Source organism: Amblyomma americanum, chromosome 3 (assembly GCF_052857255.1).
Source record: "Amblyomma americanum isolate KBUSLIRL-KWMA chromosome 3, ASM5285725v1, whole genome shotgun sequence".
NCBI classification, from domain to species: Eukaryota; Metazoa; Arthropoda; class Arachnida; order Ixodida; family Ixodidae; genus Amblyomma; species Amblyomma americanum.
In genome coordinates, this window is record NC_135499.1 from 111877484 (window position 1) to 111938431 (window position 60948).

The window sequence follows — 60948 nt, forward strand, 5'->3', positions numbered from 1 at the left end:
ATATTCATGATGCATTCCATTGTGCGTCAATCTTCTCGGAACTGCTAGGGTTTGCCATTGAGCAGAACTTCATCACACGTCGTCGTATTGATATTCATGCATTTTGTGGGTAATAAACATTTTCTAGTCAGGCAAAATGTATTACACACTTATAGAGCATTGCTTTAGATGTGTACCATGGTTAAAGATGTGTGCTGAAGTGCGCTTTCTGTTTGCATAACTCACGTAGAAGCAGTGGCAACACGTAGGCCGCTAGTCTTGTCATGTTTGTTTATAATGTTTGTATGTTGAAATTTGTGTACCACACGTGACAATGTTACTTATTCATGGTATTGCAAGCAGTGCATTTTGCACCTATCTGTTCAAATAAAAACGCTTGTGATAAATGCTGTTCAAAAAAAATAAAAGTACATGCTGAAAGGAACCCTGAAATGAGCTGTATGGGCATATTGTAGTGAAAGAAATGTGTACAGGTGCTCTTTATTGGTATTTCACTTAAATTTGAAAGGTGTGCTTGCACCGTGTAATTTAGGAATAAATAAAAAAGAAACCTCACAGTAGCACATAACCCAAGAGGACAACACACCTCACCACGCGTCCCCTAACTCGATGACACTAGTGGCCAGACTGGGCATGTTTTAAGGATGGCCCTTCTGCCCACTGATGTCATCACGGTAGGGGATGCGCTATGAGGTGTGTTGTCCTTTTTGGTTGTGTCTTTTTTATTTACTCCTAAATTACAGGGTGCAAGCACACCTTTCAAATTTAACTGGAATACCAACAAAGAGCACTTGACATCTCTTGCACTACAATATGTCCATCGAAATCATTTCAGCCCTTGAATGCATATCGAGCAAAAAAATTGCTTCAGTGGGACTTCCTCATTTCATTAAGCATCACACACATTCGGTGCTTTGTTTAAACAGTACACTTTTTATTCACCCACTTAAGCACGCGCACACACACACACGGCGTAGGAGGGTGCACGAAGACGGTTTTGACTTGCCAGACAAGCTGTTTCGATGCCAATTTCGACTCGGGAAGGAGACTGCACAGTGGCTGCACAGTGGCTGTGCGACCAACTCGCCAATGAACAGGGAGGTGCGCAGGCGAGTGCGCTGTCAGTGCAGCAACAGGTGTTGTGCACGCTGCGCTTCAGCGCCGGCAGCTTGTAGGCACACACAGGAAACAAAAAAATAAAAGTCGGCACTTTGCGGGCTGCGGCTAAGGGCACAGCCACAATGCAGAGTTGCTCACACACAAGTGTGCACTACACTGACACGAGGGGATGACGCTGCCAACAGTAACCGTGGCTGCTGTGTTGCACAAATGAACACCTTGGCCAGCTACCCTGCGAGGTGGTGTCGATGGGCTCAGTGCTGGCGACGGTGGAGTTGCCGCCGCAACTGACGACGCACCGTGCGCAGGTATGCCAGCCTCTGGAGACGGGTTCTCCGAAAGAGCTCGACAATTCCGTCGCGCACGGCTCTCCCCCACAGGTAGGTAAGGCGGCTTGCAGCGCCTTACGTGTGGACTGCAGCCGGAGGTGGCTAGTTGTTGTCCGGGTCAGTGGCATCCACGTCTCCTTCTTCTGGCAAGGGGTCATTCAAACACAGGTTGTGCAGCGCAGCACATGCTCCGATTATGAAGGCCGCTCGCTCCGGCTCATATTGGGGCGTCCGGTACCTTTGCAGGCACCGGAAGCGGTTCTTCAACACGCCGATGGCGCGCTCCACAACAGATCGCATGGAGCTATGCGCTGAGTTGAATAACCCCTCTGAAGACGCCAGACTGGGATGCCCTGGCACAGGTGTCAAAAGCCAGGGCTCCAAAGGGTAGCCACTGTCCCCTGCATAACAGAAATGATGTGCAGTTAAGCATGGCCTCTGTCATCCTCAATCTCAACACTCTTGATACAATGGCAGCAGATTCATAGCAATGTCCAAAAAAATGCGCGAAGACGACCGGTCAACAAGAGGCACAAATACGCACACACAAAACGCAGAACTTGCAACTGACTATTTTGTGGAAACAGGGACACTTATAAAGGAGGAGGAAACAAGGTACACATGTAAACACACCGTGTGCAGTGCAAATACATTATCGACAGGGCCATGTGTAATTAGTAGGAATGGAAAGCCCCAATGTACCCATGTAAGATTTCTGTTTCTTTGCTAGACATACCGTATTTACTCGCATAATGCTCGCACTCGCGTAATGCTTGCACCCCCCACATTGGCTATCAAAAATTGGAAAATTTTTTTTTCCCCGCATAATCATCGCACTTCCAAAATTACTGCCGCGAGCCGTCTGCTTGTCGTAGCGATCGCCATCTATTGACTGCAGCCACAACTAACTGCCATGGTTGGGCGCGCGTGCTACTAGGCGGCGGTACTGTGCTATCATCCGCTGCCACCGCCGCTACCGCTCATCCACTCATCACCACTACGCCATTTTGCGAAGGTGTCTCCAGCTCTCCGGTGTCTCGTAGGCGTCGTTTGCCTTGTTTGCGTGTTGCACTGTGCTCTTTGTGCCGCTTCGCCATGGGACGCTACGCAAGCTACACAGCTGCTTTTAAGCTAAAAGCTATTGAGTGTGCGTTGGAACATGGCAACCGCGCCACCAGCAGACACTTCGGCGTCAACGAGTTTTGCGTCCGGTATTGGAGATGGCAGCACAGCGAACTCAAGATGACTGGTAAGACGCGCCGGGCCTTCCGTGGACCGGAGACTGGGAAATTTCCTGCCGTCGAATCCTCTTCACTGGAATATATCAAGGCTTGACGAGCTGATGGGTGTGCTGTGTCGATTGATTTGATACGGAACCAGGCGCTCGTAATCGCAAGAAAGGAGGGCATCCCGGTGCAGGACTTCCGCACTAGTAACGGGTGGGCCACACGATTTATGCGGCGCAATGGACTCTCGCTCAGGAGGCAAACGACGCTTTGACGGATCCGGCAGGAGAAAAACTTCTTGCTCTCCCAGATAGGGAACGCAGACCAAACTCCGCTGAATTTCGATATGCCCAGCAGCAGGACAGTCGAACAGACAGGCACTCGGACTGTGCACGTCAGGACTACAGGTGCCGAAAAACAGGTGCACGGTCATGCTAGGCGTGACGGCGGAAGGGCGGAGCTCCCACTGTACGTCATTTTCAAGCGGAAGACCCTCCTGAAAGGAAAGCCTCCCCCCTGGTATACACGTGCGCGTCCAAGAAAAGGGGTGGATGACCGCGGACCTTATGGTGGACTGGGTGGACTGTGTGGGGGCGGCGACCGGGAGCGCTTCTTTTTCCGTCGTTCCTCGTGCTTGATAGCTTTCGGGGCCATCTTCAAGAGTCGGTTCGGGCGAAGTTCAAGGAACTGCGCACGGACCTGGCTGTTATACCCGGCGGCCTCACATCAATGCTACAGCCTCTTGACGTATCTTTGAACAAGCCATTTAAAGATAACGTCCGGAGGCTGTATGCAGAATGGATGGCCGAAGGTGAACATGCTCCGACGCCGGGCGGCAAGATCAAAAGACCGTCCATGGAGCTGCTGTGCAGCTGGGTATCAGAGGCATGGGCGATGATTGATGTAAACATGGTGGCCAGAAGCTTCAAGAAAACAGCAATTTCGAACGCCCTGGATGCGACTGAGGACCACCTGGTGTGGGACGACGAAGAAGCATCGGAAGATGAAGAAACCATCGATTCCAGTGTCGACACGGACTCTGATGAAGAGTAGAGTTGCCTGCAGGACGTACGCAATGCGAGTAGTGACGGGGAGGTTGCGCGCGGCAAATAAAGTGCTTTAGCAGCTTGAGCTTACGTTCACCCTGTACTTTCATAACGAAGGTAAGTTACGCTTGAAAGTAATGTTTTCGTTATATTTACAATTGCGGACCTGACAATCCTGATCTTACACCCATTCATCTTTGCATTTAACACTCCGAAACATTTGCTTGAAAATTTTCCCCGCATAATTATTGCACCCCCGAACTTCGCGTTGATTTTCAGGGAAAAAAAAGTGCGAGGATTACGCGAGTAAATACGGTAATTCAGACGAACCGACACAGTTGTCACCCCTTTTGGAGGTGAAGTAAGCCTCGATAACCTCTCTTTCGGTTTTCATTTTTGCCTCACCACGGAATTTGTAACTGAGGTGGGGGTTTCTTATTGCTTACCCAGAAGAAACTCGCCACCTTGCAGCAGTCCTTGCTCTATTTCGTGGCGCAGCCACGAATAACGCCACGAAAAGACGTCGTAGTCCGATCCCGGGCAGCGGGGGTCAACAGCTATAATTTTCATGTTGGAGTCGCACACCTGTGAGAGAAAGCACACCACAAGCTTAGTTGTGAACTTCCGCCGTCAAGGCCCGAGCTTGCATCCGAACATGCAGTCAAAAACGGAGAGCAAAGCCTACTATCATTGTGTTGAGGGCTTAGTAGCCCTTACGACTCCAAAAGGCGGCCTTGTGTACAGCATCGCCCCGTGGCACCTTGATGGCGATAAGTGTGCCATCCACACTGGGGAAGCCCTCCTTCGCCGCCGCCTTCTCTTCCGGGCTCGCCGGGAACCGCACCCAACCGTCCCCCGCAACCCCACTTTAACAATTGCTGCTGACACCCGCCGCACACACTTGCTGACAGTGGTCTGGGCTATAGCGACGTTGCCCTCATTGCCCACGGCGCCTTGAAATCCGCCGGTGCCGAAAAAGCGTGGCGCGCACACCTGTCGTTGCACTGACAGCGCACTCGCCCACGCACCTCCCAGTTAATCGGCGAGTTGGTCGCACAGCCACTGTGCAGTCTCTTTCCCGAGTCGAAATTGGCGACGAAACAGCTCGTCTGGAAAGTCAAAACCGACTTCGTGCACTCTCCTACGCCGTTGCTCGCGCGGCCAGGCGCGTATGGCCAAGTAAACTGCCGCCATTTTGCGTCTCAAATGCGTTGAGACTACATTTCCCGGTCTCAAAAAATCGTCTCAATCTGCCCGCATAATTAGGTGGCCAGCATCAACACTTCTGGGCCATCTACGACGTCAGCCAGTGACGCAAAAAAGCAAAATGGCTGCCGTCCACGGCTGACCAATAGGAGAGGGGCAAATGAGACACTTTTTGAAACAGTTTCGATTGAGAGCGATCCGTAATACCGCCCCCGGTGCGTAATCCTTATCACATGCTAGCAAGCGTTTGTTATCGTTAGCAGCTGTGTAATCGCCATTCTTTAGCAGATACAGCCCGATTAACTTTGGTTTATAAGCTCACCTTGCAGTTCGCACTTTACTTCTTGTGGCCCATGCTACAAACTTTCCTTATTTCTTCGTGCCTTGTTTCTGAGGGTGGGTCTGCTGATGTGGAACAACCCGGCCCGAGGGGTGGAGCTCCATGTTATAGATCTCTCCAATGAGGGTCCCTGAGCATAGCCGCTTATGCTGATGAGCTTTTGCGTGCACCTCTCCCTAGCACGGTGGAAGTGGCAGCGGAACCTGAAGAAACTGAATCACTATGGTTTTCGAGGGGTATTTTATAAATTATTGCAACCTTACCTTCAACACCGCAAACAGCAAGTGTGTATTGACAGTGATGTTCCACATTTCAGCAATTTAACAGCAGGCGCACCGCAGGGAAGCATACACTTCTGTCTTTATATAAACGATTTAGTTAGCATTGATAATGCCAGCAAATTCATAATGTATGCGGATGACACCGCATTGCTTTTCACAGGGCGAGATCCCGCTAACGTGATTACCGATGAAAATCGTGTGTTGTCAAGCCGTTTGTTACGGAGCACTGCTAACTCTCTTGTCATTAATGCCACGAAAACAAAAGCAGTGATGTTCCAATCGAAAAACCGCAGAATAAATATCAACTTAGAATTGAAATATAGAACATCATAGAAAAATTGTGTCCCAAATTAAATGCCTTGACGTTCTCTTTGAGCAGCATATGATTTGGAACATGCACATAGATTTAGTCGCCTACAAATGGCGGCCACGCTTGCTCAGTGCACCCCAGCTATTAACCCTACAAGCGCAGGCAAAGGTCTCTTGACTCGCAGTTGCCACGCACTGTTTTAATGCGATAGCGTTAAATGCCCCGTTCTCCAAAATATCCAGCGTCGGCCTTGTAAGCGAAAAAATTAGCTGCGGCTTAACTACCGCTGAACCTAGTTAGAGATGGAAAGCTGTGGTGTATCAGGCAAGTAGACGCCGCTTGGCATCTGCAACGTTCAGTGCGTTTCGCACACTCAATAGGCAACGCGCCTACCCTGCCACCCTGGCATCTGGCGGTTAAATTAATGGTTGATCGCGAGAGGTTGGTCACCCAATGAAAGCTGTAGCCTGTTGCTGCAGTGCCGCTTGTCTGCCACAACGTTGTCAGCGCTAATGCATGCAGCCCACATCTCTCTCTCGCTACCCGCCGCCACGTAGCTCAAAGCGCGATTGACGCGACCACTGACCCAGGGAGCCAGTTATACGCCCTTCCATTCCTCAAAATCATCGGAGTCTAGAACGCTGTCAATGCCAACGCCAATGAGCACACTGAACGCCAACGGCCTACAGAAAGACATGAGTGCTCGGTTTCGGCGGCGACGGCGGCTGGTTGACGTCATAGCTGTCACATGTTTTCTCCTCGGTTCGAGGTCAAAGAAGGTCAAATTTTCAAATTTAGCGACACGCGAAGAGCGACTTTACCTAGCGCAGTGAAGCTTTCGCTTCAAAATCACGAGCATGGCTCTGGCAGGTGGTCCCCAGAGAGCAACCTAATAAAACTGCCCACCATGGCAGGTGGCAGTTAAATTTATGAACGGTCTCTCGGAACGAGCCACCTTCGCCGCACAGTGCCCACCGCTGGAAGCAGCTGCCATCGCAGGGCAGTGGCGCATCGCTTAACCCCTGCACCACTGCGCCAGGATGGGTGTGAGGACTTCAAGGGACCTATGAATGCAGAGAATAGCTCTCGGCATATATGGGAACTAACACATTATGCTATCGACCACGGTGGGGTGCCATTGCCCGACATTTTGCTGGTTGCAGTTTAAGTTTACGAGCACTTTTAGGATTTATAAATTGTTATATGAGAATACATTTGCTAACTTCAGGATAACCGGACTTTAAATAGAATATAGCAGCCAACCTAATCACCTTTCATTGTACAGCATGTAGGAGAATTGACATCTGAGACAAATATAATAATACTGAACTGTCGCTGCGCAGCAAAGCATCATGTGAAAAATATCTAGGTGCTGCACATGCATGTGAAGTATGTAAATGCATCTTTAGCCTACGTGTGATGCATTGCATGCTTGCATGCATATAAGAATATTGCACTGAATGGTTGAATTATTGACAGTGACGATGATTTCGAGCGGCCGAAGTCCAGGGTGGAACGGCCCCCCTTCAAAATCAATCGGTGCCGAGAGTTGGCGGTCCCAGCGTTCCAAAGCGCGTCCCTGTTTCGTGCAAGTTCTGTGTGTTTCGTGCCGAGTTACAGCTTCCTCAGCGATTTTATGTATAGGAGGAAGGGCCACCGCTTCCTCTATAGCCGTGATGCGCGTATGCCGTAGTAGACCTGCTATGGTGCGTAACGTGGCCCTGTGCAGACGAGCTAGGTCTTCGTGGATTTTCGTGGTCAGTTCGTACAAGGGGGTGCCGTAAAGAATCTTGCAAACTGCTACCGCGTGAGCCAACGTCTAACAAGCCTCCTGCCTTGCACCACCCTACTTGTTTGGCATACGAGCGATGAGATGTTGGGTAAATACTCTTCTATGTGCTGTATAAAATGTGCCTTCTAGAGTGTTTGCAAGACAAAGGTTATATCACATGATATTACCCACATGACAAGAAGAGTTTCCAATTAGCAGCCGATGAACTTTCTCATTTTGCAGTTCAATAGTAAAGCTGCCTATGTGAAGAGTTAGTTCTGCTTTTGGCTGAGGTCTGTTTTCTGTTTTGTCTTTGTGCCTGACTTCGTTTATGTTGTGGTGCCTGTAGCGAAGCTGTGCAGCAGGCTTTGATGCTTTGCTTTGGCTTCAGGTTTTCATTAAGGAAAACACAAGGCAACCTAATCTTGTGCCTAGCTGCTAGTGTTATTCCTTGCCTACCTTACCTTGATCACTTTGCATACAATGCATAAGTTTTATATTTCCACTTTTCTGTACATATGCATGAACAGCTGGGGTGCGTGCCATTGATGACATCTGTCCATACACTGCTTCTTCTTCGACTACACTCCGAGCACTAAGTTCACAACAGCAAAATGGCTACAGGCTCTCCTCTGCCTTGATGGGAAGCCACATTGATTTACTTTCTGAAGCTAGTGGACATTCAAGAGATGCCATAAATCAAAGCATTCATTTTAGCACTTATTTTTCGTCTACATAATGTAGCAACTAGCAATGGGAAATCAAGCACAGGAATTTTTAACATTCAGAGCTGCAAGCTATATGTAAATGGCATGTAATGTCCCACACCACTATGCAGGCTGTGAAATGTATTGCAGTGCATAACTAGGCGTGGTTAAATTTGTGTGCGAGTGACGTTCTTGTGCACAGACCAAAGCCCCAGTAAATGGGTGCAGCTCTCTCAGTGCTGGAATAGTTGCTATATCACTTTCCTCTCCATGCCCTTGACACACATTAGTAGAGGTTCTCAGCCACACATTTGTCATGCAGTTGCATTTTTGCATTAGAGATGAACTGAAATTCAGTTTCTACAGTTCTTATGCATGCAAGCTTGTGCAGTAATTATTCTATAAGCCATAGCAAATATTCAACAAAAGCAGTTCAGCTGATGACAAGAACAGCAAAACAGATTGTGCACCTTTGCCAAGGTTGTGAAGCATTGTTAGTAGAGACTTTTGGGACAAGCTCAACGCGCCGCATGTGCAAATTTTAGCGCAACTAAAACGCAACTAAAACACAGTCTACCTTGCTTGCAGGCAGTGACAGCTCCGCTGCTACCGCGTGGCAAGAAACCCTTCCAGCTCCGATGCAGTGCACGTGAAAGCTTTGTAAAGACTAGAAAATCGCAAAATAATGTAAATTGTATGGTGTCACGTTTAGAAGCAATACATGGGCAATGAGGGACGCCGTAGTGAAAGCCTCCGGATTAGTTTACACGGATTCTATCGCACAGCACACGGGCGCCTTTCGCGCTTCGCCTCCATTGAAACGCAGCCGCAGCATCCCGGATTGAAGCCTGATCCTCCGACTCGGTAGCCAATTGCCCTAACCACTAGGCCACCACGGCTGGTGTTAAAAAAGCACCGCAAGTACTCAGGGGATTTGCATGATGCAAGCTCTTCGCCGTCGCAGCCAATCTGCTACAATTTGCGCAGCAGTGCGCTCGTATGTAATGCTAGGCTACGGTTGCTGGTAGTCCATATATTCAGTGTGTTGTAGCGTGAAACCTCTCAGAAATATGCACCCTAACATATATTAGAGATCAAAGTAGCAGCCGCATGATAATAGTAACAACAGGAATTTAGCCAGTGAATGAGGCGTCCTAAACTTCTGCGCGAACAGACCATGTACGCCGAAATGTTCGCACTTGCAACGCTTTTTCGCCATTAACTCAAATATGAAACGTCGAGCGCGGACATAATAATGCAGGTGCAGCATGCTGACCTTTTCTACGGCTTCATTCGTGCGTATTAACACATGAAGAGCCGAATGCAAGCTTGCCAATTCCGCATTTCAAGCAATGCGCTGTACACACGCATCTTGCCGCACGACCAGGAAGTTGGAGTACCCAGTACGCCTTGCGGCCCGTTCAGATTGGGCACCACCTATTAACGCAGTGGAGGCAGAGGAGTAGGGGTGCACTAACAATGTCCACATATAGTTTCAAAGGTTACCTTCACTTACCTGGCAGTGTTTTTTATTTGCAAGTATGAAAATTTCAGAAAGGGTAAGAACGAACTGTGTGAAACAGTATGCTGCAAATATATCTAGCGCCTTGGAACTTTTTTTGTTTAGTTTCGCTCAGGTGGTGTTTGCATAGGTAAACAGGCATTGCAAAAGTAAGTAGAACGGGAAGGCAGTCAAATATAAGGCCACGCAGTCAGCCTGGGGCAAGCGGGTACCGAACTAATGAAGACCAACCATTTCACATATGGGGGTGTTATCGAGTCGATTCGGGGAGAAAGTGCTCACGAGCTGAGGGAATGTCATGAAAAAGTACTGCAGATACGAAATATGCGGCTTAAAGTCCGAAGGTGACACATATGAGCTACTAGTATAGTGGCTAATCGGGACGCCGCAGTGAAGGGCTCTGGGAACAATTTAAACCAATTAATTATGGCTCTTCAACCCGCACACCGACATCGCACTGCACACAGGCGTTTCGTGCTGATCGGCCGGGCCCACAGGGCGGCCTTCGACATTGGCTTCCTGGATATATTGGAGGTCCATTCGTGTAAAGTCTCGGTTAATAGTGTTTATTCCTCCTCCACCAAAATTCGGCCACCGCGGCCGAGTCTCATCTCCCGACCTTGAGACCAGTAGGCGACTGCCAAGACCACTAGCCCCCCCCCTAGACCCCACTAGAACTTGAAGTCTGCGCAAAAGCAGGCCCGCAAAGAAGGCTGGAGCAGCCGATGCACGGTGTCATTGTTTACCCTACAGGAACGCACTTAAATGGACAAAGGTACATGGCGCGGACGACGGCACCGTTGTATACGGAGTTACGCAACAGTCATTCTAGCAAACGAGAAGGAAGTGTCTGTGCTCGAGTTACAGCACCCACAATCATACATGTGCATAAAAACGGCATTTACTCCGAATTCAGGCGCCGTTGGCAACAGTGTATATGCTTGCACTATTTATTTCCCTCGCATAAGCCAAAGACATGATTCTTTCACTTTTGCGTGTCCACACATTATTTTTTAAAGATAACACTCTCACTGTTGTACTGCTATTACGTCCACCGCATAACTGCCAATAATTCACGAAACCGTAGGCACACAACACTAAGCAAGTGGAATGTATAAACCAGAAAATGTTGCCTAACTTGTCACGCAAGCGGACAAGTCCTGTATAAAATGACCATCTGGCAGTTTCCTCGGGGACCCTTATGAATTCCCTCCGGAATATAGAAGCTTAGAAACAATTTCACTCGTGTATCCAAACACGACCGAGCGTGGCTAAGAGGATAATCTAAGTTTCCAGGCAGGCTTGGAAGACGAACGCGAAGGAGACAGCTGCGACAGAATATGGGAGCCACCGAACAAAGTAGAGCATGTATTTGAAAGGCGAGGTAGATGTCGCCCTTTCCTCGATCAGTGCCAGCTAGTATCAACAACGTGAATGATGGCAGCACAACATGGCACCAAAAACATGAAATTTTAAAGCACCATGTGCAAGCCGGCTTAAGAACAGACAAGTTTGCATAAATAAAAATCTAAATATTGCCGAAACAAAACAACCAACAGAAAATTGCAACCAAGCTAAAGTGAAGCACCTAGAGATCGAGTTCTCGCGCGAAAGAGCATCTAAGCAGCAAACTGAAAAAGCTGACAGACTTGGAAGACTTCAGCCGCCGTTCAAACCTTGGATGGTTATGGCACTGAAGAGGATATCGTAGTGAGACACAGGATGCCTTGTGTAAAAAAGTTCCTGGCAATCTGTTCTCTAGAAAACTTGTTAGCTCATGTTGTCGGTAGCAAGAATTCACCGTTTTGTACATTTCCAGGACTTTTTAAAAATAAGCCGTTCTTTGAAGTGCGAGTAAACTAAAAGGCACTAAGTCATTTGTTCAAAATGGCTACAGCAGCAACACGGAGAGGAAACTCAAACTTCTCTGGCACATAGCGAGGGCTGGCATAGGAAATGGGGAAAAAAGGGCTCCGCTCATTTATGACGAATTAAATTTCGACGCGTTGTTTATGCCTGCGATAATGCTAAGGGCAGGCGAGCTATTCTCCGAAAGCCCTAGCTAGAAACCCCTGTAAACCTTCATATATGTGACAAAAGTCCAAACGTAAAGCATGCCCCTTGTAGCCGCACCTGCATTTGTCTTTGGCACGAGATTCAAAACAGTGATATGTTGGAATCTTGCTCGCTGAGCAGTATTCACTAACAGGTAATTCGTTTGTCGCTTTCCCATATGTACCACCGAAAGAAGCGTTGGACAGCAAAAATGCAAACCGTATGCAGGTGACACTGGTACGCCGTAAAATTGAGTCTAGAATGCAAATTCTTAATGCAAAACAAAAAAAAGGAGTGCGTTGCATGTGTAGATTTTTTTTCGATTTTAATAAGGGGGGTATCGGAAACAGATTGCAATAGGTTGAACCTAGCATGTCTAGTGTTGAAAAACTTCAGTGAAAGAAAAGGCGCAAATAAAAAGAAACAATGGATTCAAGGCCTTAAAATATATACCGGCATCGCAATGTACTACTGCGTAAAGTGATGGTATTAATATACAATGCGCTTTTCCTCTCCCAGCAAGTATTGCCACTTATTATGGGGATATGACCAAAGAAAACTTTCAAAACGTGCATGTATTACAGAAAAAGTTTCTCCGAGCTGTGGAAAATGTGAATAACTGTTGAATAAGTACATTATGCCGGTGACAAGGACTTATGACTACAAGTTGTGAAGAACCTTCAAACAAAAATTAAAAATGAAAGCTGCTTTTTTTTTTTTTTTGCAACTCCTATCAAACCCGGAACAAAATGTTGAGACACATAACATGCGTCATAATGAAGACTGGAAAGTAAAGACGTATAGAACAACATATGGAATGCAGACACTACATAACCAACAGCGAGCGATCCAGGAGCGAGCGCATCGAGCAAGGCATAACTGCTTCTGCACTTCTTTGCAGCTGTTGAAACTGCACGGACGCTGCTGCACAATCACCGGAGGACTACACGTGCTGCTGAGGGGAGCTATCGCTGCTGCTTCCGGGGGAGCCTGCCTTACCTGCGACCAAATCTCCAGCGGCAGATCCTGACTAAGCGCCGACGCATTGCATCGACATCCCGGCCTTCAGCTATAAATTGGCGCACCAGCGCCAGACAACCATCATAACAGCGAGCGATCCAGGAGCGAGCGCATCGAGCAAGGCATAACTGCTTCTGCACTTCTTTGCAGCTGTTGAAACTGCACGGACGCTGCTGCACAATCACCGGAGGACTACACGTGCTGCTGAGGGGAGCTATCGCTGCTGCTTCCGGGGGAGCCTGCCTTACCTGCGACCAAATCTCCAGCGGCAGATCCTGACTAAGCGCCGACGCATTGCATCGACATCCCGGCCTTCAGCTATAAATTGGCGCACCAGCGCCAGACAACCATCATAACAGCGAGCGATCCAGGAGCGAGCGCATCGAGCAAGGCATAACTGCTTCTGCACTTCTTTGCAGGTGTGTAGCATTGAATTATTCTTATTTAGAAAATTTGCTACCCGCTCGGCGCCTTGATCGCTCGCTGTTGAAAAATGGGTGACAAACCACCTGGTACAATCAAAGATCTGCTGAAGTATGTAAATGATCAGAATGCCGTCCTTAGAAAGGAAGTAGAAGAACTGAAGCAAAGCATGACTTTCATGAACGATTCCTTCGAAGCCTTTCGCACGACAGGTGAAGAACTCGAGGCCTTGAAGAAAGAGCACGCAGCCCTAAAACTAGAGAAAGATGAACTAGCACAAACCTTAGCAAAAACGCAGAAGGAACTGATTGAACTAAAGCAATACTCCAGGCTTTCTAACGTGGAAATTAAGGGCATCCCGGAGACCGAGGACGAGTCACTGGTAGAAGTGGTCCAGAAAATAGGTGAAAAAATTGGAATGGACGTAGAAACAACCGACATAGACGTAGTACATCGTGTTCCCACAAAAGAAAAAACGAAAAAGAACGTCATTGTCAAGTTTGCTTCACGCGCAGCTCGGGACAAATTTTTGCAGTCTGCAAGGAAAAAGAGGCTATCCGCAAATGACATTGGTTTTTCCGAGACCACACCCGTGTACCTGAACGAGCACCTCTGCCCCGAATACAAAGCATTGCTTGGAATGGCAATTGCCCGAAAGAAAGCCAACAACTGGAAGTTCGTCTGGGTCTCTAACTCTAAAATACTGGCAAGGAAAGCAGAAAATTCCACTGTCATTCACATAGCCACTCGCGACGACCTGTCTAAGATAGTATAGCCGTTTCCTTTTTTCTAAAGCATTGCGCTTACATAGCGACAAGCATAAAAATGCTGAACAACACAGCCAGAATACGTGGAAAAAACATATCTTTACTACACTGCAACATTAGAAGTCTGCATAAAAACTATGACTCACTCGCTGCCTTTCTTTCTCACCAGAAAATGCGATATGCGTCATAGCAATTTCAGAAACGTGGCTTAAAGGAGACGAATCTCTGAATCTACCTGGTTATAAATTTGTGTCCTTGCCAAGAGCGGCTGGTTCTAGAGGCGGTGGTGTAGCTTTTTACCTGTCATCGGAAATCACTTACAAAAAATTACTGGACATTACAGAGACCAGTATGGGTAACTACGAAATGCTCTTTATAGAACTAGGAAACAACATGGTTATTGGTGTCATGTACCGTCCACCCATGTCTAGAACTCAGCCATTTTTGGACAAACTAGAAGAGGCACTGTACAGCCTCACAAATAAGGAAAAAAAGGCGGTTATTTGTGGCGACGTTAACATCAACACAGCTGTTTCATCTAGTAGTGAATACGTAAATCTTTTGTCATCTTACGGCTTTCAAAACCATATAGCAAGTCCAACCAGAATAACGCCAACATCATCATCTACAATAGATCACATATTATCAAATTTGGATGTCAGCCGCTTGAAATTTGGTGTGATAAAATATAACATTACAGACCATTTCCCGACCTTTCTTATCGCTCCTACAATAGCTGTACATCATTCCAAGGACAACACTCATATGTCACCAAGATGGGACTATGAGGCAACAAAAATTTCTATCCAAGAAAAAGACTTTTCAAGCATCGATTTTGATGACGCCAACAAAGCATATAATGCATTCAGCACGCTGCTTTCATCATGCTGCGTCCAAAAGCAATACAACTCTCGCAGAGCATGGCGCCTTCATTCACCTATTTGTCCTTGGATGAATGAAGAAATACTCTCCATAATCAGACTAAAAGAGCATTGGCATACTAAGTTGATGAAAAATCCAAACAACAATTATTACAAGGAAAAGTACAGAAGCATACGGAATATGTCACTTTCTATGATGCGGAGGCGAAAAAAACAGTATTATAGCAACCTGGTTAAGAAAGCCCAAGGTAACTCAAAAGAAATATGGCGGATAATCGCTTCCATTACTAGATCCCTCGAGAAATGTAGTATTTTGCCAGAGCTCAGTGCCTTCAACTCTGACCTAGCATGTCTTGCTTCAACGTTCAACCATTTTTTCCTTAACATAGGTAATAGTATAGCTGCCACCTTGCAAATCAACTCTTGTACTGTTTTGCCAACTCCGTGCTCTAATACTTTTGCTTACACAGAGATAACAGCTGCCGAAATTGTTGCTGTCGTCCGCCAGATGTCGCTTAATAAAGCTATGGGTCATGACGAAATATCAGTGAACATCATTAAGGACAACATTCATATTTTGTGCCTTCCACTGGAAAAAATATTTAATCAGGCTTTTTTATCGGGTATCTATCCTGAAACGCTCAAGATTGGGAGAGTTGTACCGATCTACAAAAACGACAATCCCAATGATGTAGAAAATTACCGCCCAATCACCATACTGAGTTGCATTAATACGCTCTTCGAAAAACTAATAGCTAAGAGAATACAGGATTTTGTTGAAAAATATGGCATCTTAGCCAGAGAACAGCATGGTTTCCGCAGAGGTCATTCTACAGGCACAGCAGTACACTCAGCAACAGAAATAATTAACCGGGCTTTAAATTCAAACAAGATTATTATAGGCATATTCCTTGACATTAGAAAAGCATTCGACACTGTTAAACATGACATTTTGTTACAGAAACTTGAAAGTTATGGATTTCGAGGACCAGCCATCAATTTTTTCCGTAGCTACCTAACTAACCGCATGCAATTCGTGCAAATCTCAGATCAAAGATCTTCAATGGGGGAAGTTAGGACAGGAGTTCCGCAAGGGTCAGTACTTGGCCCCCTGCTTTTTTCCCTCTTTATAAATGATTTTCCTCGTTTCATTGAGCATGGACAAGCAGTCATGTACGCAGATGACACAGCTCTACTAATACCTCATCAGTCGGCAGAAAAGGCTGAATCACTTGCAAATGATAGCCTCCAAAAAGCAGCAAATTGGTTTAGCACTAACAAACTAGCGCTAAATGTTAAAAAAACAAAGTTCATTGCTTTCACCTCCCGTCGTAAATCTACCCCCGTAGAATGTAGTCTGCATCTCGATGGATTACCAATTGAACGGGTTCAAAGCTACAAATATTTAGGAGTAACTCTTGATGAGAATCTACACTGGGCACCTCATATAGAAAACTTATGCAAAAAGTTAACCTCTGGGTGCTATGCACTAATTAAAGCACAAAAACATTTTGACAAGAACACACTACGAATGATATATTTCAGCGTTTTCCATAACCATTTAATATACTGCATTGAATCCTGGGGTTTCACCTTCGCATCTTACTTAGCAAAAGTTAGCACTCTCCAGAAAAGGGCTGTCAGAATAATATCATATGCACCGAGAGCAATACCATCCAAACCTCTTTTTGATGAATTAAACATAATGCCCTTCACCAATGTACGTGAGTACAAAACGGCCATTTTAGTCCGCCAGATAATTAGCACGAACTCTCCACATCCTTCTTCCATATTCATCTCTCCCAAACGTGACACTAGGCAGGCACAGCACAATAATTTTAATTTACCCATAGCTCACAACATATACGGGCGGCGCTCAATTTCTTTTATCGGGGCTAAAATATGGAATACCGTGCCGTGTTACATGAAATACACGTCCAACTTTGTTTCTAAACTAAAACGCCACTACCTTAACAAGCAATCTGATGCACCAAGCTAAACACGTGTTGTTGCTCATAGCAATGCTCCATATAGTGATTGTTTAACTCTGACAATGTTTGTAATGGATCCATCACTAGCCATAGCGGCTAAGGATCCAGATGACTACACAGCATTTTGTGTATAAATTTCTGCGTGAATAAACGTTCTGATTCTGAGTACCTAGGATACTCAGTTACAGCATGATCAAATATCCTTCCAGAATATCTGTTTCAAAGATTTGAAAGCACATTTCATGACTTGAGAATTATTTTATTAGTGTAGTCTGTTCACTTGCTTTGTGCTCAACTGACGGTATAGTGCCTTGTGTTTTCCTTTCTTTACTCGCCCATTTCATTCTTCTATCAGATGTGTGGCTTTTATCACTGCATAATGATTGCTGTTCTATGTAGTTTACTCCTTCTGTTTTTGTATGATACCACTGACAAACTGTTTATTAGTGTGGATTTACTTTTGAAAGTTTTTTTCATGACATCTCTTGTTGCGATTCTATAAAATGGCCAGTACGTGTATAGGGGGCCTGCGGCCTCGTCAAGCGGTCTTCAAGATAGCTTTTTCTGCAGGCCTCCAGCACCCTGTGCACTGTACTTGGTGCTAATAATCAATATTATTATTATTATTTACAAATGCCACGAATTTGTTCATTTGTACCCCGTTGCACATGTACGATTCTGAAGTTTTCAGCTTCCTCTTCTGGTGTTTTTGCTGCTGTTCTGCCAGTTCTCAAGCTGCCAGCTTTTATTCCATGGTAATAAGTATTTAAGAATGTATTCACAGCAATGCGCAAGATGTTGTCCAGCACAGTGTCAGGATGATGCCTGTTCCTGCAAATATTGAAAATTTCTTTACCAGAAGGCAGGTGTTTTATCAAAGCAATTCTCGTGGAATTTTTTATTTTTTGTGGTCAGCTTTTCGCGACTCTAAATGTGTACGCAAGACAGCGTTGATTACAACTGGGTGTGGGAAATTAAGAGCGCATCTAGTTACGTTTTTCATAATAGCAACATTCTATCTAGCTCCAGTTTAGCTATCAGCACCAGCTTCAAATGGTGGCTTCTTCAGGACAGCATGGGCACATAATTCTGCTATATAGTATGTTGTAGCTCACCGAGAGGGCCCCATAATTTTCATGTCATTCTTAGTTATCTTTATTCTGTACTCTTCAACAAGCCTTTCTCTATAAATAGGTATCACACATGGCTTGCAGACTTCTTCCGTCTCTGTCAGAATGAAGGAATCCTGAAGTCTACAATCTTCTTTTGTGACTAGAATATCTGCTGTTTTCAGAGATATTTTAATCCAGAGAGCAGGTGGTATCGGCCAAACCTGCCCTTTAAACATGGTCTGGAATTTTCGTACTAAAAGATAGATAGTCTAAATGGAGTTCTTCAAGGCAGTACCTGATAAGCTCTACAGAATGTGCAATAGTACGACCGGAGAAAAAAAGTCCTTCAGGAACCCAAACATTTCTCGCCTTTTTTTGTTCACTTTTTCGTCATTTCAAGTTGTAAAACTTTAGCGCTGCTATGTGCACGCTAGCACAAGCACCCATATCACTGACCTATCAATTTACTACGCAAACACAATAACTTCAATGGCCTTAATATACAAACACTTCGCTTCCTAAACTTTATCGAAAAGTTGGATCAAGATGAAACAAATATTCCGTTTAAGTATATATAGTCTCTAAAGAGGTTGATGGTATGTACAGCAATCTTGAATTACACAAGACGTGAACGCCCACACTGGATATGAAAAATTGTACACAAACAACGCCACAAAAACACTGACTGCAAGCTAGTGCAAATTTCACGGCGCCATGAATTTTGAAAACCGCACCTTGTCAGAAGATCGTCATGATGAAAAATTGACACGCTTCAACGAATGCTTCAATGCGCAGCAGCAATGTACGTGCCATAAGATATCTCAATCACTGCAATGTGTCGTCATGAACACATGAGCCAAATAATACACTTCTACAAACAGCAGGGAACCCATAATCATGTGCAAGTGTTAGCGAGCCCTTCCTAGTGACTTTTTCATACTCGCACCCTTCTCCGTCGCTCGCAACTGCGTATACAAGTTGAGAGGCGGATATTGGTTAGATTCTTTCAGACATCAGGCGACTACCATGGCCGCAACGAATAAGACGCGTAGCTCTGGGGGGTCGGGAAGCTCCGCCTTTGGAGGTGGGGCCAGTGGAGGAGCACCGACCTTCCAGCGTGAAAAAAAGTGACAAGAGAAGAGAGAAAAGCGTGAAGACGCTGAAATTGAAATTTTGACTACTGATACCTGAGCTTCTACAAAGCGCATCAAAAAAAAATTCTTGTCGGCAATATTCGTGAAGCCGGGTGGTTTAACGTCAGAAGCATACCGCAACTTTATTAGAGCCCTTTTAATCATATGAGCGTCATTAAGGAAGGAAAATGCACTTTTAGTTTGTTTTGTATAGTTGGTTTTGCTGTTCGGAACGCAACAGCGACTCATCGTTGCAACAGGAGGTGCACACCATGCAAATTAAGATTACAAGATCACAAGGCATTTCACACCCAGGAGCCATATAACGTATCGCTCTTAATTATCGCTCTCAAATTTGAGAGCGTGACGTCAAAATGAAGACACCGCAAGATGCCGACCACGGAACCAGTAGCAAGGTTGTGGTGGCTAGTAGCAGGGCTCTGCCCCGGAACCATTTATTTGCACGACAAGGGACCGTAGGCTAACGTTTTGCTGTAAAGACGCAATGAATAAAATGAGTATTGTTTTTTTTTTTTATAAGAAACTGCACTTAAACTGAACAACACACAGCAAAATAAGAAGTGTCCTCAGTTTTGCAATTAAATTTGCTTTCAGTCACACTTGTTGCCCGAAGGTGTGCTATGAGTGGTAAAGCGTGAATATGTCTGCCTAAAAAAAAAAGCAGAAACGCAATAAATAAAAAATAATGTTTCATTTTGGTAATAAACTATGTTGAAAACTCAACATGAAGGGAAATTAGAAGGGTTCTCAGTTTTACAATTAAATTTGCTGTAGGGTAACTTCTCTTGCCATGAGGGTGCGCTGGCAATGGAATAGCGTGAACATGGCGGCCTGCTAGAAAGCAGCCGATTACACGGCTAGTTCCTGTTTTTTTGCATGTTGTCTACAATCAAGGTACTTTGTAGATGTCTGAAGTGCGCAGAAAAATCTGTTTGCAGGCAGTGAATGCTGTGGGTGTGCAGAGATAAACTTGAGAGGAGATGATGGCACGAAAATCGACGAAGACAACCTGTGGAGGTAATTATGTTGTGGGTGCTCGCTTACTATCGACATAACTAAACAAAGACGGCCATAGGAATGAAAGAGGGCAAGCAAAACGGTAATAAACTATTTTGAAAACTGAACAACATGAAGGAAAATCAGAAGGGTTCTCGGAAAACAGCCGATTCCATGGCTAGTTCCTGTTTTCTTTTTTTGCATGTCGTCTAAAATCAAGGTAAAATCAAGGGTATTGTAGATTCCCCGCTAATCCTTGTCTACAGAATTAATTTCCCTGGTCGATGCACAGAAATCGCCAAGAAAATTGGGGTTAAAAATTGTTATCATTTGAAATAGCGACCCTACCAAAGAGGCCACGCATGTCCGTCGCGTAGGAGCTGATGCTCATCAAGTTGCTTGAAGAGCATCCGGCCTTGGCACGGGCTGCGTCAGAGCTCGTGCCCGGGTATCCAGCGGCTCGCAGGCGGGAGCTCTGGGAAGAGATTGAGGCCGCCTTGAATAGAAGGGGCCCGGCAGTGAAGTCAGCCGAGTACTGGCGCCACACTTGGCATCTGTTAGCTTGCCGTTGGCGCGGCTGCAAGCTGGCCAGTGGTGAGCCCGTCAACATTGGTCTGTGGAGCACGTTTGAATGTATATTTCCGCATCATATATCGCAGGGGCACCGGTCGTGGCAGGCTGCCGAGGATGGCTGGCCGCACGATACAGATGGTCGGGCCAGTGAGCGCCAGGGGGCCTTACTTCGAACAGATCAACGCCCCCCACCAGCAGCAGGTATGTATGTCCACTGTCGTTAGTCAACTGCTACAACATTACAGGCAATTGCAAAGGTTGCAGCTTGCTGGTAATAAAGGGTTCTTAACCAAACCTCAGAGTCATGTGCAGTAAGGAATGCAACCCTATGATGAACTACGAGACATTCTTGTTTGAACATGTGGCGCTGTGCCGTCTTGCAGGAACACACCAGCCCCAGCCTACCTCGCCCCCACAGAGTTTCAGTGGACGGCGAACTGGAGACAAGCGGCCTGCTGAGGGAGGCCCACTCTGGAGCTGGTAGGTGAACCATTTTATGTGTATGCCTTTTAGCTTGTGTACACTGCTGATGACCTCATATGTTTATGCTAGTGTTTAGTGTAATGATTTCATGTAAATGATACGTCCTGGGCAGGGGCAAGCAACGAGACATCCCCTGAAATGCTGGAGGAGGAGCAGCAGCAGCGTGCTGAGAACGCCAGCGAGTTGACCTGCCAGTATACAGGCTATGCAGACTGCACATTACCCTTTTTGCAAGCTGCCTCAAATTAACAGCTTATACAGGAGCATCGTACAGTCGCAGTTGTTTTAGAATGTGCACAAAAGTTTTCTTCACATCTGGCATCGGCACGTTGCGCTAGCTTTTTCCCTCTTACAACGAGAGCTATGACGAGGCTGGTGTGCACATTGAGTACACTGAAAAAATGCTGCCTTTGTCATATAATTGATTATAACTGCTTTTATGTACCTTGCTCTGCTCCCCTCAGACATTGCACCAAACAGTTTGTTTATTGCACATCGTGCTTTATTGTATGACAAGTGCACATTCAGTATGCTTTCCCTCCGGCAGGCACCCAGCAACCCACTGCACCGCCGCACCGCCCGCACCACCCTCACTGCCAGTTACGGGCCACCCGTTGCAGCGAAGAAGGCAGCGGGATGGAGAGGTGGACGAACTGCTCCAACAGATGCAACGCACACCGGACGTCGCTGAGGCACGCAACAGGTGGGATGCCGAATTTCAGGCACGCCTCCTGGAGGTACGTGCTAAAAGCATGCTCCACATTTTGTACAGCAGATGCAGCTCCATGCAACACAATGTTGCCATATTCATCTTTCCAAACCTGTGCTTAACCTCTGTATGATCACCTCTTGTGGGGCACGGCCCAGTATATTTCTGTAGGTCATCGATAACATGAAAGAGAAAGGAGCCTTGAATTTGCAATCGACCCTTCCTGTATGTGCAGCACCTCAACGAGGCCGCTGCTGACAGGCGGCGATTAACGGCTGCTGTGTCGGACCTGGCGGCAGCAGTGCGGAACACCAGGGAGGAGTCTGTGCGCTTGCACGAACAGCTCATGGTGGCCGTCTGCTTCCTGGTGCTGATGCTACACAACCAGCTGCATCCACCACCACATTCATTTTCTGCCATCATGTTTGCTGGCTACCCTTTTTTTTACTGCCTTCTGCAAGACGCAGAAGGCTTATAGTTTTTGTTACTGTACCTTTTCACATTCTGTGAGATGCAGAAGGTTTATAGTTTTTGTTACTGTACCTTTTTACCTTCTGCGAGATGCAGGTGTGTGATATTTTCTAGTCAATTTGTTTTTGCATATTTCTAATGGTGCCTTTTTACATTCTGCAATATGCAGATATATGATATCTAGTCAGTCTGTATCTGCATTTTTCTGGTGTTACCATTTGACGTTCTTAAAGATGCAGAAGTGTTCGTGGCCTAACCATACATCTGCTGTAATAGGGACTTTCATGCAGTGAAGCCTGCATTGTAACAGACTGCATATTTTGTACAGCTCTGAATGACTGTGCTTCAAGTTTTGCTGTTCGGTGAAAACCTTTACTCGCACACCACCTAACTGATGTAACTGTGATGTTTACATGTCTCTATATATGTATATAGGACTTTCATTCTGCAATCATTAAGAGCACTGTGACTTGCATTAAGTGTCATGCACTTAGTCATGTACCGTTTTTATCGAAACCGCTGCACTGTTTATCATATGTAGCGATAATGGCCATTTCTGATATCCACGTTTTTTGTATATTTGCAGTCATGCAAAATGTATATGTCATAGGTGTGGAGTTTTCAATCTGCGGGGGGGGGGGGGGGGGGGGGGGGGGGCAGTTAGCAGCCTCTTTTTTTTTTTTCACTTGCCCTCCCCCTCCTCCAGGCATGCTCCTTGGCAAGAGATATTTATTTTACTACCAGGATACAGAGTGCGTTATGGAGAACGGCAATTCAAAGCAATATAGAAGATAAAAAAAAAGATAACGGGACCAAGTACTGATCCTTGAGGAACCCCAGCACAAAGAGCTGCAGTAGAGGAATCAGCATCATTAATGCTGACAAATTCAACACGAGAAGAAGGAAACCCATGGATCCAATTAAGAGCTGCAGGGTCTATGTTCAGCACACTTAGTTTATGTAACAGCAATGAGTTACTACCTTTATGGAATGCTTTAGCAAAGTGAAGATATATGCAGTGAGATGAAAAAGCTGAGTACGAGTAGAAGTGCAAGTCGCAAGTGAAGGAAAGTAGTTGAATGTCACAAGAGAAAAACTTTCGGAAGCCATGCTGTTAGAGAGAAGCAATTGTTATCCTCCAGAACATTAACATGCGTAAATATATGTACCATTATTTTGCATGTTATTGATCTCTAAGATACGGGGAAATGGTTATATGGATTCTGTTTATCTCCGGCTTTATGTACTGGTATGACCACAGCAGTCTTCCAGTCTTCAGAAGTATGCTATGATGATACGATTGGGAGAATATGCATTGCATGATGATAGAACTATACTCTTTAGCATTCTGTATAAATTTGCCATTTATATCATAATTCCGCTAGAAGACATTAGTTTCATATCGATAGCCCCCACCAGGAAAAATTTCGGGCGGGCCCAAGCCCTCCAGCCTCCCCACAGTCAGTGCCTATATATTATGGAGTACTTACTGAACATTGCACTAGTTGCATACCATGTTTGTATACTGATGTGCGAAAGTGGCCTTCATGCTTTCACAAGCTACGATAATTACCATGCGAGCTTGTAGTCTTGAAATCTATTTTTATCACGTCTGCATGACAATTTGTGCTGCACTTGACAAGACATAGAATTTACTGTGCAACTGCGGTACTGTGAGTATATTATCAAGCAGAGTCCTTAATGCTACTGAAACAAGGATCACCCGTCCCATGGCTGCCCGTGCGCCTCACGCGATATCAAGTTTCGGGAATTTAGTGTGACTGTATGGTGCGAGAATGAACGCAAGCCATCGGCCGAGGTTGCTTGCAACCACACCAGAATGGCACTTTGACCGACGCCTACTCACGCTCATTGACAACAGGCGTCACCGCTTGTGCTACTACGGCCTTTCTCACTAAGCTCTGGATACAGTCAGTGTCATCCTCACGCCATGCTACTTGACCGAAGTGCAAGTCAATGAATTGAGGTGCCTGCTTTCTTAATCCCCAGGTGACAGCTAATTTAACACATTTGCAGAAAACACGGTTGCCCTGTTCAGTGCGGGAAGTACAAAATCATAGAATCAAGCGAACTTCAGTTGGTTTTTATGACCATACGCCGGCTGTGTGAAATGACTGCATTTCACCTTGTCATGTAGTAAACGACAGTTTCTTGACACAACTGTTATTGGTTGTTAAATGTCAAATCTCAGCACATCGGAAACCATCACAGCATGCAATTCAGCACTACAGCTCCTAGGATCAAGGTTATTTCAGGAGGCTTCGATATAAGCTCCTATTTTTAGAAATGAGACAGATTCACCTCCAAAGAAAACAAATCTAGGGTAAAAACAGTCAACCAAAGTCTTATATATCTAGAATAGATGGTGAGAAAGTTTCAAAGAAGATGGCATGTACGTGCCCACGTATTGCGCGTTTGAGTTACTGCCGGGCTAATAAAGCTTTATGAAAACATATGTCAGAAGCATTGCACGAAGTTTTCATGGGGGCACATGATAGAAACACATTACTGCATTCCTTCCGACGTAGTCATATTTTTTCCGATTCTTAAAACCTATGAATGCAAAAAACAATTGTCTATTCGGTCTTTTTAGCCAATAACGCTGGCTAATGTAAATTATACGATTTGCATGAAAGTGCTGGCTCGAAGGTTGCAGTCCATTATCAAGAAAAATGTCGGGTCACATCAAACAATGGAAATAAAAATGGGATAATAACAATCAATATCCACATCGCGAGAAGCATTTTAGAATCTTGAGATGTACTACCCAGCCATGTAGAGATGTGCCAGGTTGATCTCGAAAAGGCCTTGGCTCGAGTGAATCCACGAAACATATTCAGTGCTTTTCAGTATTTAGACCTAGGCTCAGTTATTCAGGAAGGAATGAAAACTGCATACTATGGGTGCTCTGCCAATACTGTCGTGACCAAGGATCTCAGTGAGAGAACAGAAATTCTTTCATCAGTCAGGCAAGGGTGTCCCTTGTCATCCTTTCTTTTTGCTATTTACGTAGAGCCATTCTGTTGTGAAAATCTTGCATAATGAACGGATTAGCGGCTTTCAGTTATTATCTGATGTCAAAATTCTTCCTTACGTGGATGATGTTGCTGTGGTTTCAAGACAGCGCATGACAGAAGCTCTAAATGATGTCAGTGCTTCCTGCCAAACTACTGGGAGCGCTGTCAGTTGGAATGAGTGCCTAGGTTTCTGGCACAAGACTTGGGACAGCATGCCTCTTTAAAAACGTGCATTGGACAGTAAAGCCCAGTAAAAAACTAAAAAACTATAAAGAAACTGCAAAGTACTGGCAACACTAAACTGGGCAACTCAGATCACAGACAGTGAAATGTAGTGGAATGTGACTTTCGATTTTCGCGCGGGTGACTGTGTAGTATTTTCCCGGTTGTGAAAGCATGGTATGTCCTCCAGGAAATATTTATGTTCAGAGTGTGTGTCCAAGAGCTTCACAGGGTGCTTGATGTGTTTGTGTGGTGTTCAAACTTGGACACACATGAGCCGCACCAGCCTTTCTCATTCGATGCGTAGTGGCCTGTTGAGTTTCCTTCATGCATTTGTGAGATAGGCCGTTTCGAAATTTATGTTCCTTCATGACAAAGAAAAGACTGGTTTGAGGTCAACGCTGCGACACTTCAATATGCATTACCAGACTTCACTTTGCAAGTTCGTTTTAAAAAAAATGCAAATCTGGGTATTTCTGAAAGACTTGCTGGAGTGTTTAAGGTGGCGGTTCCACTGCCGCCATCTTGCGAGTAGTTCAAATTCTGCCACCAGGCTACGACACTGATCCATGACTGGGAAAGTGTCTACCCGTCTTGCCCCTGAGCGACCCGAGACTGGTTCTGGTTGAGATGTGTTTCCGGTCCTTTCTTGACCCGCGCGCTGCGTGAACGCTTTTCTTTTGTTGCTGCGCCTGCCTTCAGAGGGTTACAGATGAACCATGGCAAACCCGGCTGCTCGTCCCCGTCGTGCGTGGGGGGAGGTGTTGGCTAGGGTGGTTCGGCATGCTTCTTTCTCTGCCTGCTCCTTGCTGGTTTTTCCACAACCACACACGGTAGCCTTCTGCGGCTATGTAGCCAAGGCTAAGCATAGAGGGAAGAAGGGCCTTGTCGTCGCGAGTGGAGCTTCCTTTGTTCAGGTTATGGTTGTGGAAGGGTGAAGGGAAAAAGTTGGAGAGCTGGGCTTTGTGTCGTTTTCTTTTGGTTTTCCCTCTTGTTTGTGTTTGGCGTTCTTAGTATTTAAGATGCTTTGACATGTATTAAAAATCTAGTTGCGAGTCGGCGCTTGTGGTGTCCTTTCTTCGTTGTGTCCCGTTGTTTTATTGCGCTGTTCAAATATGAATCTAGAACTATTCAAACACGACATAAATGCTTTGGATGCCTTGATCCGCAAGGCATTCAATGTCGCATTTCATATTCCCCTCAACACCCCCAGAGACAGATTACAAGGCCTGGGCCTCCACAACACGATCAGGGAACTCATGGAGACCCATCGACAGGCCCAATACATAAGGCTTACACAAACCTCTACAGGCTGGTATGTCCTGGACTCCCTCGGAATCAGAATACTGGCCAACGACCTAGCCCTCCTCCCCATTCCTCGATCCCTTCACCGAGAGCTGGTCATCAAGCCACTGCCCAAAAATACGCACCCCTCCCACCATGAGCAGCGCCGCAGAGCCCGTGCGAAGGCACTCCACCGAGTGTACGGCCCCGAGCCGGACGCCGTATGGGTGGACGCCGCCTGCACGGGTGACGAAGCAACCGCAGCCGTGGTGGACTCCTCTTCATCCGCCCTCCCCAAACTACCTCTCCTCCCAGAGACCGCCCCAGAAGCTGCAGAGGAAGCCGCCATCGCAATTGCCATCACCTGCAAGGAAAAGCCCAGTACATTTTAACAGACTCTAAAACTGCAGTTCTAAATTTCGCGCGAGGCCGAGTCCACGTCCCTGCTTTTGGCATACTGTGCTCATCTAATGCAACCCCACCCCGCCATGTAGAGCTTATATGGGTGCCTGTGCACTCCGGGAATACCACAAACGAGGCCGCCAACCTTTTAGCTCGAGGTTCTTTAAACCGGGCTCAGGTGGCCTCGGATCGGGGATTCGCGAGGGAGCGAATGCACTCGTTCAGCAAGATGACACAGGCCTACAGAGCCTTGTGCCAGCTCTACACCCCACCCCAACCCTCCCTAGATAACAAACACGCGACACTCTGGTGCAAACTACACACACACACCCCCTCACCCCTGACCCTAGCCCACTATCATCCCTCCTTCCCCACTCCTGCCTGCACCTTGTGCCCAGAACCCTTCGCCTCTTCCCTCCACATCCTCTCCCTCTGCCCAGCGGACCCTCCCCCGCGTGGCCTAGAGGACCTCAAGACCTGGGAGACCTGGGAGACCCTGCTGCGCTCGGAGAACCCGGCCGTGCAGACAATCGCCACCGGCCGGGCGGCTGCCAGTGTTATGGACCTTAGGGACATAAACACTTGAGTGCGGTGGGGTCGTGCGGGGACCCCCGATTTCCTCTCCGACAATGAAGTTTTTCTCTCTACACACTTCTGAAGAGCGAACACACTACGACTTCCTAAAGTGCACAGTCGCCCGCTGCTCCAAGACTATATGTAGACGCCGCCCTACACAGACACACAACGCGCGCCATGGCAGTGGCGGTGGACTCAACATTCCAAGAAGTGGCCAGCATTTCCCTTAGGCACTGCACAGTCACTAAAGCTGAAATGGCCGCGATAGTGCTCGCCGTCCAGTACGGAGATACCCACGGCAAAGAAGTACACATTGTGTCGGACCCCGGGTGGCATGTCGGCTTCTTCTTGCAGGAAGAATCCCCAAAAAGTTAGCCAGATTTGCAACAACCTCACCTGTACACAATTCCCAACTCCAACACGAAATCACGTGGGCTCCGGGGCACGAGGTCGCGGACCTGTCAGCTCGAGGGCACACCAACCGAGCGACACACCCCCGACCCGGACACCACACCCGAAATCCCCACTGCATACAGTGCACGGCTCAAATACTTTAGGATGCTTTGCCGCAATACCCCCCACCACATAAAAGGAGCGCGAATGGAGACAACTCCAGACCGACACCTTTCCTAATCCATACAAGTACCAAATTATTTTCCGGGGCCGTGGTGCGAAGAACGTCCCACAACATACCACATTACAAGTGGATGCGTCGGACCAAAACCACTACAACTAAAATTCACTAGATCGAAGGAGCAGTGGGAGGCCACTCTGCTCAGCTCGGACCTTGCCATTCAACGAAAGCTGATCAAGCAAGCCCGGGGCGGCAGCCACGTGTCCTGAAATGAGGACACCACCCGTTCTGCAACCTTTTACGATTTTCTTTTACTTTTGTCAATGAAAACGTACACACTACTCATCTTGGCTAACTGAAAGTATCCTGCCACAGATGATGCGAAACGGAAAACAGCGCCAGGCCCGGACAATATTCGGTACGAGATGTACTGTCACGATAACAATATTGCGGGACGTGGGAGAGCGTGACAAAACTGCGTTCTGCGCCTTCTAACGGCGCCCGTCCGCTCCAGTTACCCTCGCAGGCTTCTCTGTACCCTTACTCCTACCTTGCGCCCAGCAGACGCAGATCGAAACCGGCGCCAGGTGACGCTTTGATATCTAGCGATAGCATGTGCCCCAGCCGCTGTGATGAGTGAAGCAGATTGCGCCGTGTTTCGCGGCGAAACACATCTGGCTGTGTCAGCAGAGCGCACATTCCATTTGGCACTGTCGCCGAAATAAAAGAAATGCAGGCGCTTATGAAGGCTGCTAAAGCCGACGAACAAGTTGGGGATGTTCTGTTAGTGCAGTCTCACGTTGCTAATGTTCTGTGAAATTGCCATTGACGGCGATCGCGGCCTTGCAATTGGCCAGCAAGTTTTAGTTGAAGGTAGATAAACGGGTCGCGCTGCCATGTGTCTGCATTCTGCAAAAATGCCGCCAAGAGTTCCTGCTGAAGAAAGAAGGCATATTACTCGGCTATACGTGGAAGGAGTGCCTCAGCGGGAAATATGCCGGCGCACGGGACGGTCGAAATCTGCGGTCACCCGTGTTATTCGGGCCTTCCGGGAGGACAACGGAAGGATAGCGGCACAGCGCTCCGGTCGACGAAGGGCCACGGACGATGAAGAAGACAGGCTGATCGTTGCTGCAGCAGTCGCTGATCCCTTTATGACTGCTCGAGAATTGCGGCAGGAAATGGACATTCGGGTGTCCTTGTGCACCATAAGGAGACGACTGCGGGAAGCCGGGCTGCAAAACTGCGTGGCAGCTCAGAAGCCCCATCTGACTGAGAAGCAGCGCAAACAGAGGCTGGAGTTTGCACGCGCTCTAGAGCAGTGGACACTGGACGACTGGGCCTGCGTTGTTTTCACAGACGAGTCCACTTTTAGTACCCGATGGGATCAACAGCGACGCGTTTGGCGGCCCGTCAGTTGCAGGTAGGCAAGAGTCGCTCCTATTAAGGAGTATAAATTGTTATAGTCGCTCGTTATATGCTTTTAAAAGGCACGAATGCTTGAGTTTTTCTTAGTGCTGCTTATGCAATGGACCGTATTTCCTACCGCGGTTCTTCCATCTTGTATTCCTTTATTGTCTTAAGGTATCTGGCAACACGCCTGGAGTGATTTATTGCTTCAATTTCTCCATGCTTACAGCAGTCGTTTAATGCCCTATAAGGTGGCCATATTGTTTTGTTCTACTCAATTTCGCGTGCGGCGACTCATGCATGTGCGCCACTGACATGAGAGCAAACGAAGTGCGATAAAGCAGGCTCGACTATGTTACTCATGCGCCTTACTGTTTCTCTCCCCACTCGACCCCCGTTTAGGTATCTACCAAGTTACACGAACAGCGTCTTTTCAAGTGGGCGATGCACCGTCGCTGTGTGGGGCGCCATCTCAAAGGACGAACTTGGGCCCCTGGTGCGCATTGACGGACGCTTCAACGCAGAGGCGTACAAGGATATTTTGGAATACACCCTAGGGCCTTATATCCTGGGTGGCCCATTTCCGGACGGGCTATACTGGCTGCAGCATGACCGCAGCCCTGTGCACACTGCCCGCACTGTGGAAAGGTACCTAAATTCTCGCGGCGTGAACCGCCTGCAATGGCCGCCAAATGGCGCGGACCTGAACGTTATAGAAAACGTTTGGGGCCTAATGAAAAAGCGCCTATCTTCAGGCAACATAGGCTCCTGTACTGCCGACGCGCTGTGGGTCCGCATCAGTGAGGAGTGGGAGTCTCTGCGCGCTGACCCTGAGTTGGTTGCGGCTCTATACCGCTCAATGCCAGGTCGTCTGCAAGAAGTCATCGCCGTGGATGGAAATTTCACGCGACATTAGCAACGTGAGAAAGGACTAAAGGACATCCACCACGAGTTCGATGGGTTCTGTAGTGTGCATGTTTGTGTTGTATTTCTTTTACTTCGGGGAAAGTGCCGAATGTCATGATTATTGCACCGCGCTCAGCCCGCTGAGTTGAGTTTTCCTGCCTTAATATCTGTGCACACTTCTATTATGAGGGCTCGTCCACGATTGGCCTCGATATAAATTCTGTAACACATCTAAAGAAATTTTCTCAAGTATAGTTATCACATTGCTTTTTTCACGCTGCAAATAAATCTCGTGTTTCCTTTCCATACATGTTTTGTGTTACTACATTTATCCTAGGTGGCTTGGCATTCGAACGTTCATCGTGACAAGCTGCAGTTGCTCATGTGAACATTCTAATCTTTGTTCTCCGTTCGTTCTGCTTGCATATGGTGAAACCTGAGGAGAGCGCTTGTGAAGAGCACAGGAATAAAAACAAAGCATAATTGGACGCCCCTTCACCCAGATGTGTTTCGCCGCGAAACACGGCGCGCAATCTGCTTCACTCATCACAGCGGCTGGGGCACATGCTATCGCTAGATATCAAAGCGTCACCTGGCGCCGGTTTCGATCTGCGTCTGCTGAGCGCAAGGTAAGGGTATAGAGAAGCCTGCGAGGGTAACTGGAGCGGACGGGCGCCGTTAGAAGGCGCAGAACGCAGTTTTGCCACGCTCTCCCACGTCCCGCAATTTTGTGATCGTGACAGTACAAGAACCTGAGTAGCGCTGCACTAGTTGGCTAAACGAACGACAGTAAAAAATAATTACTGGCATATAAAAACATAACATCCAAACTTAATTTTCACTACAAAGTGCACGTGCAACCTCAAGGCGTAGATTCCGACTTTGGATTTCATATGAAGGGGGATAGCGCGAACGCAGTCCCCCACTACCAAAAATTGCATGCCCCATCTGCCCCAGTTTGGGGTAGTGGCAGGGGTCAGCACGAGCGCAGTGCAATGCCCGCGCCTCTCCCTGGGGGCACCGCCTCGCTGATCACGGTAACCCCGGCACCAGGTAAGTATGCCTACACAGCGTCTCGCCACGGGTACCCACCGCGCGCGGGCGGCCATGTAGCGCAAGTTTACTGGTCAGGAAAAACTCGGAACGGTGACAGCACGGCGAAAAACTGCGAATTACATCTGAAGGAGTTCAGGCGAAAGCCAAATCTTCAACAAGCTGTTAATGTAGACTATCACTATTTTAAGGCTGTAAGCCAATAGAACTCGAGAAATAATCGCAATCACGACGGCTGCTGTTCCGCTCCGTAATCTGAGGTCTTTTTCTCTCCACCGCTAGAGGCGCGACCACCGCTCAATCGCCTCCATTGGCTGCGTTCCAATACTCCCAAGTAGACGGCTACTTAGACAACTTAGACGTCTAGCCGGACAGCCGCCATTTTGGGACGCGTTCCATTTCTCGGCGAAGCAGTCTCATAACAGTCTCATAAGACTGCTTCGCCGAAGTCCACATCGATGCAGGCTAACTTGCTGTCTAAAGATGGCGGAGCTGATATACGCGGATGAGCGAGTCGTGCTCTTGCGGGCGTCGGACTGTACACGGAGTATAGGAAAGGAAAAATGTGAGTCATTCCATATTGTTATTTGGTACGCAAACTAGTGGCTAATTAATCTTCGTGGACGTGCGATTCCTAGCAGTGAATCACGCAGGAGAAAATCGTGCAGTTGAGAGCTTTGCTACAGCAGCGGACGCTGTAGGTCTGTTTACGTGATCCGGACGATGCCGGATCTTAATTAGCACTTGATTTTAGAGAATACTCGTCGCTGTCGTTGGTTTCCTCGACGGGCGTTAAGACGGCTGGCGTGACGGTTAACAAATGTGTTCTTCTGTTGCTGTATTAGTTGCATCAACTCTTTCGCGTGCATTCTTTTTTATCTCTACACTCTCAGAACAAATACACCGGCATGTTGCGAATTGATTTTAGTCGTTGCAGGATTAAAGATCGCTGCTGTATTTAGGTCTCTCGCTGTCTCCGAGTGCCACGTAGGGCAGACAGCGGGTTTAATGTCACGTATGTGTTTTCCTGTTGCAGTGTATATTAGCCGTATCGTATTTCGCGCATATTAATTACAGTCTTTCGTATTCTTATGTTTACAGTACCGTCTGGACGAGCACGTTCGAGGAGCATGTACAGTTGAGCATCAATAATAAAAGAATAATCGCATATCTCTTTAGCGTCGTCTTCGGAGAGCGGTCCCGTCTGCTACAAGTAGACTGACCGATAGGCACATCCACCAGTCCGGTTTACGCGCAAATTCATTCCAGAAGAAATGTGTAAACTTGTTGAAAACACGTTTTTAATTATCTTTATTGCTCAGTTTGTGAAAAATAGTAGTACAACTGTTCATAAGCTTTAGTTACATTATTATGCCGCGAGGCGGCGTGAGCACTAGACAAGTTCCAATACATGGACATGTAGACTGCTTCCTAGACGTCACACTAGACGTCTTGTTAGACGTCTAGAGTATTGGAACGCAGCCACTGTTGACTTCGTCAATGGTGCAAGCGTGTCCCAAAAATTTTTTTCTTTCCTTTTTATTATTATTTTAATAAAGCCACTTACTACTACTACATTGCTTCAGTATCGATTGCAGATGCCGGGGCTAGCAAAAATATTTTCCTTCCTTTTTATTATTGTTTTAATAGCACCACTTACTACTACTTCCAGCAGTCTGGCAAGACGACCTCGTGCAGTGGCATAACCACGCGGCACATCATGCTTTCGCCAAAAAAGTTTATGCTGCCAGCTTGAAGAAGGTGCCGTACACAACGTAACGAGTACAGCTAATAAATTGTAAAAAAAAAATTGTAAACGCTACGACGTGCACAAATCGAAAATAATTGTACTCTGCACTGCAAGGAGAAAAAAAGCCTGCGTCGGCCGGGAATCGAACCCGGGCCACCCGCGTGGCAGGCGAGTATTCTACCACTGAACCACCGACGCGCTGAGAAATTCATACAGTTTAAAGCCGCTGTACGATCACTTTTTTCCGCATGCGTAGGCGTCGTTGCGGACGACTCCGGTGTACTGATTGGCGCGCTCGCCAGTGCCGCCCGTGCGGCAGCACAGGCATGTGCCGTTGCAAAATACGAATATACCTTGCCGTACGAACACACGCACGCACGCACGCTGATGTTGCGGCTCAACCGATCGAGACATGCTTAGCTGCGAGTGAGCCTGCGCAGACGTGCAGCGTGCCGGGCCGCTCGGTGTTCTCCGCTCTCGCACTCACTCGTGACTTGTCCACGTTCACCTCGAGAGCGGGGATCCCGGGCTGCTTCGTCTCGTTGGACCAAGCCAAGGCGTTCGACCGTGTCGAGCACCGGTATACCTCCTAGGAGTCCTAGAAGCCTATGGCTTCCCTTCCGAATTCATTGAAAGAATTAATCTTCTTTACTCCACAGCCAGTTTAAGTATAAATGGAGCGATGAATTAATCTTCTTTACTCCAGGCTTACAGCCAGTTTAAGTATAAATGGAGCGATTAGCGCTCCTTTCTGCATCTCGCGGCATTAGGCAGGGATGCCCATTGTCACCCATGCTTTTCGTACTCTGCATCGACCCATTGCTACGTCGCATAGCCGACAGTCCATCAGTACGCGGATTCCCCCTGCCTGGCCAAGGCCAGGTTAAGGTCTCTGCGTACGCCGATGATGTGTCCCTGTTTTTGCGAGACGAGGACAGCTACGCGGCGTTTTTACGGCTCTTTGAAGAGTACAGCGAGCTGTCCGGCGCCCTGCTGAACAGGGGCAAGAGCAGAGCGCTGCGCTTTGGCGCATTCTCGTCGGATCTGCTGTGCGACGTGCAGTGGGTCTCCGCCGTAAAAGTATTGGGTGTTCACTTTCTCGCGTCCGGAGAGGCGGGACGAGAAACGTGGACTCAGCTCAGAGCTACCGCAGAAAGACGCTTGACCGTAGCGGTGCGCTTTCGCCTCTCTCTCGCAGAGCGCGCGTTTATCATCCGATCATCGGTATGCGCCCCCCTAATCTACGTCGCCAGAGTCGCCTACCCTCCCCGTAACCTCACGCGACGCATGTCCACTCTATGTGGCTCGTTTTTTTGGGCAGGAAAGACTGAGACAGTAGCACGAGCTCTGCTCAGACTTCCTACAGAAATGGGGGGATTTAGCCTCCCTCATCTACCCACATTGTGCAGTGTCCTCGCCTTGCGAGGGATCCGCGACCTTGTCGACAATACGGACTACCCGGGAAGGGGGCTCCTTGCCTACTTTCTCGGAACATCGCGTCCCCGTTTCTTCTCGGAACACAGTATCGGCCCCTCAGCCTTGCAGCCCCCCCCCCCCCCCCCCCTGTTTTTCCTGAAAGCCTGCCGTGCCCTCGGGTCTCTCACCACAGCCCTGCCTGGTGTGGAGATATTCGCCACGGCACCCACACGGGTTTGCGAGCTCCTCGCTGTACGAGAAGCAACACCGGAACAATTGACAAGGAGTGGGCAGGCGCGGTGGCGAGACCTGAGACATTCATCTCTTCCTGCGCAGGTGCGCGACTTTGGCTGGCTGCGAGGCTGGCGGGTTTTACCCACGGCTGACCGCATCGCAGCATGGGGCGTGGCACCCTCCGCCCGTTGCCCGCAGTGCGGTCTAGTGGAAACATTAGAGCATGCAATGTTCGAATGCGTAGTAGCCAGAATCTTCTGGCGGCTCATGTCACGCATGTTTGGGGCTCGTCTCAGCTCCAACACAAGATCGCGTGAGCCATTCGTCCGCATGCTACTTTGCGTCGGCGCATTTGTCCTAAGGCGGCAGAGGGGAGCTGCGGCCTTACGCGGCCGCCCACAGAGGGCCATGTACCCCCTACTGCAGCGTGTACGCGCACGTATGCTAGAGCAAGCATGCGAAGACCTTGTGACGCTAGAGGAACACAAATTCCTTCGGCGGTGGTCCACCCGCTTTATCGATGTGCGTCGTGGCCGTGTGGCTGTGCTGACTCTGCCGTTCTAGCCACCGGCAGAATTGTGTGCGCGTTTTTCTGCTGTGTGCCGTGGACTACAAGTGACACGAGTGCGCGGCAAACTTCACGACGTGAACTTCTGCGACATCGCTCAAGAACTCTTTCAGTGCACTCTTGTCATGTGCATTCTTGTCATATGCGTTTTTTGTGATGTGTTTTTGTCATGTGCGGTTTATTTGTACCACCGACGACTTAGGTCGTTTTTGTATCACTGTTTGTTTGAGGGACGAGAGTCCCTGCTTGTTATCAGTCCAATAAACTTCTCTTAATAGCAGGTAAAACCGCGATCGGCTGTGATAGCCATGGATCTCGGCGCGGCCGATTCTGACGTCCGCGAACGAAGTCGCAATTACCAAACTTTGCAACACCGCAGGCGAGGTTCTAAAACAGCGTCGCGGTAACGTTTGCGCTATTTCTACTTCATAAAAAAAAAGCCATCATACCGCGATCGTGACACAACTGGTTCGACCGCTAGTCGGCTAGACTCCGCTGAAGACCACCCGTATATGTATGCAACCGTTTTGCTACGATCTAAGATTTTTGCCTCCTAACATTTCAAGAGTGCCCCCTTGAAAGTTATGCTATACCCTAACATGCAATAACAATTTCAGAACGACGACGCGATTCGTATCGCGAATTCTCGAAGCCAAGGATACGGGACTAGACCAAACTATAGCAGTACGATCGTTTGTAATTATAACAGGGAAATTCACACAGCTGAGATCAGGCACAGGTTAAATCATCAGTTATTCAAACTAGCACACTGTAGTCATTTTTCATGTATTATAACTGCCTTTATTTTGTAGCTTTTTCATTGCACACGTTAGTTGTCATCTACGTTGGCTATCACTCTCAAGTAAACAGGCTTGCTGTCTCCCCATTTAAGTGTTATTGCAAAAGACACTTATCTACTCATCGACATAATTAAGAAGTGTGTGTCTGAATTGTGCATGTATTAAAAATTCCATATTTTAGCACACTGCTGTCGAATATACAAACCTATAAATGCACGAGAAAATTATGACATTCCCAGTAATTTGTAATATGTAAAAGCAGTTGTAACTGCAGCAGTTGTGCATTTCACAGAAGAGTAACTGTGCAACAGTACTAATTTCTCTCTGTAATGTTATTCGGTCCGTTAGAAAAGACAAAATAGAAATAGCACAGTGTGGTGACAAAGGGGCCAAGCCATCTATCACTGTGCTGAAATGCATGACTGTTTTTGCACAGTGACAGCAGGTGGCCAGTTTTATTTTAGTAGTCATTGCTTAGCTCATATTGCAATGAGAATTGCACAAGCTGGAATTGCAGCAGTGCAAACAAGCCTGGAGGAGCGCTCAGCAAGCAGACACATGGAGAAACAAGCTGGCATGTTGTGTGTACAACTCCAAAAAATTCTGAAAGTGCCCATGTGAATGAAAACAAAGTACTTGCTTAGTACTTAGTATAAGGCTATACATGCCTTTTACCTTCAGTGTAAACATAACAGGATGTGGGAGTTGGTAAAATGGCTTACATCTGGGCGGCTCCTGGTTGAGGTTGCGAAAGGATACTTAATATATTCAGGAAAACAGGATGCACTGACCATGCATAGTGGTTATCTCATGCATAATTTGTAGCAATACATTTACAAGGTGAAAGTTGTGTTCTTGCAAAATACAATGAAATAAAAAAATAAGCATTTATGTATGTGTATACGGTATACGTACATGCATATATCCTCTCATATAGCTTTACAGTAATATTTAAGAATTTTTTCTAACCACAAAATAAAATGAGAGATCGTAACAGTGATTCTGGCTCCCAAAACAGCAGACAAAACTGAGCATTGTCTCCACTACTTGTCATGTATAAAATTTTGGAACGTGCTAGCTGTTGTTATTAGCAACATCTTCTGCAAAGTAAAGGTTATTTCACTGCCAGTTTGGTTTTCAAACTGCCACAGTTCCCTTCAGGCATACCTTAAGTTAAAATGCCTTAGTTGTTAACCTGACTGCTTGAAAATCTTTGCCTAGGCTATGCCTACTTTTCGGCTTCATGTATGTATTATAATGGCAAACAAATGTCTTGTTTTGTGGCCTCCTTTTTCAAAATAATGCACCAAAATTACAATCCTCCTCAGGGCCTTATATGAAAACTCGTGTTACTATAATGTACAGAAAACAGCAACTCTATGAATAAATTATTATTGAGTGCAGGTTTGTGCCTTTCCATGCGTTTCACTGCCATCAATGTAAGAAAATCACATTCACACACACAATTCACAGCAGCTGTAATCTGACTCCATTGATGATAATTAACAGAACTGTATATGAAATTTATCTTTATTATAGAGGAGAAGGGGGCACTGTTTTATGAATACTGTAAACGCTGGCCCAATAACATGCCTGGCTGGCCATTTCAGATAAGAATAAGGATCAAATGACACACGCACATAAAAGTCACGTGCGTAAACATACTACCGCCAGGTATCCCCGGGCGGCGCCTTGAGGACAAAGAAGCGAGACGCACGTGCTCTTTGCAGCTGGAACACTGCTTGATTACTTGCGGCCTTTGCCTAGACTTTTTGATTCTGCAACCCATTTGTGACATTTTGTGGTGGAGCGCGCTGGGTAAATCGCGCTGGAATATGTCGCACACCCCTCCGAACACCGAGGACCCCAGACCTCTCCCTGTCGACACGCCAGTGCGCCGGGTCAGAAGCCGAAATCTTGGACTGCCCCCTGAGCATGGGCTATTGGAGTTAAACCTCGCCGCCTGGCCGACTGCTTCCTGTGCTCAGGCCATTCGACTCTAACTCGGCGCCTAACCCTCAACCGGTCATGCAAGGCGCCGTGTACTACACCATCCAGAACCCACGGCTACCAAAGTCCTTTCACGAGACTCAACTGGAGGACGTGGAAGATTGGCTCCTCCGGTTTGAACGTGTCGCCGCATTTAACCAATGGGATGACGCCGCCAAACTGAGGAACATTTTCTTCAGCTTGGAGGATGGTGCTCGTACGTGGTACGAAAATCGTGAGGACACTCTTTCATCATGGCCTGAGTTCCGACGTCAACTGCTCACCGCGTATGTCAGCGCTGATCGTCGGGAGCGAGCTGAACAAGCCTTACAGTCCTGTATGCAAATGCCCAATGAAACGGTTACCATGTACGTCGAAGACATGACGCGGCTCTTCCGACGGGCTGACCCAGCCATGTCGGAAGCCAAAAAGCTGCGCCACCTAATGCGCGGTGTTAAAGAACAGCTTTTCACCGGCCTCGTGCGCAGCCCCTTAAGCACTGTTGCTGAGTTTCTAGCGGAGGCAGTCACGATGGAGCTGGTACTCCGGCAGCGTTTCACCGCGTACGACTGGCCAGTCCTTGCTGCTTCTGTTACAGAGTCCCTCCAGGTTTTCAACAGCAATACCGACTTTCTCCGCGACATGATACGCGCTGTTGTCCGTGAGGAGCTAGAGAAAATTTGTGGTACGTCGCAGCCAGCGGCCAGCACCCTTATGAACGTTATCCGCGAAGAGGTGCAGCAGGCTATCAGGCCTCCGTTACCACACGCCGAACCACAGTCTACCCAGACTACTGCCGCCCGACATACACTGAAGCTCTGCGACGCCCTGCCCCAAATCCAGCGGCAGTTTTTCCAAACCATCACGACGTCCTGCTACCCTCCATGCAGCCAGGGCAACACCGCATCCCGAGTAATCGAGAATCCCTGCGCAGAGCGGACATCTGGCATGGCCCTGACCGCCGGCGTTTGTGCTTCCACTGTGAGGAGCCCGGTCACCTGTTCCGCCGGTGCCCATATCGAGAGCTTGGCCTGCAGGGTTTTTCCTCCAAGGCCCCGGTTTAGTCAACGGCCCCGTGAGATTGAAGAGTACCTGACCCAGCAACCTCAGTGGTCCATGGCGCGCCGTCAGTCCCGATCACCGTCACCTCGCCGTCCATCGTTTTCACAGAATGCGCAGAACTCCTCGCGAGCGACGGCGGACCACTCACCCAGCCCTCGCCGGGAAACTGAGGACAGCGACCTCCAGGGGCATGGTCGCTGAATATCGACGCTGTAAAGACTCCTTGACGATGCAGACGACGCAGACATCCGATGATAGAGCTTTGACGACGCCTACGACAGCAGCTGAACTAAAGGACCGCTTCTCCCTCGACATACCCATGCCTCTCGATGGTCACAGCATTAGTGCGTTGGTGGACACAGGAGCGGAGTTTTCAATTATCAATGGCAAATTGGCAGCGCTTCTAAAGAAAAATACAACTCCTTGCTCTGGCATGCAGATCCGGATGGCGGGGGGCTATATCATTACTCCGCTTGGACAGTGCACGGCTAGGGTCCAGATCAGCGACTCGACGTTTATAGTTAGCTGCCTGGTGCTCCGCGACTGTTCTCGTGACCTTATTTTGGACGTAGATTTTCACCGTGAGAATGGGGCTGTTATTTACCTGCGGCACAGAACAGTTACGTTTTCGACAGCGAAAACCGATAACACCTCCGACGTTCGGCAACGCAGCTCCGCCCTTCATATTTCCACTGAAAGTGTCTTGATCCCGCCGCGCTCCATTGTTTTTGCAAGCGTCGAATGCGATGATGGGCTACATGATGGACTTGCAGTCGCCGAGGGCAACCTTTCCTTGCTGCTGACACATGGCATTTGCGCGGCCCTAAGTGTTGTCCACCTCCGTAACGGTCGGTCGGAACCCCTGGTTACTAATTTTACGAGCGAACCTCATCACCTTTTCCGAGCTACTGCCGTCGCGTGGTCCGACCAATTGGCCGATGTTACTGAGTGCTTTGCGTCCGAGGCCATGGACCGTCCGGACACGTCCCTGGATCGCATCAATAATAGCTCCGGGCTCTCAGCGACTCAACAGCGCGACCTCCGCGGCCTACTGCTCCAGTACAAAACCTGCTTCGCATCCTCCTCGTAAGTGCGGCAAACGACGATCACGAAGCATCGGACCATCACTTCCGATGACGCTCGCGCCATACGACAGCAGCCGTACCGCATTTCCCCAAAGGAAAGCGACGCTATCCAAACGCAGGTGAAGGAGATGCTTACAGACGACATTATTCAGCCTTCTAAGAGCTCGTGGTCGTCGCCTGTCGTGCTTGTTAAGAAGGATGGGACACTGCGCTTTTGCGTGGATCACCGTAAGCTGAATGCGATAACGAAAAAGGACGTCTACCCGCTGCCCCGCATCGACGACTCGACAGACTTCGCCGCACCAAGTATTTTTCGTCGATCAACCTAAAGACCCGGATATTGGCAGATTGAGGTTGATGAACGTGACCGTGAAAAAAACGGCCTTCATCACACCCAACGGCCTATATGAATTTAAGGTGTTGCCCTTCGGCCTTTGCTCTGCGCCAGCGACGTTTCAGCGTATCATGGATACTGTCCTGGCTGGCCTCAAATGGCAAACCTGTTTAGTTTACCTAGATGACGTGGTGTTGGTCGAAGGTTTTATGCCGCAGGTCAATAGCAGCACCATTCTCACGGTGAAAATCTACGCCCAAAATAAGGTCACGAGAACAGTCGCGGAGCACCAGGCAGCTAACTATGAACGCCGAGTCGCTGATATCGACCCTAGCCGTGCACTGTCCAACACCTTCGACCAACACCTTGAACGCCTGCGGACCGTGTTGGATGCCCTGCGGTTGGCCGACTTGACACTTAAAACCGAGAAATTCCACTTTGGCTACAAAGAGCTCAAGTATCTCGGCCATGTTGTGAGCGCCGATGGCATACGACCCGATCTCGAGAAAACTGCTGCCATAGCCAAGTTTCCCCATCCTACTACAAAAAAAAAAACGCTCAAGTGCTTCTTGGATTTGTGCGCCTACTACTGCCGTTTTATCACCGACTTCTCCAAGATCGCAGAACCCCTCACCCGTTTAACACGTGACGATACACCATTCGTCTGAACTGCCGAGCAACAGGCTGCTTTCACAGAGCTGCGCCAACGGCTGCACACTACCCCTGTGCTTGCTCACTTTGATAAGGAGGCTGCTACCGAGATACACACCGACGCTAGCAACATCGGGCTTTGTGCCGTCCTCGTTCAACATCAAGAAGGCATGGAACGTGTGATCGCGTATGCGAGTCGTACACTCTCGCGCACCGAAATCAACTACTCGCCCTCGGAAAAGGAGTGCCTCGCTGTCATCTGGGCCACGATGAAATTTTGGCCTTATATCTATGGTCGTCATTTTAAAGTGGCCACCGACCACCATTCCTTGTGCTGGCTTACCAATCTCCGGGACCCATCAGGCCGCCTAGCATGCTGGAGCCTTCGCCTTCAAGAATTTGATTACACAATTGCCTATAAGTCCGCTTGTAAACACGAAGACGCCGACACGCTCTCACGCGCACCCGTCGAGCAAGTTGATGACAGCGCAGAGGATGACAATCGTTTCCTAGGTGTGATCAGCAGTTCGGACTTAGTGGCAAAGCAGCATGCTGACGCTGCCCTGCAGTCTGTCATGGATCACCTGGAGGGCCATGCTTCCAACGTACCTCGACACTTTTCCCGCCACTTGTCCTCTTTTTGCATTCGCAATGGTGTACTGTTCAAGAAAACTCCAGCAACGGTGACCGGCCCTACCTCCTAGTCGTGCCATTAGACCTCCGCGACATTCTTTCGGTGTGTCATGATGAGCCCACCTCTGGCCACTTGGGATTTGCACGCACGCTCGCTCGGGGCTATTATTGGCCTAAACTGGCAAAGACCATCCACCGCTACGTCAGAGGTTGCCGTGGGTGCCAGCGTCGTAAGTCACCACCGCTCAAGCCCGCAGGTTTGCTCCAACCAACTGCGCCACCTCGCACACCTTTTGACCAACAGTCGGCATTGATCTTCTGGGCCCATTCCCTGTGTCGTCTTCAAACAATAAGTGGATTATAGTTGCGACTGAGTATTTGGCGCGCTACGCGGAAACCCAGGCGGTGCCGCGCAGTACATCCTCTGAAATCGCGCGCTTCTTCATACACCACATTGTTTTACGACATGGCGTCCCGCCCTCCGTCATCACCGATAGGGGCACCGCGTTTACAGCGCAGCTCATGCACAAAATGTTCCAGCTGAGTCACACGAACCACCGCAAGACTGCTGCATATCACCCGCACTCCAATGGGCTCACAGAGCGCCTCAACAAAACCTTAGCGGACATGCTCGCAATGTATGTCGACGTACAGCACAAGACTTGGGACGAGATCCTCCCGTATGTGACGTTTTCCTACAACACGGCGATTCAAAAAACGACTCGATTTACGCCATTTCGCCGGCGAGCTGCCGACGCTGCTCCGGGAGACACGCGACGGCCGACTGCCTTCGTCCGCGCGCCTACTCGGCGGCTGCTGCCTCCAGCAACAATCCGAAGAAACCCGACCTGCCTGCGGCGCCCCAGCCCGAGAACCCTGTTCCCGCTTCGACGCCGAAGGAGGTTGCAGTGCCCGCATCGAGCCAAGACACCAACACTCCTGCTGCAGAAGCAGACCACGCTGCCGAGAGCCAGCCCGAGCTGGAGCCTACCGCACCCTCGGGGGAGCAGTCGGCAGACACCGGGGACTCGACCGAGTCTCTCATGTTCCCTCCGAACAGCGACCTCCCGCCGCACTTTACCTCGGGATCATCTAGCGATTGCGACTCGCGCGATTCGGCGGAGGAGAACGACGCAGCAACCTCACGCCAAGCGACACTTCGCCTGACAGGGGACCTCCGCTGCGAGCAACTCCCACGACCCGGCTTGGCGACCGCAGCAGGTGCGTCTCGACGATGACGACGGCGCCGGTCGCCATCGAACACCCCAGACGAAGCCACCCTGGAATCCAAGGACCACGCCCTGGCTGCGCCACTGCCTACCGACACCGCCCAGCGTGACTCGCACCAGCACCAGCGACCTGCACTCCAACGAAGGGTCAACGGGCAAGCATGCACTGTCACCGGCCAAAGACTCCGATGCCACTCTCGAAGGGAGCCACTCGGCCAGTCAAAACCGAAAAAGGTCGCGCGAGCGTACAACTCCAGATATCTAGAATTGTAAACAGAATGTCGGCGGCCTGTTTATCCACAATGGCGGCCGTGCATCTCCTCTCCCTGAATGTTCAGGGATTTCGATCACTAGACAAACAGAGGGAGGTGATGCACTTCGCCCGCGCACAGGGCGTCGACGTTCTGTTCCTCCAAGAATGTAATTTTCGTGGCCCACTTGATGTCACCAACTTTAAGGATATCGCTCCCTCGTGCCCGCGTTCTTCTCACTCACTGACGCCGCTTCGTGCGGTGTCGGTGTAGTATTTCTGAACTATGTACGGGATCGACGACCGCACACTGGCCGTCGATTTCGCGCTAAACGGCAGACGTGTCAGGGCGTTGGTGGTTTACGCGCCGGCACAACGGAGCGATTCTTCGTAATTTTTTTAATCACTCGATTCTTTTCTCCTCGATACCTACCCCACTTTCATGGTAGGTGACTAACTGTGTACTCGGCGCGTGATGTGCACGGCCCCGGGCAAGGTCGGCCCTACGCCGGAGCACGGTCACTGCGGGACCTCTGCGTCCAGTTTCGTTTATCTGATGCATGGGTGTCCCAGCACGGCGACACCTTCGGGCCTACCTGGGAAAGAGGACAGTCCGCCAGCAGACTAGACAAGTTTCTTCTCCCCCCCCCCCCCCCGAGCTTGCGCGCTTCGTCACCTCTTGTAGTGTGCTCGAGTTCCCCAGGGGCACTCCGCGCATCTCAGACCATCGACCGCTGTCAGTAATGCTGGACTTCGGCGGGTGCGCCCCACGTGTGAACAAGTGGCGAATGGACTCCAGCATACTGACAGACGCGTGCCCCGTGCCCTGGGATGAGTGGAAAGCCGAGTGGCGTTCCCTCCTCATCAGAGAGGGCCGTCTACGGAGATCACGCATCACGCGAGAGCTTAATCAGATGCTGACGCGCATTCATATCGTGAAAAGAGGCGCGCCGCTCACCTTCGCTATGAAGGACTATTTAAACCTGCTAAAGGCGCGGTACGGGACGCTGCTGCGACAGTCGTAGCGTGCGGCGAGCCAAGCTTTCACCCAGGGCAGGCCCATAGCAGACCCCTTGGTCTTGCGCCAGGTACGCGCGGGCGCCCTCAACGAGGACTCCCCCGCTTTAATCGAAGAGGCCGTCCTCCCCGACGGAGCCAGGAGCAGCAGCGCCACTGACATTCGTGATGTATTTACACGCCACGTGTCACAGGTGTTTGCTTCTGGCGTCGAACGGGAGGGTGGCCCGGAGTTTCGCGAGGCGATCCACGAGTTTTGCCGGGACCTTCCCATAATCCCGGAGGCGCTTTCGGCTCACCTCTGCGCGCCGGCGTCGCGGGACGAGCTCCGCGCCACGCTAAATGCAATGAACACCGCCTCGGCCCCCGGCCCTGACGGAATCCCGATCAGTTTTTACACCCGATTTTATGAGCTGTTAGGAGGGTCACCAGCTCGACATTGTGAACAAGTTGGTGACAGATGGAGCTAGACCGGACTCCTTCCGGGAAAGCAGAGCCGTGCTCATCCTGAAGCCCGGCGGGTGTCCATCCGACCCGCAAGCGTGGCGCCTGATCACTCTGCTCAACGCAGACTACAAGATCGTGGCGTCACTGCTGGCACACAGGTTGAGCGCGACTCTGCCCACGCTCATCAGTCCTGCGCAGACGTGCAGCGTGCCGGGCCGTTCGGTTTTCTCCGCTCTCGCACTCACTCGTGACTTGTTAACGTTCACCTCGAGAGCGGAAATCCCGGGCTGCTTCGTCTCGTTAGACCAGGCCAAGGCGTTCGACCGTGTCGAGCACCGGTACCTCCTGGGAGTCCTAGAAGCCTTTGGCTTCCCTTCCGAATTCATTGAAAGAATTATCTTTACTCGGGGCTTACAGCCAGTTTAAGTATAAATGGAGCAATTAGCTCTCCTTTCTGCATTTCTCGCGGCATTAGGCAGGGATGCCCATTGTCACCCATGCTTTTCGTACTCTGCATAGACCCATTGCTACATCGCATAGCCGACAGTCCATCAGTACGCGGATTCCCCCTGCCTGGCCAAGGCCAGGTTAAGGTCTCTGCGTATACGCCGATGACGTGTCCCTGTTTTTGAGGGACAAGGACAGCTACGCGGCGTTTTTACGGCTCTTTGAAGAATACAGCAAGTTGTCCGGCGCCCTGCTGAACAGGGGCAAGAGCAGAGCGCTGCGCTTCGGCGCATTCTCATCGGATCTGCTGTGCGACGTGCAGTGGGTCTCCGCCGTAAAGGTATTGGGTGTTCACTTTCTCGCGTCCGGAGAGGCAGGCCGAGAAACATGGACTCAGCTCAGAGCTACCGCAGAAAGACGCTTGACCGTAGCGGCGCGATTTCGCCTCTCTCGCAGAGCGCGCGTTTATCATCCGCTCATCGGTATGCGCCCCCCTAATCTACATCGCCAGAGTCGCCTACCCTCCCCGCAACCTCACGCGACGCATGTCCACTCTATGTGGCTCGTTTTTTTGGGCAGGAAAGACGGAGACAGTAGTATTCCCCCTTCCCGTCTGGACCTTCGAGGAGTGTGGATGTCTCCTGCCTCTCCTCTCGAGACGTGCTCGTTCCCTTCGACGACTACGTCTCGCCTCCGCCGCGCCCGGCGCACCCTCCTGCCCACCCTTTGGACGATCGCAAGGAGCACCGAGCGCGGCCAGCGCCGTACGGCGCACCTCCCAGGGAGCTACTAGGCCGCCCCGCCGACCCGTCGCCCGCGTAGGGCCCCGTCGCCCTACTCCTAGTAGGCCTACTCGCCCGGCGGCCGCTTCGGCGGCCGGGTAACCCTCGCCCGCCGGGAGAGCCTCTTCGGGCCGTCGTCGTCAGCTGCAGCGGCGGCGGCCCATGTTTCCCGTAAACCCCCCAGCAGCCGGCGCACCTGATGTCGTTGGCGGCGGCTTGTTCGCCACCTTGACGCCTGTTGTGCCGCCTTGGACGTGAGCGCGGTTTCCCTGCTGCCCTCCGCCCTCCGCTCGCGCACTGGTGCGTGAGGGGCCCCGACGCGCCGTCTTCATGGCGGTTTCCAGCGTTTCCTCCCCCTGCTGCTGTCCTGACGCAGCTCCCGGCGTGATTTTGAACACCACCGCCGGTCCCTGGTCGCCAGCCCACTGACGCCCTGCTGTTATTACAGCCCCTGCGCGCCGCCGGCAACGGCGGTTCCCAGCGCACCCCGCCGCGCTGCCTCCCAGCAGCCTACCAGCGGTCTCTACCGGCTACCCATCGGTGGCTCTCTGCAGGCAGCCTCGGCTACCTTGCAGCCTTCGCCTGCCCTGGTCGGCTCTCCGGCTGCTCCGGGGTGACGGCTCCTTGCCTCCGGCAAGCCCCCGACGTGCGCGCGCCACTCCCAGCGCGCGCCGTTCATCTTCCCCTCCCCAGCGAGTCGGCTGCTTGCTGCGTGCCTGGTGCCTCGGGTGTTGTCTTCGGTGTCCTGTGATGTGCTGTCCCTGTCCCGTGCCACCACCCCAATCCCCCTCCCCTCCCCCACATCCCAGTCCCCTTCCCCTGGCCCCCAAGAGTGATGCCCACGAGGCCAACATACGTCGGGGCCAGTATCCCCCTCCCCAGAATATCCCTTAGCAACAACCACCACCACCACAGTAGCACGCGCTCTGCTCAGAATTCCTACAGAAATTGGGGGGGGGGGGGAGGGGGGGATTTAGCCTCCCTCATCTACCCACATTGTGCAGTGTCCTCGCCTTGCGATGGATCCGCGACCTTGTCGACATTACCGACTACCCGGAAAGGGGGCTCCTTGCCTACTTTCTCGGAACGTAGCGCCCCCTTTTCTTCTCGGAACACAGTGTCGGCCCCTCAGCCTTGCAGCCCGCACCCCCCCCCCCCCCCCGTTTTTCCAGAAAGCCTGCGGTGCCCTCAGGTCTCACCGCAGCCCTGCCTGGTGTGGAGATATTCACCATGCCACCCACACGGGTATGCGAGTCCTTAGGTGCGAGAAGCAGCACCGGAACAATTGACAATAAGGAGCGGGCAGGCGCGGTGGCGAGACCTGAGACAACGCCTCCTCTATTTTCAGTGCCCGGCAATTCACGCTCTCAGCGCCGTCGCGTCTCCGTTCACGTAGCGCGCTTGGCAGCCGCGAGGAGGCGCCACGTAAACAGGGTTTGTTTATCACCCGATGGCTCGCGTGATTTGGCCATTTGGGATTTGGCGACGTGCTTTGCTGCGTTGAAACATGTGCTTTTGCGACACGTCTCGCTTCGTCTGACATGGCTTCAGAAAGTGCTGAAAATTGGAATAGCTGCATTCAATCCACTTTCGAATGTGGCACACACTGAGCCGGAAGTCATGTCAATAACTGTATCACCTGAGAAGCCAGAAACATCTGTTAAACCTCATTCGCAACTGGGAAGAGCTGCTCTGAATGTTCTTCAAAGACAACACTACTGTTTTGCCTGTATACATGCCTTCCCTGCAGATATCTGCGACCGTATATGTTGGTGGCTATATTGTCCGCGTCATCAGTGAGCAGATAAACTGCGAGAACTGTGTGGCAATCGCATCCAAGCCACTAACAAATCAGCCATTGCAGACGTTCACTCGAAGCCAGGACCGTGGGGGACTTTTATATCCCTCTGACCAGCTGTTTTTTGTCCTGGACATCTTGCGTGTTTTCTCTGAGCAAGCCCTGAAGGAAAATCCAGCTCTTCCGAGACCCATGACTAGCTTGGTGGCACACGCTGTTCCAGCTCTGTGTGCCTCAAAGTTGCTGCAATGTAAAGAGAATGACATGATGCACCTACAGAAGCTGATGGAACTTATTGCAGTGCGTTTTGTGAGGCCTCTCCTTGCAAACTATGCATTTAGCATCACAGACAAGCACGATGCTTACAAGTTGTTATTTCTTCTGAACGTTAGTAACTGCGACCGTGACACCCCGGCAAGTAACGACTGAGCCGCACTAATTAAAGCCAAACTGCGCGTAAGACTCGTTCGGGCGGCGGGGCCGCGCGCGCGGGAGCCTCACAAAAACGACGCTCTCTGGGTGGCTTTCACTTTCACACTGACTTTATTTACACGGGTCGAAGTTTGACACAAAACACATGGATACAAAAGGGAACAGTGGGAAGGGGAGAAAAGAAGGCATCTCGAGCGGTTGGCCTCGGGCAGTCGGGAGAAAGAGAGATAGAGAGCCACTTGTGACCTTGGTCAGACCCGGCGCGAGGGCGGGTGTCGCGTTGCCCCACGTTGAGCGTCTTCCCGTTCCGTCCCTTCGGGGCCGTCTCCTATTTTCCACATCCTCCCCCGCAATGAGCTATTTCGGCTCATTGTGCACTGCGTGACACGTCCCAACCTTGAAGTTCGAGAGGGAAAAGGGCTTGCACTGGCCGACGCATCTCCCCTCTGTTTGGGAGCACAATCTTGCAAGCGCACACATTACCGTCCCTTCCTGGGAAGGTCTCCTTGACTCTCGCCATCGGCCACATCTGGCGGGGCGTCCGTTCGTCGCCGAGCAGCACAATAGCGCCTTCCTGTATGCTTCGCTGCTGCGTAGGCCGGGTGAAATGAGCGGACCTCAGTTCTAAGAGATACTCCCGCCTCCACCGTTTCCAAAACAAATCCACAAGTGCGACGCGGTACTTCCATTTTCTTTGCAGCGTTCCACGCGTCGACTTCGCAGAAGTGGCCGCAGTCGTGGACGGCAAAGCTGTTAGCCGTCGTCCAACAAGGAAATGAGCGGGTGTTAGAGGAGCTGGCTCCCCCGCATCCGAGTGGACATATGTGAGGGGACGGGAATTTACGACCGCCTCGACCTCTGTGAGAACTGTGTGGAGGCTGTCGAAATCCAGGCTGCTTCTGCCGAGTGTTTTGCGAAGGCACGTTTTCACGGTCCGAACCATTCTTTCCCAGAAGCCGCCCCACCAGGCCGCTCTCTCCACAATGAATCTCCAGGACATTCGGTGTTCGCTGAGATATGCCTGGACCTCTGTTTCCCTCGATGCCCGAAACGTCGCTGCAATGTCTTTTGACGCTCTTTTAAAGGTCAGAGCGTTATCGGAATAGATTATTTTGCACATCCCGCGTCTAGAAACAAACCGTCTGAGAGCCTTCAGGAAAGAGTTGGATGTGAGGTCTCTCACGAGCTCGAGATGGACTGCTCTGGTTGTCGCGCATGTAAAGAGAGCGATGTACGCCTTGCGAGTCACTCCATTTTCACTGCAGAATAGCGGCCCCGCAAAGTCGACACCTGTGATCTGGAAGGGGTCAGCCTTGGTGACGCGTTCAGGTGGAAGAGGGGCTACGGGTTCAGCTGCGGGACGGCAACTTTGTCTCTGGCACGGAACGCAGCGCCTAATCACCGACTTTATTGCTTGTCTTCCTCTCAGCACCCAGTAGTGCTCACGGAGGTGGCATAGGGTGTCTCGCACTCCAGCATTCAGCAAGCGCATGTGCTCGCGCGCGATGAGCAATAATGCGAACCGGTGTGCGCAAGAGATTACTACTGGATGTTTTGTTTCTTCCTCTTCGGCGCTATATTGGAGTCTACCGCCTACCCTGAGTAAACCATCAGCATCGAGGTAGGGGTTGAGAGCTAGGATGGGCGATCTCTTGTCGAGTGGAGTTGACGACTGAAGTGCGCCTATTTCCTTCGAGAAGCTTGTCATTTGTGACAGTCGAAGCCAGTAGTTCTCGGCCTCCGCCAGTTCTGGTGCTGTTAACTCTCCTTCTCGTTTCAGTGAGGGGTTCCGAGAGTTATGCAGAAAGCGCTGAATCCAGGCTGTTACGCGAAGGACTCTGGTCAAGGAGCTGCTGTTTTCAATATCTAGCAAAGGCTCCGATGCACTGCAGCTCACTGTATTGAGCACCTGCACGACTCTTTCCTCCTCTGCGCAAATCTTGTTATCGATCTGTGGCAGAACAGTGGGGTACACTGTTGAAGTCTTCAGCCAATCAGGTCCGGTCCACCAGGTTTTACTGTTAATCAAGCAGGATGGCATTATGCCCCTTGTCAACAAGTCCGCGGGGTTTTCCTTTCCAGGGCAATGCCTCCAGACTAAAGGATCCGTCAGAGATTGAATCTCTTGCACTCGGTTGGCAATGAAAGGTTTCCACTTCAGAGCAGAGCTCTTTATCCAGTTCAGAGCAACAGTCGAGTCACTCCAGCAATGGACTGAAAGAGCTGTCACATTCATCTGCTGAATAAGCGTTTTGGCCAACCGAGCTCCAATTAGAGCCCCATTAGCTCCAACCGCGGCAATGACAAGCGCTTTAACGGAGCCACCCTTGACTTCGCCATCAAAAGGGATACAGTGAAGCTCCCGTCTTCATTTTTTGTCTTCACGTAAGCTACGGCACCGTAAGCTTTGGGGCTGGTATCACAGAAAACATGTAGCTCCGGCTCGGCATGTTCTCCCTTCAAGGCGATTTTGCGAGGTACTGAAATGCAGCGAAGCTCAGTAAGCTGCTGGCACCAACTGTTCCATTTCTCTAATACGTCTGTTGGCAGCTTCTCATCCCAGTCTGTACCGCGCTCCCAAAGGGTTTGAAACAAAATCTTCGCTGTAGTGGAGATCGGGGCGAGGAAACCGAAAGGGTCGAAAATACGCGCTGACGCTTGTAGCAAAGACCTCTTCGTATCCTGCCGCGTTCTCAAGAAATCTATTAGGGTGTTCATCTCAAACACGAAGTCGTCAGCGTGAGGCCTCCATTCGACACCGAGGATCTTTGTCGTCGTGAGCTCCGGCAAGCTGCCTCGTGCGTTATCACTTTCGAATATCATCGTTGCAAGCTCTGCCGCATTCGATCGCCACTTGCGCAGATGCATGCCGGCCTTGTTCATAATGCACTGCGATTCTTCACAGATCCGCTCCGCCTCCTCTATGGTGTCAGCGCCCGTATAGATCGTCCACAAACAGGTCATTTTTGAGTACATTCGCAGTGCTCGGATAAATATCCTGCATGGACCCTATATGGTGTTTGAGAGTTGCCGCAAGCAAAAAGGGACTCGATGTTGCTCCGAACGGCACTCTCGTCATACGGTACTCTTTGACAGGGGGCAGAGGTTCCGACTGCTTGGGCGCTCGTTCATACCACAGAAAACGCAGGGCGTCGCGGTCACTTTCGGCGAGCTGCACCTGGAGGAATGCCTTTTCTATGTCTGCCATGATAGCGATGCTGTGGGTTCGGAACCTGATTAGGATGTCTGAGAGATTTGGATTCAAATTTGGTCCCGCAAACAGAACATCATTGAGCGAGAGCTGACCTTGTGCGCTCGAGGACGCGTCGAAAACAACTCTCAGCCTGGTTGTCTCACTTGTCGGTCTGACAACGCCTCGATGCGGGAGGTAATAAATAGGTCCCTTTGGGGACTCACCATTTCTGTTGACCTCCTCGGCGTGTCCGGAAACCAAGTATTCTCGCAGCGCTTGGTCGTAAGCTTGTCTGATGTCGTCACTTCTCAGCAGCTTGGCCGTTAATGACCGAAGCCTCTGCGCAGCTACCCCTTTATTGTCAGCTAAATCTGAAGCATTGTGTTTCCAGGGCAGGGCCACCTGATAACGACCATCTCTGTAAGTGACGGTTTCTTGGAAGTCTTTAAGAACTTCGTCTTCCTTGTTTGTGGCTTCTCTGTCGACTATTCCAAGGTGTTCCAACTCCCAAAATGATTTCAGCTGTCTGGATAGGACGTCGTTGTCCTGTTGGGTGGTCACCAAGATGCGCATGACTCCGGTGGTTGTCGTCAAATACGTCGTCGCCGTTGTTTTAGAAACCATACCTTGTAATGTCCACCCAAAGATGGTCTCCACGGCAACGAGCTTGTCGCTGACACGCTTGACTTTTCCGGTGGTGACGTCCCAGTATCGGTCAGCGCCAATCAAGACACAGACGCTGGTGTTCTGTCGATGGTCGCCAGGAGCCAGATCAGCGAGCTGGAGCCCTTGGTCTGCAGCCAGGCTGGTAGCGGAGGCGTCCGGTGGTTGTAGAAAATCCCCGGAAATCTCAGGAACCTCTAGGGCCTCGACTCGAATTATGTTGTCGTTATGCCGGCTTCGTAGCCATAACTCGACTCTGTTGCACGTTTTGATGCTTGGCTTCGTGGTCCCAAAGGTGTGAATGGCGAGACGTTCTTCGCCCACCACTCGAAGCTTAAGACGCCGGGAAACTTCTTCTTTTACGAAAGTTCGTTGGCTGCCACCGTCGAGCAGTATTCTAACCAAGGCGCGATTCTGTTTCGCTTCTGCCCAGGCTTGTGCTGTCTGCAGGAGCACGCTCGGAGTGGAGTTCGTATGTGCCATCTGTAAAGATGACTGCACGGTAGTCTCAAGAGGGGCAGGGACGTTTCTTGCATGAGATGGTGTCGGCCTGTTTAACTCGCAGACGCCTGTAGCGTGCCGGGCGGAGCATTTCGCGCACTTAAGCCACTTGGCTGATCGGCATTCGGTTGCCCGATGGTTCCTTTTCGCGCATTTGAAGCACCTTCTCTCTTTGGCCATGATTTCCTTCTTCATTTCTAGCGGAACGCTGACCACACAGTCCTGCGGAAGGTGATCTTCTGCACCACAAAATGAGCACTGCGACTCTCTGCCTTTTACAGCGAAGACTGCTGCGGAAGGCGTCTTTCCCTTTAGGCTTGAATCCCTCGGTTTGAGAACAGTGCTCTGCGACTGGCGGCTGCTGTACTGTGCTCGTTCTCTGCTCTCCACTTCCATTCTTAAGAAATCTAGGAAATCTTGGAGTTCGTCTTGGGGACTGGCTTTAGCGGTAGCTTTCTTCCGGCAGTATTCAAGGCACAGCTGATCAGGAATGCTTTTCCTTAAGACAGTCAGCAACAGCACGCCGTACGTACTCGATGTCACTCCCAGTGCCTCGAGGCTTCGGACTCCCGACTGGATTTCATCATAAAGGGTCCTAAGCCTTTCCGTGTCGTGGAGGTTGTGTACCGGGCGAACACCGAGCAACCGTGACATGTGTTCTTCGATTATGACGTCTTCTTTCCCGAATCTTTCCGTCAGGGTCTTGATCGCTACTGCGTAGTTTTCATTGCTTAGGGATAGCCCTTCGATCGCCGCGGCCGCCTTTCCTGTGAGGTAACTCGTCAAGTACTGGAATTTAGCGATTGCTGAAAGAACTTCATTCTTGTTAATTGTTGATTCGAACTGATTCCAAAATCTCTGCCATGATCGCAAGTCTCCGCTGAACTTGGCGATTTCCAGCTTCGGAAGTTTGGTAGTTGCTGACGGTAGCTGGCTCGTGGTGATGCCGGTGTTCACTGAAGACTGCGAATTAGGCTCGGGAAGAGCCCCCGTTACTGACGGAGTTGTCGATCTATCTTCGCTCGAGGTTTGGTTACGTAGGGCTCTTTTGATGCGTGTTTTCGTGACGCTGATTTTCTCACTGAAGACAGATACGGCTGCCAATTCGGCGTTGAGTTCCTGCAGGTCTACCCTCTTCTCGATGCTCTCATTAACTGCTTTAAGTTCTTCTGATTGCTCGACAAGGAGGTCAAATTGTTCTTCCAGCTCACCGCTCTGGACTGCAGGCTCTTGTAGGAGTGTGGTGGCTGCTGTGATGATCCTGTCGATCGCTTGTCGTAGTGCGGCTTGCTTCCTCTGGAGTCATTCCATGGCGTTCTCGATCACTGTTAACTAAGTTTCCCGGGTTTCGGCACCAAAAATGTTATTTCTTCTGAACGTTAGTAACTGCGACCGTGACACCCCGGCAAGTAACGACTGAGCCGCACTAATTAAAGCCAAACTGCGCGTAAGACTCGTTCGGGCGGCGGGGCCGCGCGCGCGGGAGCCTCACAAAAACGACGCTCTCTGGGTGGCTTTCACTTTCACACTGACTTTATTTACACGGGTCGAAGTTTGACACAAAACACATGGATACAAAAGGGAACAGTGGGAAGGGGAGAAAAGAAGGCATCTCGAGCGGTTGGCCTCGGGCAGTCGGGAGAAAGAGAGATAGAGAGCCACTTGTGACCTTGGTCAGACCCGGCGCGAGGGCGGGTGTCGCGTTGCCCCACGTTGAGCGTCTTCCCGTTCCGTCCCTTCGGGGCCGTCTCCTATTTTCCACACAAGTACTTTGCTCAAAAGCCACTTTCAAGAAAGAGTCTAAAACTGCGATAAGCAATGTAACACCTTCAGGTGCTCTTTGCACAATTGTGCACATAAAGTTAAAAAGCAAAAGCAATTTGAAAATAAACATCCCTTGTATGTATTTCATTAAACTTGAAGCACTTCTGATTGGATTTATTCTGCAGATTTGAATAAGTGTCGCACTTTTCATTGTTTTTCAGGTATGCCACTGACGAAGTCGGAAAAGCTCTTTCTTAACACACTATATGTTGCATGGTGAACTTTTTCATATTGACTTGATTCTAGAAGGTCCTTGCATGGCGTTCGGATTCTGTAAGCTTGACACTTCACTGAATATAGTCTGTTGAGGTGATTTAAAGCATGGTGTGTGCATTCTTCCAATTCAACATCGCTTATTGAATTGAGTATTCTTAGTTTGTTCTGCTGCTGTGCGCGTTGCGCTATCCTGTTTAGGTGGAGGCACCTGGCGGCAATGCGTTGTACTATCGCCGACGGCGGCGGGCTATTGTCCTGCGCTCTTTCGCCGGGCACTGAAAGTATAGAGGAGGCGCTGCCTGAGGCATTCATCTCTCCCTGCGCAGGTGCGCGACTTTGGCTGGCAGCGAGGCTGGCGGGTTTTACCCACGGCTGACCCAATCGCAGCATGGGGCGTGGCACCCTCCTCCCGTTGCCCACAGTGCGGTCTAGTAGAAACATCAGAGCATGCAATGTTCGAATGCGTAGCAGCCAGAATCTTCTGGCGGCTCATGTCACGCGCGCATGTTTGGGGCTCATCTCTGCTCCAACACAAGATCGCGTGAGCCATTCGTCCGCATGCTACTTTGCGTCGGCGCATTTGTACTATGGCGGCAGAGGGGAGCTGCGGCGTTGCGCGGCCGACCACAAGGGGCCATGTACCCCTACTGCAGCGTGTACGCGTGCACGCATGCTTGAGCAAGCATGCGAAGACCTTGTGACGCTAGAGGAACACAAATTCCTTCAGCGGTGGTCCACCCGCTTTATCGACATGTGCGTCGCGGCCGTGTGGCTGTGCTTGCCATTCTAGCCACCGGCAGAATTGTGTGCGCGTGGTTCTGCTGTGTGCCGTAGTCTACAAGTGACACGAGTGCGCGGCAAACTTCACGACGTGAACTTCTACGACATCGCTCAAGAACTTTTTCAGTGCACTCTTGTCATGTGCATTCTTGTCATATGCGTTTTTTGTGATGCGTTTTTGTCATGTGCGGTTTATTTGTACCACCGACGACTTAGGTCGTTTTTGTCACTGTTTGAGGGACGAGAGTCCCTGCTTGTTCTTAGTCCAATAAATTTCTCTTGAAAGTCCACCTTGACTTTCGTAGCTTGCCGACCCATCGTCCGGCCGACTACGCAACGTAAAAGAGCGCATTCCTACACAAAAACCAAGCAGAAACCTTCGGCACTACGCAAGCCCGCCTGTGGTGGGCTATAAACAGCGGTGGTGGCGCCATCTGTTTTCTGTAGTGGAAAGCTTACGACAAGGCCCCGAGGCGAGCGTTACAAGGAGTGCGGGCCCTTTGAATATGATGTTCCGGCATTTGCGTCATCTTTAGTATTTTTAAATTATAGTACTGTAAAACAAACCAATTCCAGGCTTACCTGTCACCATTTACCCAATGAAAGCGATATACACACATCAGACCGGAAGAACGGCCGTTTCTTTTGCAGGACACTCCGTCGTTGGAAGGGAATGATGTGAGCTGTTGAAAGAAATTTATTAGCATTACACGGCGTTCGCTCGTGTGCACGTCCCTTACATGTGTCTGAGTCTGTTTTGCGGTGTTTTAAGAATGACCTGCCACCGACTCGCCCGTCTATCTACACTGGCTGGTAACAAAGCAAAATACATTCAGGCTGCAAAGCAATTAATCCTCACAGCGTCTATGCATCGCTGCAACCTGTGAGTGTATTCGTAGAAAACTGCAGCTCTCAAGTCGTCGCTTATCGTATTGAGCTCTTCTTTTATCCGCTGCTGAAGATCCTCAACAGTGCGAAGGCGTCCAGCCCTGTAGATGTGCGATTTTATTGTATCCCCATACGAAAAAATTGCACGGTGTCAAATCTGGCGATCTGGCCAAGGCATACTGGACGACCCACGCCCCATCCACTGGCCCGGGAATTCTTCACTGAGCCATTTCCTAACTTTGGCTGCGTAGTGAGCAGGGGCGGCATCTTGCTGGAAGATGCCTAGCTGCTGCTGCACCAGCTCCGGCAGAAACTTTTCTTTCAACAGGCGCAGATAGGAGTCAGCTGTCACCGTGTCCTCAAACAAGAACGGGCTGACCACTCCCTCTCGCCAAATAGCATACCAGACAACAGTGCGTGGTGAGTTCACGACCTCGGTGCGAGTGAAATGCTGGTTGCTTTTCACCCAGAAAAAGGTGCACTCTTGGTTTACTTGGCCGTCCAGGCGAAAAACAGCCACGTCACTGAACGCCAAAAATTCGAGGTATCCAGAACCTGCTGCTCTGAGCGGCGCAATGAAACCCGCTGTGCTTTGTCGGCTGGGCTTAAGTTCTGGTGTACCTGCCCCCTGTACGGACGCCATATCCTCCACTTTTAAGTGCTAGGCTCACCGTCGATGGGGCTACGCCGAACATAGCCCAGCACGGGTTCAAAAACTCTCACACGCGCATCACCGATTGCACGGTGTGTCTGATTTATCTTGTTTTGCTTGCTTCCCGGTGTCTTCAAACTTATGGCGCCATTTCAAAACGGCAGCATGAGACGGCGGCCGCCGGCGAAACCTCACCATGAATTGTTTGCGGATATAGTGCATTGAGTTTGTCTCAATTAGACACACCACTGCCGCCGCTTTCTCTCTGTAAGACGGCATACCACACCTCAACACAGCGCAGAGAAACAAAGACGTCACAACAGCCACGAAGAATAAAAAGTTCGCACCATGAAATTAAACGAGAAAAACACAGCTCCAGACTGCGATATCCCCCTCCGACGCTTTCCGAGAGTCACCAAAGCAGATAATATAAGTGTATGAAGTCACTCGACAGAAAAGAGAGATCAAACAATATTCTTGAAAGGTAAAGCCTCGTTAAATCAGTTTCTGATGTTTTTTTCCGCACAGTTGGCCGAAAATGTTGGAAGCGCTTCAGTTGAAGCAGCCGAAACGGCGTATTCAAAAGACCCGCGCCCCTTGCAACGCTCGCCTCGGCGCCTTGTGACGCTTTCCGCTGGTGAAAACAGATGGCGCCACTGCCGCTCTTCGCGACTGATTTATCCAAGGCATCGCGGTTTAAGGACAGTGAATAATAATAATAATTGGTTTTTGGTGGAAAGGAAATGGCGCAGTATCTGTCTCATATATCGTTGGACACCTGAACCGCGCCGTAAGGGAAGGGATAAAGGATGGAGTGAAAGAAGAGAGGAACAAATAGGTCCGTAGTGGAGGGCTCCGGAATAATTTCGACCACTTGGGGATCTTCAACAAACGTACGTTCACCTTTCAATTCTGATTCACTACAAAGTACACGTGCAACCTCAAGGTGTGGATTCTGACTTTGGATTTCATACGAAGGGGGATAGCGCGAACGCAGTCCCCCACTACCAAAAATTGCATGCCCCATCTGCCCCAGTTTGGGGTAGTGGCAGGGGTCAGCACGAGCGCAGTGCAATGCCCGCGCCTCTCCCCGCCTCGCTGATCACGGTAACCCCGGCACCAGGTAAGTATGCCTAGGCAGCGTCTCGCCGCGGGTACCCACCGCGCGCGGGCAGCCATGTAGCGCCAGTTGGCGGAAAGGAAAAACTGGAAATGGGGACCACTAGGTGCCAATCTCCGAGCAGATTTCCGGGGAGACCTTGGCGGATGTGCAGCCTAACATTCTATTATTCAAAGCAACCCTACGTTATAATAATTAATTGGAGAGCAGAAAATTTGCCTGAGTATCCATCAGTATGAGATGACATGCTTCCTCTAGACGCCACCGCAGGCGCCACCGCTGCTCAGACCGATGTCGTCTGCTTCCGGACTGCGCTGCGTCCTTTCATTGGCGCTGCACTAAAGCGTCAAGCCAGTACATCTGTGTTCCTATCCCCTCTCCCTGTCCCTCACCTCTTTCATTTCATTTCATCCTGCCTCACGGTGTAAGAGTAGTAGTCCTGCCTGCTATCCTTTACTTCCGCTGCCCCAGCTCAGGTGCTTCAGTATCGATGGCAGATGCCGGGGCTAGCAAAAATATTTTCCTTCCTTTTTTTATTATTATTTACTAAAACCACAACTACTACATTTCTGAAACGAAGGTCACAGTGCATACCTTCCCCTGACGTAGCAGACACAGCGCAGGACGTATGACAAGCTCACAGTTTACGGACACAAAACAGCCAAATCGGAATGATGGCACGCCGGGTTAGCCTCAACGGACAGTGGCGCTGAAATGCTATCATGGACGGCGTGATTGAGAAAGCAGTGTTATAATGATGGTAACAAAACATGAAAATTTTTAAAACGAAAAATAAAATGCGTCGGCCGGGAATCGAACCCGGGCCACCCGCGTGGCAGGCGAGTATTCTACCACTGAACCACCGACGCGACTAGAATACTACTGCGCGGATCAAGGTTTTGAAGTTTGTTGACCGCCCTTTCCAATATTGCGCAATATTGCGATGGAAAGAATCGTAAACAACGCGACGCATACGCGCCTCCGCTGTTCCGATTTCTTTCCATCGCGCGTTCTTCTGGGCGGTAAGAAAACTAGGTTAGAATCCTCCTCCATCCCGGACTAGCTTTTTTTTCTACCACCGAGGTAAAAGCTTGATGAACATAAATGCCGACAGCGGAGGGCCTAGGCTCTTTCCATCGCGATGGCACACGCAAGCTTGCTTTCGGCCGTTTACTCATGGAGCTGTGCTCTGCAATGGCAAAGCGCGCTCGCACGCTACATGTGCGCGAGTGCCATTTTTCTGTCATTGCCTTTCTACAATTAGTACGAGTATTTTCGTACAGCCCTTGCGTGGTACGAAAAGCATGCGCGTTTTTGCTCTCTCTCGAGAAAATGCATCAGCAGCCACCATTTCTTGATTCAGTCCTTCAAACAAGTGACACGTGCCAACTTAAATCTGGTGCAAAACGCGTGTGCAAGTTCGCGGACAAGCGCCAAGGAACCGGACCTCAGGTATGAGACTGCATTTTATTCGAGGGACAATATTCCCTTTGCCACCTTTGGCATGATAATATTAGGGACTACACAATTTTTTGTAAGGACTACTGCTGGTGCTCCATGCGTACTTTCATGACTCTGTGCCCCTTTTTATCCCCATGGCTGTTTTTATGATGATCCTTTGATAATTGTTACACAGAATTGGATCTGTTTCTAAAAGCCTGTCGGTGGCAATTCTCATTTTTATTGCTTGTTTTCTTTGTGCATAGCCCTTATCTGTTCCTCAGATACTTAGTTTAGTACAACTGTTCATGACAATTACTTTGTTGTTTGCTGGACATATATATGTTTAACATGCTTAATTCACCTTGTCCAGCCTTCTGTAATAAAGCTGGAATTCTGCACACATCCATGTTGTTGTCTTTTTCATACTTTACTTGCACAGTTCAATTTCACCACTGTACTGGAGGAACCAATAAAACTCTCATAGAATTAATTAAAGCGTATAAACCATCAATCTCTGCTCATAGGCAGTGTTTGAAAAACCTTATAGAGGATGTACCATTCTAAACACGTCCCAGCAAGTGCTCATGCCCGATAGTCATTCTCACGGCTCGACAGAGTTGCTATAGTGCTAGCATATCGAACTTATACTGATTAGCATGTAGCAATTATATTCACACTACCACATGTCTTTCCCAGATGAAAAACTTACGTTTTGAGCTAGATTTCAATAACTTTGGAACTAGAAATTGTGTCCTTTGGAAACATTTTCATTCAATACACACCGGAA

At 49.6% G+C, this 60948-nt stretch overlaps 1 protein-coding gene, 3 non-coding genes and 1 pseudogene across 4 annotated transcripts in view; 1 reads left to right on the forward strand and 4 right to left on the reverse strand.

Annotated features, from left to right (window-relative positions):
• The window catches only part of LOC144124814 (uncharacterized), a 27084-nt gene extending 3955 nt beyond the window's left edge, over window positions 1–23129 (forward strand). The window contains exons 6-9 of the mRNA XM_077657712.1: window positions 20916–21030; window positions 21213–21309; window positions 21860–22015; window positions 22257–23129. Coding sequence (XP_077513838.1) covers window positions 20916–21030; window positions 21213–21309; window positions 21860–22015; window positions 22257–22293 — 405 coding nt within the window. The 3' untranslated portion in view covers window positions 22294–23129. The remainder of the gene's footprint in view (window positions 1–20915; window positions 21031–21212; window positions 21310–21859; window positions 22016–22256) is intronic.
• Window positions 23130–31801: 8672 nt separating this feature from the next.
• LOC144126393 (U1 spliceosomal RNA) lies at window positions 31802–31965 on the reverse strand. Its single transcript, XR_013313485.1, has one exon. It is a non-coding gene; the product is annotated as a U1 spliceosomal RNA (small nuclear RNA).
• A 1869-nt stretch (window positions 31966–33834) lies between these two features.
• On the reverse strand, window positions 33835–33905 carry TRNAG-GCC (transfer RNA glycine (anticodon GCC)). Its single transcript has one exon. It is a non-coding gene; the product is annotated as a tRNA-Gly (tRNA).
• A 24669-nt stretch (window positions 33906–58574) lies between these two features.
• LOC144126474 (U1 spliceosomal RNA) lies at window positions 58575–58729 on the reverse strand (annotated as a pseudogene).
• A 787-nt stretch (window positions 58730–59516) lies between these two features.
• TRNAG-GCC (transfer RNA glycine (anticodon GCC)) lies at window positions 59517–59587 on the reverse strand. The gene has a single exon. It is a non-coding gene; the product is annotated as a tRNA-Gly (tRNA).
• Between the last annotated feature and the right edge of the window lie 1361 nt (window positions 59588–60948).